Genomic DNA, 60,622 nt, shown 5'->3' with positions numbered 1-60,622 from the left:
TCTGTAAATCCATTCAGGATTAACATGTTACCCATCAAAGAGCACATGGGCCACCACAAACACATGTCATTACACTATCCATTTTAATTGGTTCACAAACATTATTTGTTTCCATCTGTATATTTTACAAAATTCATTATTGGATGGACATGTGATGATTTAGTTTATTTTACTTAAAATTAATTATTTTTTATTATCATAAAAGGAGGAGGAAGTAAATCTAGGAGGGAGAGCTTAACAGTAGAGAGAGCATGTGAGGGTAGCAGAATTGTTAAAGTGGGTTTTAGAATTGGTAATCAGTAATCACGTGAGGACGGATATTCAATGAACTGAATCTAAAGTTTCTAGTAAAAGAACAAACATTATTGCATTTGGGAAGTGTAGAATATGCTATTTCTTTCTTCATCTGCATTACAATTTCACTTGTACAGACCCAGTAAAAAAAATTACCCCACGAAATCCATCAAACACTGGGGGACCCAATTGCCTGATAAATCATTGATCCACCAACATCGACCTTCCGATGCTTTGACTTCTTGGGAGGAACTAGCCAAACTTGGTAAAAATGTGATGCTTGTGATGATGAATAAGCATGGTTATCGCTGAGTTGATTCAGGTTTTGGACCCACAAATTTATGGGTTTGTCAGTTGTAAAAATACCCCATCAAATCAAGTCTTTATACCTACCTACCAGCCTACTTCTTTTTAACTGAAAGATTGGTAAAAGAAAAAGAGAAGAAAGATGCTCCGTGAAATTAGGTTTTATTGAGACAATGATATTAAAGGATTAAGGGATGAAGATGGAAACAGAATAGTTATCATCATGAGAAATCCCCTAATTTGAAGGGATGAAGAAAGTGACACAAAATAAGTTAGAATCCATGTGACACTCTTTAGAAGCGATTTGGCAGTTTTTGGGTTTGTGCAGATTGAAGCACCGCTGGCTAGATGCCTATACATCCCAACAAGAAGGCAGGTTAGATACTAACGATTTCACTCTCAATTTAAATGATGCTCGATCATCACCAAACATGATAAGCTTTTGAATTCTACTTGTACGTAGCATTATCAAGTCAAAAGTTTTCCTATGAGATCTCTGGGCTATATGACAGAATAACAAAAAAAATCCAGGTTTCAAAAATAATAGAAATTATTCTCCTCTTAACCTTATAACGGCATGCACTTCCACTTCCACTTCCATATTTATTGTTTGCTTCTTCTTCCTGCTTCTTCAGGAATCAATTATTTATAATAAACTCTTGCATAGAATTGTTGTTTAGAAAAGAGGATATAAATAGTTCTCTAAGCTACCTTTTGGAAGACAATCTCGATTTAAGTGGGCACAGCCCCATAGATTTTAACTTTGTTCCCTGCTTGATTATTGCTGAGATGGAGGCATCAAAACTGATAACTCTTATGCAATAATTAAGCAAACTCTCGTTATTATATTGTTTTTCATAATGAGTAATAATATTTACTACAAAAGTTAGATTTGTGCTTATAAATTCTGCCCCACTGATATATTTGGCGACACAGCCTTGAACCTACTTTGTGTTGTGGAGCCTGGAAGCCCTGAAATTAATATGATCAAGATAATTAAACTAAAATATACAGCTAATTGCGTAGACTAAAGACAATAATAATTGGGTTCCTAACAAATCAGGCATCAACATCTTACCAACTTTATTTCGAAAAACATATGCGAACTAGCATTTATTGACTTTTCACTTTCAGAATATGATTAGATTTGCGCAAATATACTTACACATTTATAGTCGCATCGCTTATCCAATTCCAGGTCGAAAACGGGGAAGGAAAAAAAAAGTAAGATCAAGATGAACTCACTTGAGAATGATGAACACTGATGATAGGCAATTGTATTTTATAGTCAGCGATTAAAAAAGAAAAAAGAAAAAAAGAAAAGAAAATGTAATATTATACTTATAATTTAATCTCATAATTTATAATTGATCAGTTTGTAAATAGGTCCTGCCTCCTCGCTATGGGTTTTATCTGTCAAATTACAAGTTATCACGTCGGGTTGTAAGAAAAAAATTATAAGATTAGATTGTGAACTAATCTTTATTATAATAGGCCACTATAAAAAATCTTCATTAGTTTTTGCTTTAATCAGTTTCACTAACATTTCATCTTTAGTTTTTATAATTAATTGGGTCTTTCTGATTTAGTTGTATAGGAGCATTCCACTATTCAGAGATCAGAATAGTTTAATTAGACAAGTACTTTCTTCTGTTTATCAGAATAATTTTAATTAAAGGTTTAGTCATTTCATACTTTTGCGAAAGGAAATGCATTTTGGGGAACTTTTGGGACAATAAAATAATTAATAACTGCAAGTTGAAAAATGAGATAATTTTTAATTTTCCCCCACCAGGTTTAGGTTTACTGTTTCAACTTTCAAGACCTATAGTTTAAAATACTGGGATATATTCCCGTGATTATAAAAGACGTTAAAGAAAAATAGATAATCAAGGGACATAAGCGATATTTCACATATACATTAAATATTCAGACAATTTTGGTGGTTGGATCTTGGTTTTTAAAACGAGATACAATCATTAGATGCCAATGATAACAGTTTTTTTTTTATTATATATATTTTTATTATTATATCATTATTCAGTTAATATTAAGACAATATTAAAATGATGGGTATTCTGGTTTTAAAACAGAAAATGGCTCTGAGTTGACATAAATTAATTATTATAAAACACAGGACCTAAATTTGTTAATCAAATCCTCAGGGTGGATAAAGTTATTCTCTCCTTTAAAATAATTTAGAACAAAAAACAATTCACTTAAAATTTGGACATTTTATTACATTATTTCTTAAATGTGCATGGTGAGTAATGAATGATAATAAAGATACATATGGGCAAGAGGAAGAAGTTGGTTAAGGAGAAGGGAGGCGCAGATATTAGAATTAAATGTGGAAGCTGAGAACTGGCCACTGGAGGCCTATATTTCATGTATATATATATGTAGTTTGACTGAGAAGCAAACGCCATTTGATAAGCTTGTCCTTAGATTGCTAGGGCATAGCACATGGGGAAGGCAAAAACATGACTAAAACCATCGAATTTCTTCGATATTGTTTTAACCTCTGGCATGTCATGTGTGTTTCCCTTGTTAGGTGACACTTGCACATGCAGCTTCAGTGTTGGGAAGACGAAAGCGAAATGTGAATGTGTATGGGCATTTCATTATTTTGGATTCATTTCGTTTCGTGCATCGCTAATTAAATTAAACTATATTACGTGGGGGTAGGGTACTATGGCCATTGGCATCTCCCTATAGAAACATTCCACTGCCACGTGATCATCAGTTTGGCATTTTGGTCCAATGAAGTAGTCTTTGTTGTGATTGTGATCTTTATCTATGGATGTTCATGTTCTTGGATCTTACATTGCATTTAATCTTTTCAAACAGACGTAACCCTTCATGATTGCTGAATTCTGATGGTGACTTCTCATGTTATTAGAATCTAAGAAACAAAGAACCCAACCAAAATTTATGGTTGATAGAAATAGTTCCTGTACATAACAAGGCTCTTGGCCAGCAACTTGATCAATTGTTCGGTGTAATTTAATAGAGAAAAAAAAAATAAGATTAATGTTATTTATCTTCCCTTGATCAGGACTTTTATGCTTTTTCTTTTCTTTTTTTAATTTTAAAAATCTCATGACACGCATAAATTTTCGCTCATTTATAATTAAGTTTTATTTATCTATTAAGTTATCTGACATATTAATATGTATATATAAACAATTTAAGCGATTTTAAGCAACCTCTTCTATAAAAATCATAAAAAATTAAACTCAAGAGATTAGCTTAGCAATCAAGGAGGTTTGCTCAATTCCTTGAATTGTTGGATTTAAACCTTAAGATTATCTACTGCAATAATATTGTGACTTATCTTATCCTTTGGATTTGTAGGGTGTTTAATAGATTCTAAAGATTAGTTGAAGTATGCATAAATTAGCTCGAGCATCTCAATTATAAAAAAAAAAAAAAAAAAAAATCATAAAAGATGGTTCAAATTTCAATCAAAATGCAAGAAAATGCGCTTATATTTGATGTACATTAATAATTTAGTTATGAAGTAAACCCGTGGGTTGGCGTAGGGTTTAATAAGAAGTCAATAGAGGCCCTTTATTCATCATCAAAATTTAATTAATTAGTTAATATAGATTATAGAGGGGTGTGTGGTGGAGGGCCTGTCCTAAAGTTGTAGGGCACTGCAACTTGGTGGGGGGTCTTTCTTTTTAAGGGCGGCTCTGTCGTCTTCCTGCCATTAAAATTAAATAATGTTAAGAAATAAGTGTTAGCTGGCACTTATCGTTTACTCCTATTCATTAAAAGCCCTAATAATTCCACATGGAAGCTGCGGGACAATCATATACTAAATTTTGGCTGCTTCTGCATTGTAGGCACTTTTTTTAATTTCAAATTCCTGATAAAAGAATTAGCTTTCTGCTCTGTTCTCTGTTCTTTATATGTTTACTTAATCAGTAATCTCTGATCTATTCTATTGTATTGGTGCTTAAGGTGCTGGCATGATAGTGGCAGTGGATCTTTTCATTATAATATTTATTATTTTATAGATTAATATTTTTTGTATATATAAGTTAAGTTGTCAATACATTGTGACAAAGATTGTAATGAAAAACGACAAGACGCTAATTGAACATCAATAAGCTTTTATTTGGTAATTAGGTATGCGGGGAAAGCTTGCCAACTAATGAAGATACGATGATTGAGACTTATTAATTTTCTTTTATTCTCAGATATTAGATGATTGTCAGTTAAATCGAAAAATCAAACGCTAGATATTAATTATAAATTTGAATATTTGATAATTAAATATTTATAAAAGTAATAAGATGAGATTGAAATGACCTTTTAACTTGATAGCCCTTTGATGTAAAACAAGATAAATTCTTCATTCTCTTCTGTATAATATTTTATTGGTGTTCAGTCTTTTTCTGGTTTTGACTGTTGAAATATTGAGCTACAAAAGCGGATTTTGTACCATTTACGATGGGAAACACTTATCTTGTTCGAAAGTGAGATAAAATATTAAAATATAAGTGATAATTATCCTTCAAAATGTTTAATCCAAATAGTAAAATTATGCTTTCATAATAACTGATTTTTTTTTTTTTTAACTTGAGTGTTTAGGTTAGTTTGTGCATACCTCAATTAATTTTAGGGTCCATTGAACACCCTCCAAACCTAAATGATCAAATAAGTTTGAACTCAAAGACTTAAAAAATAGAACAAACCTCATTAGCAGTCAAACCAATCGAGGTTTATAATAATTGATTTTTCTGAATTGTAAATGAAAACCTAGCCTCGCATTCTGAAACATAAATAATGTTTCCTTAAAGAGTCCATAACAGTTGTGCAGCGTGAATCATGTTATATGATCAAAATTTATAAACAAAGTCATGCTAAAAGATGCTTTACTGAGTAGTACTATAATATACCAATACATTATTCCAAAGAAGCGTGCGTTTTTCAACCCTCGAGTACAGGCAGGCATATTATGATTAGAATTTAGAAGTAGCATTATTTTGTTGGACTAGACCTGAGATTCTCTCAAATAATTCTCATAATTTAACATCCAAAGAATTGAATTAGTGCTGCTAGGGCATCTTGACCTCCTTCGACTGTCTCGTGAAACACAGACACTGAATTAATATTATGGAATGCCATCTGGCTGGTGTTTATGGTGTGTTGTAGTAGAAATTTGTTGAATTAAACACAACTTCACAGCTTGTGGGAATGTCGATGCCAGTTTTCTGATTCCTGAAACGAGACTGAAGGCCCTATATTATTGGTTGTACTTTAGGCTCTAGCTCGATCAAGGCAGGTGAGTATGACTTATCCACCTAATGGGCCTGACTTTAAGTAGGTTTTCATTGCGGGCGTTTGTTGTTTGAACCCATCAAAACCAACACTCCCCTTATTAAATAAAATTCATTCTTATTTCTTCTAATCTTTTAAAATTAGCTTCCTCAAAGCTATGAAATTTCCAATAAAAGATTGTTAATCTACAAAACATCAAAACAGTAAGATCACCTTATTTTGTATGTTTCTTTTCAGTTATATGTAAATGTTGTGCATGATTTTCCAACGACCAACTTTGTGCCATTTATCTATAAACCATACTAAGATCTGGTGGCCAGAATCATCTCACGTGTCACTTTCACAACAGATGACTTAACTAATAAGTTTATCAGTCCTAAGCATAGGTGTTTTGACTTAAGCATGAGTGAACTCAATGAAGATTGACTCAGATCCAGATTACGGGATATTATGCATGTAATCCATCCCATAACACCAACTTTCAACCACTATCAGACGGTGTGTATAAAAGGGAGTCACCACCTACATTTTGGATCCTGGATTGAATACACTCAAGCATAAGAAGCCATTTAGCGAGAGTATTAGCTCACTACTATGTGTTTTCTCCTATAATCATCTTGTATGTAATCCAAATATAAGCAATCAAATAATAGTGAACATAGACTTGGTTTTAACCCACCGAACTATTTTAAAATTCTCTTGTTTACTCCTGTTGTGGATTTTCTAATCCATTTTTAGTTGGTTATTTATAATCCCACACACACTGCTCAGTCTCACTGTGGTCAACCGGGTATCTCTGGTTGTTATGAGTTTTCGTAACAACAATAAAAAAATTCAAAACATAAACAACAATCAAATCAAACGTTTCAAACTCATATATTTCCTTGTCAATTGATTTTAAATAATTATCAACCTTTTTACTTTTATAACTCTCAATAAATTTAAGAAGTAGTGTAGTTCCTTTTATTATTTTTATTTTTGGTTATTTACCAAAAGAGTGAATGTTTGCATGGTTTCTCTGTTCTCCAAACAGAAATTATATTAGCATCATATAAAATATAACTTAGTTAAATAATCAGTTAATTAATTAATTAATGATATTGCTTCCATTAATTCTTTTTTTATTTTGATTTAAGACAATATTTTGTTTATAATAGCATCCAGTAATATTTAAAATTTTGTTTAAGGTTAGATGAATAGGAGGGGAAGAGGATAAAAAGAGCTTTTTTGAAATAAATTTTATTTGAATATAACTTAAGATAGAGTTTTAAAATTTAATGGTACTTGGCTACTACTAATCTTCCTTTACTGATCTTTGTTCCAAACTTATTTGCTTAAGATCATTTCAAAAAAACTATTTATATAACTCAAGCTTTTTATTATAAAAAATCTATCTATAAAAACAAGAGTTGTAGATGCTCTAATAGACTCTTTGTCCTTTAAGTATAAATTAAAAAGTAAGTTTGTCTCTCCACATCTAGAGAGTCAAATTTCGCTCTCTATCATAATTTTAATTAATAAATACAAGTTTCTATGCATTTTATTTATTAATTCTCTCTCATATTAAATCTCTTTCTTGAAAATAAATATCATCTTCATTAAATTTAAATAGTCTATTGGATTTGAATAAAAATTTTATTCTTTATATTTAGAAATTAATGAAAATATTCTTTACTTATATGAAATATCTTCTTTAAAATAAAGAACACCATTAGAGATGCTCTAACCATCTTACCCTTTTGATTAATTATAAAATCTAATTTATCGAATACACAATCATCAATTTTGAAAATAATTGTAATTATAAAAGTAGTATTTAGCAAATGATAATACTACGTATGGAGACTTTTCATACAAACTGACATGTTTTAATGTGATTGTATAATTTTAAATTAAATATATATTAGAGTTGTCACATCAGTTTGTAAAGAATAATATGTATAATTAGTTTGTATATATAATAGTACTCTTTAGTAAACATATCCCAAATTATTTAAAAACCTGATTATTTACAAAATTGAATTAAAAGTTGATTAGACTTAAATTAAAGCTACAACAACCCTAAACTAATGCTTACAAAATAAAAATCTTTGCATTGCCATTAAGCAATTGAAGCTATGACAATTTACTAAAGATTGTAATGAGAAGTTGGTAATTGTGAAAAACTGAAAATGATTTGCAAGCTACTGTTTGGGGATTACGGATTGCATATTTGCAATAATAGTCTCGGAAAGCTCATTCTGGCAACAGACTGTATCTAATGGAACAATTATCTGCATCTCTTGTGTTATGCCTAAAATAAAGGCTATCCATGCTAACATCATCGAGCATCAATCAGAGTTTAGAAAAGTTTTTCACTGTTCAGAGTTTGTCATGCCTTCAAAGACAAAAGGAATATAGTTGTCAACTAGCTGACTCAACCAATTGTCTATTAATGAATTTGGTTCGCACATATGTCCAAGCCTTATTTAATTTAAGGATATTCTAGGAGAGATCTGCATAGAACCAGACCACTTGCAAAAGTGTAATAATTACCTTGAGCACAATAAGTACAAATAGGTAGTTTCCCCTCACAAAATCGGACCCCCTCACAAAATCGGGATCAGATACTCTTGAATTCAACAAAGAAAATAGCAAAGACACACTACTATAAAGAGACTGACTTGACATTCTCTAAGAACACTTAAAACACCAAGCATTTGTAATACCAGATCGCAGTTCGTGACCTCTTGTAATACTGTCCAACGACCAGGAACAAACTTATATAAAAGAACACTGTAGATGTAGGATTTGCTTTAAGCATATGAATTCTGAACCACTATAAAAATCTTACTGTCTCATTTATTTTTTACGTCTTTGCATGCTACTGTGCAAACAGTACCTTACCCATTCACTATAATTTGCCCACGTGTAACTTCTTAGCATTTTACACGTGTAAAGTCAGTGGTGTCAAAATTACACATCAAAATCTTGAAACATATTTTAAAGTACAATGCGCTAAAAGGTTACCAATTTTCTGCTGATCTTTGGAGACTTTAGACTTGGGTGCAGTGAAGGAAACAAATAAGATATTGCATTTTGCTTGGTTTTGCTTTGTTGTTATTAGCGAAAATCTATAATCTTAGCTAAAAAAATTTGTCCCCTGCCTCAGCAAATCAATTGCAACCATAAGATGTCATATACCACTAGAGAAAATGCCATGATACTGTTACTTCAAGTTGATGAATAATTATAGGGTTGTTCCCCTCACCTCCCTGAGGTTTGCATTTTTTTCGTGACACCCCACAGGTTTAAAATAGCATCTGTTAAAGAAAATTCTTCAAAAATTCTCTCGAAGCTCCCCTCTCCACCCTTTGGTAAGAGATTTGTTCGGTGTACAATGTTTTTCTTAAAGAAAAATTACTCTAAACCTACTATTTATATCTATATTACAAAAGTCCCTCAAATATTTGAAATTATTCTTAACCCTTTGTCAATAAAACCAAGTTGCTCTCCAGTATTTTATTTACCCCTAATTCCACTAAAAAAAAAGAAAAAAAATACAATTATACTCTAGTGGGGTTATTTGAAATATCTATATACTTAAGGGGCTTACAATTTTTTTCGTAACAGATTTTGTTAGCAAACGGTGAATGGGGGACATTTGAGAGAATTATTGAAATATGAGGGAAAGTGAGGGATATTATTTTAAACTTGTGGGGTGTTACTGAGAAAAATACAAACCTTAGGGGAGGTGAGGGATAATAACTCATAATTATAAATTTTTTGATATAAAATTATCATAAAAACTATATCTACTAACACTCCTATATCGACTGACGCGGCAGATGCCACATCATCTGTATTTGTAGGGAGGCAAGGCAGTTTGAGTTCTTATGGAACTCAAAGTACTAGTTCATATGAGACTAGGAAAACTTGGATTGTTAGAACTTCATTAGATTCGGAATTCGTGTAGTGTTAGGATTCCCATGAAACTTGAAATCTAATTGTGGAGTGAGCCCAATCCTTTGAGTGGCCCAACTCATAGATGGGTTCAATTCATAGAGCAGCCCAAACCATGGAGTGGACCCTCCCAAGGATGGGCTTCGATATGAACCAGCCGGAGTTGGACTGTCACACTAAGTCGTCTGCTGATGGGCTTTACAGTGGAGCTGACTGCAATTGGGCCTGATAGGGGTCATACGAATTTTCTTGCTTTTATTCGTTATGTATAAGCCTATATAAAGGCAGTTCTTTTTGTTGAATAAACACATAGACAATCACTTTCTCCTATCTACTTTTGTCCTTTAGTTTTTATTAAGTAAAAGTCTATCATTTTTTACTTGTTTCAGCAGAAACGTTGGCTTCATTTGGTTGTATTTTTGGAATACTACTTTTAATATTATCAAAAAAGTTAAACAGTAAAATACCTAAAAACTCTAGGCTTCGTTTGGTTAGATTTTGGGAATACTATTTTTAGTATTCCCAAAAAAGTTAAACAGTAAAATGCCCAAAAACTCACAATATTATTCAACTTTATTCAATATTTTTTAAACCCCCTAAATTTGTTAATTCAACTAAATACCTCTAAATATTTTTAATGTTTTTGTTACGGCGACTCCGGTCACCCTCCGGTGGTGGTGGCCGGCTATCCGTATTTGAGGGTGGATTGGGGGTGTTTTTGTTAACTTTTAATGTTTTATTATAAGGGGTGTTTTGTAAAAAAACAAACATAGGAGGTATTTTATCAATTTGTAAATCCTACATCGTAATACCCACCCAATTCAACTTTTTTCAAAAAACTTTTCCCAAAAATACAAAATTGTGAACCAAACGGAGCCCTAGTTTTTGGGAATACTACTCTCAATATTATTCAACTTTTTTCAAAAGACTTTTCCTAAAAACACAAAATTGTGAACCAAACGGAGCCGTTATTTTTTTTTCTCTTCTTTGTTTGTAAGATACTTGCCATATTTTTTATGCACTGATTTTGATTGGCTAAAAAACCCCCCAGAACCAGTGTAGTGTATTTTTTAGGGGTTTATAAAACGCCTCAAATCGAGATATTTTAGTTGGTTTTAAAATTTTATTCCACAAATACCCTATCCACTACAAAACTATCTCAATTATATCAAAAAAAAAAAAAAAAAAAAATTAACCATATTATGCACATCTCCAACCATATTAAATATAAAATAATTTTAAGCAATTATAAAAGAAATTATTAAAATCTCATTTCTAAATGCTTTCTTGGAGAAGTGGAGCTACAATTTTTCAATCATTACAGATTAATAATGACAAAGAAAGATAAGGAGACTTCATCACATTTGAAGTTATAAAATACTAATAAGTAGAAAACAAATAAAGAATCATTACCTTGTAATTGAAAAAATAAAACTCTTAAGTACTGGTTGAAGTTGAGATATTTTTATGGGCATATCTGTAAATTTATCATTTTAAAAAACTGTTAGAACCACTGGAAAATAAACTCTCAAGCACAGATTGAGTGTTTTAAAACCCTTACTAAAAACCATTCAAAACCGCTACAGTGATTTATCCTCATAACCGCTACCATGAAACTCTCAAGCGAACCCTAATTCACTTCCATTATTTCTTTCTGCTTTTTTCTTCTTTCTTCCATGATTATCAAATTGCATATCGTATTGTGTATCAAAAACTTAATTTTTCGAATTGTGTATCGCATATCGTATTGTAGGATATGCTTTTTTAAAAAAAATAATAAATAAAATGATAAATTTTTTCTAAAAATTAATATCATCCTCAAGATTAATTAACGAATTTTGCGATATTATTGGCTTTAAATTATGGTATTACATAATCAAAATTAAGAATCTATATCATTTCCTCTCAACCATTCATATCATTTTCAAGATCAATGTTAATATTTATATCTCCATTTGTGTTATTATTATCATGCAAAATGGGCAACACATATTCCTCTTTACTTTCTCCATGTAAAATGGGTAAATTTAGGTGGGTTTTAGTGAACTGGGTTGGGTGACATGGATCTGACCCAAAATTTGTTCGGGTTGGCCTTTGGCCCAAAATAATAAAGTTGTATCAATGTTTTTAAGGATACTAATAAATACGTATCATATTGTAGGATACATATTAACGTATCGAAAGGTTTATAATACACTCTTTGATACAAATTGTTGACTTTGATAACGTGTATCAAATCGTATCATAGAATACGTATCATGTATCGTAGAACACTAATAACCATGCTTTCTTCTACCTTATGTTTTTAGATTTTCGTTGTTGGTATTGTTTTTATATATTTAGGGAGCGTATATTATGTTCATATGTGTTTAATATAAGTGAAACATTACATATTTAGGGGAAACAAAAAGAAAAATTTACTTTCTAATACTTGAATTGAAAGAAAAATTTTCTGAAAATTTGAATAAACTTAAGTTTGCTCGAGTGAGGGTATAATAATATTTACTATGTTGTACTCGACTTTTTATATTTAGGGGTTTTTTTTTTTTTTTTTTTTTTAAATGGATTATATAAAAACTATCAATATGACCCCTATAAAATCTCAAAAATGTCCACTCGAATGAGGTTAATATCATAATACCCCGCTCGAGTGATTGGTCTCAAGCGATTCAGTTTATTCAAAGTTTTTGGGTTTGTTCTTCAGTTATCCAGAAAAGTGATTTTTCAACCCAATTCGAATTAACAAACATATTTTTGACATTTCATGCATCTTTTAACATTAAATTCTTGAAAAAAACCAATCCAAAAACCATAATATTATACATTTCTATTTTAAATCAAGAGTTTTTTTTTTTTTTCATTTTTATGGAATTAATGGTATTTTATGTAATTAAGCATGAATGACAAAGATAAAAATGTCCAATTCTTTTATAAAAAGTCTTGTTTACAAAGCCATTTTCGAAATTGCTTATTCTTTAATTTGACTTGTTAAAAAGGGTGAACTAAGTAAATTTCCCGTAAGTTTCATATAAGTATTTTCTATTATATTAATAAGTCCTTTCTTTTTTTTTGGTTTTATTATTTTCCAAATGTATAAGTGTATAAATACTAAATTCAATTCCTATAAATATTGTCAATACATAAAATAGTGCCACCATCCCTAGAGTCCAAAAGATAGCACAATCCTAGAAGACCCAGTTTAAAACTTCCCAAACTCGCCTCACCAACGAATTGGGCTTGCATGCCAGGCAGCAGAGCCGTTTAAGGGCCCACGGTTTAGCCCATAGTGAAGATCAATTTGGGCCGTACTGAGTGGACAAGTTACCAAACAGTAAGAGGTTAAGAGTTAAGCCAAGATCGGGGGGGACTGATCCTTTATAGTAATTCTACATCAACAACTCTTTCTCACAAAGACGTAATAGCTCGTAATTAATTAGTAAGACTCATGCAGGACCCATGTGAGATCTGTTGTAAACTGACAATTACAGCTATCATGTCAGGTTTGTGAGAGAGGATTGTTGGTGTAGTATTATTCAATCTTCTATCGTATAATCGGGACTAAAATTGCTTCATAGGAATTGGAAAATGGGTATGCGCTATTAAAGTTGTAATTTCCAATTGAACCACCAAGATCCACATTCATAAAAATGCGACAAGGACATGACAAAACATAACCTAGAAATATCACTTTCTCGTCATTTGATCTAGTGAGTGAATTATTCGCTTAAAACAATAAACCATAGAAAACGAAAACCCATAAATATATTTTGTGAAATCCATGAATGAAAGAACATTGAATATCTCAGTGTCAACTATTTTTCAGATAATTTTTACTTATATCTATATTTCATACTCTGGTTTGATAAAATACTGATTTGAGCATTAGAGTCCTTTTACAAGTACATTATCTATCATTCCTTCCAAGGAAGAAACTGATCAGAGTCATCAAATGGAGGTTAGATGAGTCATTTGGTCTAAAGGATAAGTTTCACCTGTGCAATGAATGTATTAACCAAGGCCAAATTCCCTTTATTGACTTTGTTTTGACTTTTTCGGAAAGCACCTTCCTGTTGTTATTTGTGTAATTAAAGACTGGTCAAGTCTTATTTGGAAAATGCATGCGAATACGGTGAGATTATTTTGGAAGATAAAACCCATCTTTATGATATAATTTTATCTCATTTAAGAATTATCTTCGATTTATTTTATTATTATCTTATTTTAAGATTAAATTTATCTTCGGATCACTACTGGTTTGATTGCGGAACATTGATTTTGATTACGTAATGGGTTTTAATGCTTTAGAATATTTATTTGAGAAACCATCCAATTCCGAAAACTTATTTATCTTTTAACATTCCTTACAGTTTAGACCTGGTCCAACACAACAGCCGGATACCGACAAACACAAAGCATGATACACTTTTTAACCACTGAAATTGAAGTATCAATTCATCTACTGTTATCTCACAAGTCTATATGAACAAATTGCCCGATCTTCATGTATGCATTTGCGTTCTTTCCTTAAACTGCGCGAGCTTAATTTTGAATCCTTGAGTGATGACACCCAATGGGCTAAAACATTGGGAGCATACGCGCTTCTGGACTGGCCCAAAAACCATGATTCAAGCTTTCCACAACTGGCCCATTGGGCCTTAGTTTACTTTACACATCCGATAACGGCCGGATTTGTGCACTATTTGCTTTATGCCCTGTTGTGCCTTCCTATGTGCCAGTTGGGTGTAATTAAGCTAATCAAATGGTTTAATATTCAATTTAGTTGATGAATTACTATTATGCCTTATTAAGACGCACCTAATTTTAATTTTATCATCACCAATCTGATAAAAAAGATATAGACCAATTAAAAACAGCCACCTCACACTTTCATACCAAATTAACCCTCACAAGATCAACCCGTAAAAGCCTAAAATCTCTAAACTCGCCCAAACCAAACCCTAATCAAAACTAAAGTAACTCATAACTGAATATTATTTTCTACAAATCCAAACGCGAACACTATTAAAAGACGCAATTTCAATAACATAACACTATCCCCAATATGACCCTCAATTTTTATTAATTGTCAAAAACACCACTACTTTTGTTACTCGGCCGTGCTCGGGACGCTCCCAAATCTGGAATAAGCTACACCAACCAAACCCTAATTTTTACACATAGGACTAAATCAACCTCCTATAACCGGTAACCCAAGAAATAAACCGGTTGCCGGCTGTAAAATTTACTATCTCCACACCCTACACGTTCGTTTTTCTTATTATATCCCATTGTAAAACTCACTTCTCTCCCTTTTCTCTTAACATTGTGTTGTGTATGTGTATCCTCTGTTTTAATTATCATATTCCCTCTCTTAAAACATTGTTAAAAATTCACAAAATCCTCCAAAATTGAAAAAAAAAATAGAAAGCTTTTGTTCTTCTTTAATTTACTCATGATAGAGGATGCTTGGTCGTGAAGACTTTTTGATTTTATTTGGTGTTGCAAATTCGGAGATGTAAAGATCTTTTTATCTTCATTGTAATTTTCGCTTTCCCTGATATTTTCGTTTCGGTCTGCTAATTTATTTTCTGAACGTTGCTTTATCTTCAAGTAATGCTAATTACTTGTGATTTCGGTGATCTGTTCAGAGGTTAGGATAAAATTCTGCGTTTTGTCGTTTGTTAGATCTGCGATGTTGTTTTGAGAGGTTTTGTTTCAATGACTAAGTTTTTGATTGCAGGATTTTTGAGGTTAATTGAAGTTAAAAGCATGATTTGTTGTTGAAGAGAGGTGTAGAGAGATTTTGTGTTTGTTTTTACAAGATGAAGAGGTCCAGAGACGATGTTTACATGAACTCTCAACTTAAACGGCCCATGATTTCTTCGAGAGGAGAAGCGTAAGTTTATTTATTTATTTTTGTTGTTTTTAATTTTTAATTTTTTATTATTGAAGTTTGTTTTGTTATAATGAGATTAAGTTCTTTAATTAAAATAATACTTACTTTCTGTTGATTTTTCCTTGGTTTTTGTGTTAATTTGACGACTGCTTGTTGGTTAACATACTTTGTTGATGGTTATGCCTTGAATTTTTTTATTTTTTTGACTTGCTAAGAAAGATCAGGTTTTTCTTTGTTTAGATTCTCTTGTGAATGACTTCGTGACCTTGATTCTATTAGAGGTGTAGAATGAGAAACCGAAAGTAGCAATTATTATTATGTGTTTGGAACATTACTAGTACGTCGTTTATGCAGAATATACTTCACTAATTTGAGATATTGTTTTCATTTTATTTGGAAAACTATAATCTGATATTGATCTAGTGGAAGTGTACTTGAATTTCAGGAAAGTACTGATACTCTTTCTTTGATGCAAGGAAGTGATTTTAGATGAAGTTCTAGTTATGTGTGAAAAATATGATCTGAGTATTGATCTACAGCTAGTGTTTTCAGAATATTGCATTTTATAATTTTTTAATATATGTTTTTGGGAATGAAGCTCTGGGCAACCCCAAGTGATGGGAGGAGGAGCAGCAGGAGGAGGAGCTACACAGAAGCTAACAACAAACGATGCTCTAGCATATCTCAAGGCTGTTAAGGACATATTTCAGGACAAAAGGGAAAAATATGATGACTTCCTTGAAGTTATGAAAGACTTCAAAGCTCAAAGGTTTGGTGATGTAACATCATTGTGGGTTCTTTTATCAGGGTAATGTTTGTGGAAATATGTTATCTTGATTGGTGCTTATGTTATCTTGATTGTAGAATTGACACAGCAGGTGTCATAGCAAGGGTAAAGGACCTATTTAAAGGGCATCGAGAATTAATTTTAGGATTCAATACCTTCTTGCCAAAGGGATATGAGATCACCCTCCCACTTGAGGATGAGCAACCTCCACAAAAGAAGCCAGTCGAATTTGAAGAGGCTATTAATTTTGTAAACAAGATTAAGGTAAAAGTATTATGACATGGCTAGACTTGAGGTAGTAGTTTTATTATGAAGGTTAGAGTCTGATAAATTGTATTCCTGCAGACAAGATTTCAAGGTGATGATCATGTTTATAAATCATTTTTAGACATTTTGAACATGTACAGAAAGGAAAACAAGTCGATAACTGAAGTCTACCAGGAGGTATGTTTTTTGAATTTATTTGTCTGTACCATATGTTTGGTGTTCCACAACTTTTTCCTTTATTTGTTTATCTGGTTTCATGTGCTCACATTAAGATTTTGCCTTAATGCTTCTGATTATTAAATTATATTATCTTGTAGGTTGCTTCACTTTTCCAAGACCATCCTGATCTGCTTGTTGAGTTTACTCATTTTCTACCTGATTCTTCAGCATCAGCATCAACTCAATATGTCCCTTCTGGAAGGACTTCTCTGCTTCGTGATAGGAGCTCTGCAATGCCCACAATGCGGCAAATGCAGGTTGACAAGGTATTTTTTTCTCATCTATGTCATTATTTCATTTTGTGTTAACCTTAAGCTAATATATGGTTTATGGGCTCTTTTGTCAGAAAGAGAGGACTACAGCTTCACATGCTGACCGTGACCTTAGTGTTGACCGACCTGATCCAGACCATGATAGGATGCTGATGAAATCTGACAAAGATCAAAGGAGGCGTGGGGAAAAAGAAAGGGAGAGGAGAGAAGACAGAGATAGAAGAGAGCGGGAGCGGGATGATAGAGACTTTGAGAATGATGGCAATAGGGACTTCAACATGCAACGCCTTGCCCAGAAACGGAAGGCTCGTAGGATTGAAGACTCAACTGCTGAACAATTGCATCAAGGTGGGGAAGATGATGAAAACTTTGGAATGCATCCTGTTTCATCCTCTTATGATGATAAAAATTCCATGAAAAGTGAGTTATTAATTATAGAATTTGTTGTTTTACCCACATAACTATTAATTTAAAATCTATCAACTGATCGCCTTTATCTATTGATAAAAGCTTTACACTTCTTGAATTTTTTGTCTGCTTCAGATAAGACACAAGAACTGAAAAAGAAATGAAAGAGGAATAGTTTTATCCTAGCATTATATGTGACTGAGAGTTGATACCTATTTACTAGTTTCTCTTTGGATACTTGTGTACTACATAAGCAGAAACTCCATTTAAGAAGAGAGAGAGAGAAAAGAAGCATATGCCCTGCATTTAGGTCATTTTATTATCAGTAGAATATAGTTTCAGTATCACATTTGTTGAGCATTTGAAGCACTACTGTTTTAACTATTGGAGTGCCGCTTTACAAGATGTTTCATTCTTATGTATGTGCATACCTGTAAGTGCTGATTCTTTTATGCAAGAATTTTAGCTTTCTATAACTTAGTTCGTTTTTTATGCAGGTGTATACAGCGAGGAGCTGGCATTCTGTGAGAAAGTAAAGGAGAAGTTACGTAATCCTGAGGATTACCAGGAATTTTTGAGGTGCCTTCATCTCTACACCAAGGAAATAATAACTCGACCAGAATTGCAATCTTTGGTATGGCTGATTAATATATTAAGTTATCATAATTTAGCTTTTCTTAATCATCTCTGATTATTATATTTGATTCTATCTAGAATATATTGGAGAAATAAAGATAGCTAGTGTCATAGGTTGTTCACAAGCGCTGTTGAAGAATTTGCTGTGCACCACTGGATTAATCTATTTATAGATTAGTTTAAAGTGGATTAACAAATAACTGCAAATAAATATTAAGGCTCTTTATATTTTTGATGCAAGCACAGCATTGTCAATGCAGCAGATGATGTCTTAATCCTTGCATAAAAATCATTGACAACTGTTTAAGTTGGCCAAATATCACCCCAACTATTGATTTTAACCAGAAAAAGAAAAACGGTTTCCTGTTTGTTTCTGGATGGTGGTCAAGTAATACTTTCTAACTTGTTTGACAGGACTGGCATTATTTATAGCCTTCTCTGGTTTGACTCTGACAATCCTGTATCAGCTTGACCTCTAATTTTTTTTTTTTTCTTTTAAATCTTCAGCAATATAGAGAGAATACTCTTTCTTATTCTTAAGCTAGTTCACAAGAGCGCGTAGTTGATCCATGATAATCTTTGACTTGTCATATTTTGAAAATTCATTTTATTTGGACAGTAAAATATCCTTTTCTAAGATTAGTTTTAAGAATTGAAATTTTCTTTCTGTGATTTATCTTCTCTCTCAGAAAGCATACGTATTTTATGGAATTGTCACAAACCTGACTTTTTAACTTTTAATATTAATAGTTTCTACCTGATGCATCCATTGAGTCTTTTGCTAGCAAAAAATTAGTGATTGTGAAACTTTTTCATGTATCAGGTCGGTGATTTGCTTGGAAAGTATCCAGATCTTATAGAGGGGTTCCATGGATTTTTGGCTCGTTGCGAGAAAAATGGTAACCATTTAAAAGAAATGCCTTAAATTATCTACTGTACATGTTGCATTATCAGCATCTTATCTAATCAAGTCTTTTTCTTCAGAGGGATTTCTTGCTGATGTTATGAGTAAAAGTAAGTAAAATTATTTGTTTCTTTTCTTCTTATAATAGTTCATATTTTCTTCATCATAGAAGTTTCCCTTGGCTGGTTTGCCACTCAAGTAGAATTCATGTAAAATGCTGGATCAAGATGATACATTTCTAATGTTAAATCTTTGCATGGCGACATTGTTTGTATGAACTCTAGTAATGAACCTAACTGACTTTAGTTTTAGCTAGGTTGGTTCAATTTATTAAACTTTTGGGCTCATTGCTTGATGGGATACCTGTAATTTATATGCATTACGTATGGATGGTGCTAGATTCAGAAGTTGTTCTGTAATTTGTAATCACCATGGGTTTTATTAGGCATTTTGCTTTACCCAATAAGCTAATTTGACTGAGTTGCTGTTAGGATCCCACATTGAAAGGGAAAAGGGTGGGCATGTGGGTTATAAACGCTTGGGCACCCTCCCTTGGTAAGCCGGTTTTCCAAGGAGAGTTCTACCCAAGCCTATGAAAGACCCATGGCCCAGCCCACATTGTTGAGTTATTGGAGTGGGTTCCTATCAATTGCATTGGGGGGTGCAACTTGATGCTTAGTATGTATTATTAATTTTTGATCTTCATTCATTGCAGAATCCTTGTGGAATGAAGGATATTTACCCAGATCTGTTAAGGTAGAGGACAGGGATAGAGATCGAGATCGTGAAAGGGATGATGTGGTTAAAGATAGGGACCGTGAAAATAGGGAAAGAGACAGACTTGATAAAAATGTGGCCTTTGTAGTTAAAGATGTCATAGGTCAGAAGATGTCTTTGTATTCCAGCAAGGATAAGTATATGGCAAAACCTATTCAAGAACTTGACCTCTCAAACTGTGAGCGCTGCACTCCCAGTTATCGACTTCTTCCAAAAAATGTATGATTTTTTCTGTTTTGGTTTAATTTGTTATTAATTTTTGTTGTTTTTAAAGGAGACCCTGGGATTTCCGTAGCCCAGAAAGGGAACAGTAAGAGAAAGTAAAGGAGACACTGACACTCCTGCTAATTTTTTGCATCTTTGTGTACTTTTATCATGCAGTATCCAATACCTTCTGCGAGCCAGAGAACAGATCTTGGTGCTGAAGTACTGAATGATCATTGGGTTTCTGTAACTTCAGGAAGTGAAGATTACTCTTTCAAACACATGCGCAAAAACCAGTATGAAGAAAGCCTGTTTCGATGCGAAGATGACAGGTTGGAGCTTGCCTGAAATTGTAATGTTTATTTGTTTCCTTCCCTGTGCTCTCTTGAGTAAATTTACGAATGATACCTAGTAATACTGCTTTTTGTCCCCAAAACATGTTTATTCATCAATAATAGGCTTTAGTTTAATCTGTTAATTTTTGTCGCTCATTTTCATTTGATGCCTGGTTTGTAAGGAACTTAAAATTTATGTCGCAGTATTTTTTCCAGATTCAAGAGTAAATAAACATATGCAAAGTTTTCCCCCCTCCAAACACTCGTTTTCTTACCTTCTTTCATGGTGTTATCCATTTTCTGAATTAATTTTCAATATTCTGATTATATTGGCTTTGGCAAGTGACTATGTTTTGGAACAATGTTGACAGGTTTGAATTGGACATGTTGCTAGAATCTGTGAATGTAACTACCAAACGTGTAGAAGAATTGTTGGAAAAGATTAATAATAACACAATCAAAACAGATGGCCCTATTCGTATAGAAGAACACTTCACAGGTACTAAATTTACTGATGACGGGTTAAAATCTGTCTATGCGTTATGTTTTGTGAGCTCATTTGTTGAATTCCTTCCTTTATCTTATGAGATTATTCCCTTTGGTCTGTTAATGCAGCTTTGAATCTGAGGTGCATTGAACGATTGTATGGTGACCATGGACTTGATGTGATGGATGTATTACGAAAGAATGCCTCTCTTGCTTTGCCAGTTATATTGACACGATTGAAGCAAAAACAAGAAGAGTGGGCGAGGTGTCGTTCTGATTTTAATAAAGTTTGGGCTGAAATCTATGCCAAGAACTATCATAAATCTCTTGATCATCGTAGCTTCTATTTCAAGCAACAGGACTCAAAGAGCTTGGGTGCAAAAGGTAATTTAATACTTGACATCTGGTGTACTGGTAGAATACACACCATGATTCCTTCTGTCCTGGTAGAATACACCATGATTCTTTTGTATTGATAAAATACACACCTGGATTCTTTTGTATGGGTAGAATACAGACCCTGATTCTTTTGCACTGGTAGAATATAAAATGGTTATGGGGTCTTGGTCTGCATGACAAATTTACAATCTTGATGCATTAATTTTAGTCTTAGTTAGTTTACATAAAGTACCAAATGCTAGTACATAGGAGAACATCTTTGAAGCTACCACATAAAGCAAATTTGGATCTTGAAAATGCACCTAAAATTGATAGTCTCCCTTTGGAGTTGTACTTCCCAAATCTTGGTGGGGAATTAACTATAAATGTTACTTGTCTCACCCTGGTTAAATGGGAATTCCCTGAATGTGGTTTTTCTGTCCTGTAATTGTTCTGTTTACTTTGAATGTTTCAGAGATATTTACTATTACAAATATCTTAAACATGCACACCATAGTTATTTGTTTGATTATGTGAAGGAACTCCAAACATTGGTCTTAGTAGTAATGCCCTTGGTTACAACTGAGGTAAAGGGTTCAAATCCCTTTGATGGGCAACCTACATGGGTTATTATATCCCACAAGTTACTTTGCTACAAAACTGTAGGGTTTGGAAGTATTCTCAGTGTAGAACTCAGTGAACATGATGGGATGGTTGAGGGACTTTTGCATAAAGTAAAAGAATGAAAAGGAACAAGATAATGTTATTAGATTCAACCAGTTTCATTGAACATCCTTTGCACTCTAAGTTAAGTTCTAATTGTTGTTTTGTATTTTTTTTACAGCCTTGTTGGCAGAGATAAAAGAAATCAGTGAGAAGAAGCGTAAGGAAGATGACACGCTCCTTGCAATTGCTGCTGGAAATAGGCGGTCTATTGTTCCACATTTGGAATTTGAGTATCCAGATCCTGACATTCATGAAGATTTATATCAGCTCATTAAATATTCATGCGGAGAAATGTGTTCAATTGAACAGTTGGACAAAGTAATGAAGATCTGGACAACCTTCTTGGAACCTATACTTGGTGTTCCTCCTCGGCCTCAGGGTGCAGAGGACACTGAAGATGTTGTAAAGGCCAAGAATCATTCTGTCAAAAGTCGTACTGCTTGTGTTGGTGATAGTGATGGCAGTCCTGATGGTCCTGTTACTGTCACCAATTCCAAACATGTGAATCCTTCCAGAAATGGAGATGAGAGTATTCCACCCGAACAATCAAGTTCTTCTAGGGCTTGGTTGCCTAATGGGGATCATGGGGTCAAAGAAGATGGTTCAGAAGCTGATCATATTGCTCGTAAGAGTGACAATTTCTGTGATAGTTCTGAGCAAGATAAAGTGCAGAACAATGCAGCTATGGCTGATGAAACATCTGGGATCAGCAAACAAGCTAGTACCAATGATCGGTTGATCAATACAAATGCATCACTTGCTACTGGGGCAGATCAAAGTAATGGAAGGACTAACATAGAGAATACATCAGGTTTGTGAATTGCTTCCAACTCAATATAACTTGGTTTCTTGTTTCCTTATATTTCTCTCATGAAGTTTACTGCTAAATTTTCTTTGAATTTTAATTATTTTTTATAATGATGTCTTGACTGCTGAGATTTTTTTTTTTTTTTTTTTTAATTATTTTTTATAATGATGTCTTGACTGCTGAGATTTTTTTTTTTCAAGGGCTTAGTACAACCCACTCTAGACCTGGTAATCTCACTGTTGAGGGTGGACTTGAGTTAAGGTCAAGTAATGAAATTTTACCTTCATCAGAGGTACAGCTTCAATGCTATCTCTATTTATATTTATTAACTTTCAAGTTAAGGGCATTTTTTCTGTATGTCATGACAATCAGGATTGTACTGTATATAATCTCACTGTTTGATACCTTATATGTGGAATGTGAAGGAGCTGATAATTGAGTTCATGGTTGACTTTCTATCTGATCCCAAAGCAAAGTTGCTTTTGATGGCTATATAATGGCAATTTGCAAACAAATATTATGGTCCTGGTGATAGATAAATAGCTTTTTGACTGAAACGTTTATGGAATCATTTGAGATGACATCTTCTTATCATTTGCATACTTTGTTGTTCAAACAGTTAAACCGCTGTTATTCTCATACTTCTCGATGGTTCTTGTCCTCCTGTTAATAGGCTATTAAATCTTTGAAGTTTGGAATTATTTAGTTTGATAGAACTTTAGGTATGCTTAGGAAGTAGCTTATACAAGTTATGATATATATTTTTAAGTTCTCGCACATATATGTGCAGTTTGTCCAATGATTGGACATCGAGGCTTGCCATGGGTTATATTTTAAATAAAAAATTCATAATCAATTAAAAACTCGGTTCTGTGTTGTTTTTATTATTGTTTTGTAGTGATCTAACACTGGAAGATGATTCCATTTCATTATGGATGTTGCAGGCTGGGGATTCTTCAAGGCAGATGATAACCACAAATGGGGTGCTGACAGAAGGTGCAAATACTCAGAGATATAATGCTGAATCTGCTATGCAATTTAAAATTGAAAGAGAAGAGGGTGAATTATCTCCTAATGGAGATTTTGAGGAGGATAATTTTGCTGCTTATGGAGAAGCTGGTCTGGAGGCTGCACCTAAAGCAAAGGATGTTACTGTCAGCAGGCAATATCAAACCAGACACGGAGAAGAAGAAATATGTTGTGGGGAGGTTGGGGGTGAAAATGAAGCTGATGCTGATGATGAAGGCGAGGACAGTGCTCAGAGGTCTTCAGAGGACACTGAAAATGCCTCTGAGAATGGTGATGTGTCTGGAAGTGAGTCTGGTGATGCCGAGGATTGTTCTCGGGAAGAGCACGAGGAAGATGGAGACCATGATGAGCATGATAACAAGGCAGAAAGTGAAGGTGAAGCTGAAGGGATGGCTGATGCTCATGATGTTGAAGGAGATGGGACATTATTACCATATTCAGAACGTTTTCTACTGACCGTGAAGCCTCTAGCAAAGCATGTTGCCCCATCTTTACGTGACAAAGAAAAGGACTCTAGGGTTTTCTATGGAAACGATTCCTTCTATGTGCTATTTAGGCTTCACCAAGTAAGGCCTTTTTGTTTTTTTGTTTTTTTTGTTATGTGAGAATTTAGTATATATTCAATTGACCTTTCTGGATTAAATTCTTTGTTACATTCATTGACTTCATATTCCCTATTTCATTGGCAGACATTGTACGAGAGAATACAATCAGCAAAGATTAATTCATCATCATCCGCAGAGAGGAAATGGAGGACGTCTAATGATACTAGTCCTACTGATCTTTATGCCAGGTNTGTTATGTGAGAATTTAGTATATATTCAATTGACCTTACTGGATTAAATTCTTTGTTACATTCATTGACTTCATATTCCCTATTTCATTGGCAGACATTGTATGAGAGAATACAATCAGCAAAGATTAATTCATCATCATCCGCAGAGAGGAAATGGAGGACGTCTAATGATACTAGTCCTACTGATCTTTATGCCAGGTTGTTTATCTTTACAGGATTTTGAGTATTTCAGCCGTTTTTTATTTATAAGTGTATGTTAATTGGAGATCTGATGCAGGTTCATGAGTGCACTTTATAGTTTACTGGATGGTTCTTCTGACAATACAAAATTCGAGGATGATTGCCGAGCTATTATTGGTACTCAGTCTTATGTTTTGTTCACATTGGACAAGTTGCTATATAAACTTGTCAAACATGTAAGATGCTTAGGTTTATTTCTTTTAGTTTATTGAATTTTTTTCCCTTTGCTTTTGCACTGCTCTAAATACTAATTGTAGTTGTATTTTTATTAGCTCCAAGCAGTAGCAACTGATGAGATGGATAACAAGCTTCTTCAACTGTATGCATATGAGAAATCAAGAAAACCTGGAAGATTTGTTGATATAGTTTATCATGAAAATGCACGTGTACTTCTGCATGATGAGAACATATATCGTATTGAATGTGTATGCTTTTTACTACTTTCTTCCAATTCTTTTCCTTCGAGGACTGTTTATGATTTTAAATTGGAAAATATTAAATATATATAATTTTATTTTTTGCTGCAGTCATCCACACCAACCCATCTCTCTATTCAGCTTATGGACAATGGACATGATAAGCCTGAAGTGACAGCTGTTTCCATGGATCCCAATTTTGCAGCATACCTTCACAATGACTTCCTATCAATTCCTGAGAAAAAAGAGAAGTCTGGGATATTCTTGAAGAGGTATGTGAAAATGGAAAAAGTCAAACTTTTTTACTTTCATATACCCGTAATGGCTATTAATTTTTGCTATTCTGCAGGAATAAACGCAAACTTGCAGGTGATGATGAATTTTCTGCTACATGCCAGGCCATGGAAGGACTTCAAATTGCTAACGGTTTGGAGTGCAAGATAACTTGCAATTCATCCAAGGTATTTTATTTTGTAAATCTTTTTAAGCCAACTCTAACTGGTTTGGTGGCCTTGTTGAGTTCGGTTGTATGTGTCAGTTTGTATATCAATTATTTTAATTTTTTTTTTAACTATAAACTGTTAAATTATAGGAGAGATTGAAGTAGATATATCATTGTGCTAATAAATTGGAAATTTGTGCCTGGTAGGTCTCATATGTTTTGGATACCGAAGATTTCTTGTTTCGAACAAGAAGGAAAAGTAGAAGTTTCCCTCAGAACAGCCCATGCCACAACCAGGCAAAGGCTTCAAATGGTTATCCAATTAGAAGACTACAACGGTTTCAAAGATGGCTTTCTGGATCGTAATATGCTTTGTTGTGACCCTGTAGTAGATATGGTACGTACTTTTTTTTTTTAATTGCTGTATCTGGTATCCCGAATATGTTCCCCTACATCCAATACCTGATGATAATTGGAAGAAGATGATAATATATTTTCGATAACTTGTATTTCAGATATTCTTGTACTTCAAATGTCTTGACCACACATTATATACACTGGTGCTGGAATTGGAAAGGTCAACAGCGCCGCGAGTGGAAAAGCTTTTGCAGGATTCATCTTTCATGTACTCTGATATTTCTGTCTCACCAACTCAATAAAGAATCTGAGGAAGGGGGATATGGCTCGGAGGATTGTAGTATAATGCAAGTTTGTGGCATTTTGAGCCATCATCATGTATATAGAGAGGTAATATGTGATGTAAAACCTGAGATATATGTCCATTCCATTCATCTATATTTTTTATTTCTCTTCTAATGTTTCTCGCTTAGGCCCTGCCATTTATTGCAATTGTTCAACTTGTTTTGCTCTTCATTGCCCATATCAACTGCTCTTCCTGCCTTAAAATATCTCCTTTCTGTCATCGACTCTGCCGCTGATTTTGTATATGCAACTGCCGCGAAATAATAACTTTTCCTGTTCAATTGCTATGACGTGATAACAACTATTAGCTGTAATCGCATTGAGTTGATTTTAATTCCCTTGATTATTTTTGCAGTTATTTAACAGGAATGTCGATAATCATGTCTGACTCATCATCCCATTATTCTACCATCTAGAATTCAAAACTAATTGATTAGGTGGCCCAGTATACAAGGTTAAATCATAAACGGCACCAATCTTTGCCTTGGAATTCGGATATCATTTATGTGGTGGTCAGGATGTTAGACACTGCAATAAGTATTCGCATTACATTTAACAGGTTAAGCGCATGGTAGGAATTTGGTCTTCAACAGTGGTTTTTAATGCGCTTTATCATTTTGGGATTTCTACCAATGGAAACAAGACGGATTCGCATGTACAAATGTTGAAAGATAATTTCTAGCACGAACAATTATTTGGTGGACTTCATAGATGGATATGAATTTCATGCGATTTTCCAGCCTGGGTAAACAAGCTCTTGTATTTAGAAATAGTATAGAATTTTGAACTCAAAATCTTAAGCAGTTACCAACGAAGGTGTTATAGGGAAAGATCAAGGTTTGACCTTGAACATCATAGCATAGTGAAGCATATGCATAGATAACGTTTTCTTACGTTGAGATTACTAAAATAACCACCACAACCAATTAAGTGATTAACCCTCCAATCTTTTGATACAGTTGTCTTGAACGGAGACATGCACTGCTTCGTCAGAGCCCCAGTACAACTTATATCCCCCTTGTAATACTTCGGTAAATAATAATAATAATAATTATTATTATTAAAAACAAAAAATGGCTTCAAAAATTTACAATTATATATCCAATAACGAATTCTTGACATGAAGATGGCAATGTGTATGAGAACATGTCAAATTGTGAGCATTTTAAAAAGGAGTGCAAATAGCTCCACTCATGATAGAAGAATGGCTTACAGAACTCACCATCCCAACAGATCACGAATTCTTCTTTTTTGTAGGGATATCAGGACTGAGCAGCTAAGTCATGTTGAGTAGCATCATAAATTTGGAAGCTCAAAAAACCATAAGTAAATTGGGATCTGCACCTCGACTAACATATCCATCTAGTATCTGAAAGCCTGCATCATTCCTAACAACTCTTAGTTAATTAGGAAGAACACCACCAAAACTAAGGTCGAAAAAAAAGGGCAATCGACAGTAATTCAATCCTGAAAATTTATCTTGACCCAAATTGTCCATACAAGGCAGCCAAGCATAATTAAATTAACCGAGACAAAATATAGGCATTTGGGGATGGGGAAGGACCTTAAGTCTTTACACTAGGAAATACAATGATGACCCAAGTAAACAATCTTTCAAAAACTGGGAAATGACCTTAAAAAATTTAGGTCTTCCTTCAGCTGCTATACGATTCTGAAAAATGAATTATGAGATGGCAGATGTTAATACGTGTATCCAACCCCGGCTACAGCTTTAGAAAAGATTCAACATGTGGAGAATACATTTAAAGTTTACAAATACCATTTTATCACCAAGGAAACTTTATCCAGCTAGCTCACTTATTGGTGGACGATCCATTACACCAGAGGCAGCCATTGCATTCTTTTGTAGCAGTGGGTCTACATCAGGCAATTTAGGAATCTGAGCCAATAAGTCAATTGATCGTCTCAATAGGCGAGCCAAATCCCCATCATCCAAGGCGCAATCCATCATCATCTCCCTCCATGTCAGACCAGATGCCCAGGCTTCTACCATGCCAGTAAATTGGCTATCCAAACAACAAGTTATCTCTACCTCATGCTTTTCTTGCAGTTGCAATAGGGAACTTCTCTGGTCCTCCAAAAAGTTAATCACATTGATAACAGTAGTGGAAGGTTCGTATATGTAGCCGTTATTTTTCCAAGCACGAACTTTGATCCCTTCAGAGACTAAGCTTGCACAGACAGCAGCAAGTTGTGCAGGCTTCAAATCTAGCAAAATCTTGTTTCTAAGAACCATTGCAAGCCAGAGTTCATTTTCTCCTCGAATTGCAGCTGCAGTTTCACCCAATGGAAAAATTACATGAGTATTGATATCCAGTGCCCTAATTTCATGTATGACATTGCTGATCCTCAAAAACTCTTTCCAACCAGATGGTTCAATTTGCTTTATCCTATTGATCAAACGGTTTGATCTAGCCTTCAGGCGTTTTATCTTTTCCTCAGTAAACTTAACAGTGTCTAAGATCTTCTTGTACTCTTTAAATGCTTCTGTGCGTGCTATCTTTTTCTTTAAACGTGCTACTTTGGTTCTTTGTTGCTTGTAATTTTCAACAGCATCATGGTACTCCTGTGACATGTGTAACACTTCATCATCTTCAGAAAGACTATTCAAAACTGGCACATTTAAACTCCAAGACCATGTCTCTAAAGATCCTTCCATGCACCATAAACCACCAGATTCAGAACCAGCAAGCTTTTCCCACTGCATATCCCCCTCATCCAGAAGCAACCCCATTGTCTCCCGTGGCAAAGCATCTCCCTGAGCTAAAGCAACATTAGGAAAGCCTGTCTTGTATACAGTTTTAATCCACTTCTCAGTAAACAAATACCAAGAGTTATCTGAACCAAGAGCCACATAATAAGATGGTTCAACATCTTGAATTTCAAAGTCATCACCATTTGTCTGAACTGCAACTACATTTAGGGCAAAAGAATTATCAGAAGAAACCATGTTCTTAAGTTTTGGACTATTAAGTGAGTTGAACTTCCCCAAATATACAGCAGGGACCGAGTGTTCAACTCCTTCAGAATCTTTGTATTGTAAGCACAAAAAGGGTAAGTGGCCATTTTCAAATTCCCTTAAAAGACCTTTAAGAGCAGAGAATCTCTTCAACTCCATCCTTCTACGTAGTTCAGTTCGAAGGCGTTTTTCTGCCTTTAACTCTTCCTGTAGATCCGCAATCTCCTTATATGCAGCCTCTGACAAAAGTCTCCTACTTCTCCTGTCTATAGCATCATCACTAATTTCTGAAGTCAGCATTTCTATCTCTTTCTGTATTTTAGCAAGCTCCTCTTTTGCAGCAAGCATTACGTTGCTGCCAACATAGTTTCCGAAACTTTGCTCAACTAATTTCCTAGCTTCTTCCAAAGTCCTGCCTGCTTGTAAAGCTTTCATGTTATCTGATTCATTTGATCTACGAATAATTTTTGCACCTGCAAGAAGATTGAGCACCATTCCATAAGAAGCAGTGAACTGTGACACAAGAGGTTCCACTCCAGCAAACAATAGCTTACAGCACTCTTCAGCACCTTCAAAAGGGGTCTGAACCAGCACTACATGACCCCTTTCATCGATGCCTCTACGTCCAGCACGTCCTGCCATCTGAAGTAGTTCATTTGAGGTTAACTGGATCCTTCCACTAGCAATCCTTTTGCTGAGAGATGAAATAACAGCCGTCCTAGCAGGCATGTTGATTCCAGCAGCAAGTGTTTCTGTAGCAAAGACAACTTTAACAAGCCCTCGCTGAAAAAGCTCTTCAATAAATGATTTCCATATAGGAAGACAGCCAGCATGATGTGCTGCAACCCCTTTTAGAAGTCCTTTCACAGCAGTCTCCCTGAGAGCATCGGGATACAAAATGCGAAACCTCTTCAAGGCCAATTCAACTTCACTCATCTCACAATCATCTAATAGATTACAATCTTCAAGGTACTGGACAGCTGCATCACATCCTCTTCTGTTAAAAATAAACCAAATTGCTGGCAGCATATCCCGCGCCCGAAGGTGCCATAATGTATCAATAACTTGAGGAACCTGATAATTATAATGATAAATTAATTTTTTATTATGAGTGGAGGTCATAAGTTAGGGTAGGAAAAAAATTGATGAGTAATTATCCTTATTTAAAAAATAAAACACATCAATGATAATCAGACATCTGACTCCATCTGTACCTGTGAGCGACGAATTGTGTTCATGTCATTCTTTGAAAGTTTAGGTTGTCCAGAGGCACTATTATTATTGACGCTCATGTCACCTCTGCGTTTCCTGGAATTCCTTCTTCTAGACCCATCATCCCTGTACGATTTACCTTCTGAAGCCAAAAGTTGTAAATAATTGAGTGACAGCTTCCTGATCCATATGAAGAAAATAGAAACTTGTTATTCACCGAGGGAAAAACAAATGCCATCAACAGATATCAAATAAAACTACTATGAAAAGGAATCCACAAGCCTAAGTAAGAATATGAGGAAATTCAGTAGCTTTCACAAGCTTGCAAATGGTTCTTAATAGACAGAAAAGCTATTGTACGTCAAAAGTTACTAAATTCATTGGTAATTTAGAATGAAAACCATTAATGACAAACTTATTAACTAATTTTGTTCATGAATAATAAAGAGTTTATGAATAAGAAGTTTACACTCAAAACTGTAAGTAAGTGTTTCCTATCTGGATAAACAAACAGACACCCCAGAGTCTCTTATAGAAGTACATAAACTGTTTTTCTCAAAAGGATGCTCCTTCTCACAATGGGTTACTAGAGGACAGAAATACTATTAGATATAAGAAGAACGGCATTTCAGTAACCATATCTTCTAATATATAACAAATCAAACATAGAAATATATACTGCGATAAATACGCTAATAACAGTAAGTAGACAATATCATGGCATGGATTGAGAAAAAAGGGTAACAAGGTCATAGAAAAATTAACCATTTGCCCAAAAGATGTAGATAAAATAATACTGCCTATCAAGATTGAAAAACATATACTTCAGGACAACATAATATACCTATTCATGTGTTTTCCTTCCTCATCAAGAAGGGGTAGTAAAGCATTCTTGGTTGAGAAGTGCCAAGTCAATGGAACTGGTCGCCTAGACGATGTCACTAACTCAGTTTTACCATGTATCTAGAGAAAAGACAAAAGTTTAAAAGAATTAACCATCTCTAGGGTCCAAATATCACAAATATCAACACATCATGCACACTGCAAAATTTCAAAAGCAAGGCCTAACATGAGTAACGCATAGAATCCAAAGACAAGCAATAATATTATTTCAATCCCATTAAGCATATTCTAGTATCTTTGTATGCATAATGCACAGAAAAGAGTCCAACATAACCTAAAACATGGCATAAACAACCCCAGAATAGTTGAATATTAAATTACAACAATGATATTCTTCTAGTATTTATCCAACAATAAATAAATAAAAACAATACAGTAAAAGAAAGTGTATTCTTCTGAAACAGTGTCTAACATGTGTGATAAAATTAAATTTCAAAGAGTATATTTCTCATCTAGGCAATCTTACACACAACTTAAATCTTAAAGAGAAAATTTGCCTCAGAAGTCTCGTAAATGTTAGGGAGGACACCATCTAATTAAAAAGTAGATAGACGTTTATGAAGAATCTAACACAGAATAAAATTACTAGTCAATCTCTGACAACTTATACTTAGTTGAACAAGGACACAAAAACATATTCTATTCCTACCACTGGATCAAAGCAAGGGAAGCTGGAGCAATAAAATTCAAATAACTAAGAATGCACTAGACTGACACAAATTGAAAATAAGCTAAACACAAATATTCACTCAGACTTGCAAGGTAATATATGCCTGACAAGCATCATCCTCGCAATTTCCTAGAGAATTCAAACATAATCAGGAGCTAGATAATATAACAGAAAATGTTACCTGACCAATCCAGCCAGCTAGCTCATCTGCATTTGCAACTGTTGCTGACAGGCATATGATTTGAACTTCTTCGGGGCAATAAATAATCTGCAAAAAAAATAAAAAAATAAATAAATATCCCAAGAGAATAAATAATCTGGAAATATATAACCTAATGAAAGCATGAGCTACAATTGAGTCCTAAACAGTGTACTTACTATCTCCTCCCACACTGTACCCCGAGATATATCGCTTAAATAATGAACTTCATCCAAAACTATCACATCAACTTCGAAAAGTCCACTCTCAGAAGAAACCATCCCAACACTGCATGAGAATATATAATAAATTCCCATCCTTGTTTCCAGCTATTAAATTATGTTAGAAAAATAAGACCAATGAGATCATAAAAAAAAAAGTTTGAAAATAAAATTTTCATAAGATAAATATCAAGACTTTAATACACACAAATGAAATTTCCTTCTAGAAATATAATAACATTTCAACACTACTAAGTATACCTCTGATACAACATGTTCCTCAAGATCTCAGTAGTCATAATTAAAACCTGAGCTTCTCTGTTGACTGCAGAATCTCCAGTAAGAAGACCGACATTATTATCACCAAATGTCTCCCTGATCATCGAAATTAATTAAATTCAATATACAAAAGTTTAGCAAAATCCAACCACCTAACAATAGTTTCGCAATAAAAAACATAACCATTTAATTACCGAAACTCACGAAACTTCTGATTAGACAATGCCTTAAGCGGTGTCGTATATAAGATTCGGCGTCCTCTCGCTACGGTGGCAACTGCAGCAGCTTCCGCAATCAAAGTTTTTCCACTGCTTGTAGGCGCAGAAACCACCACTGAAGAGCCTCTCAAGAACGCTTCAATCGCCGACCGCTAGCAAAACAAATTCAAAAAGTCTAACGAAATACGATGTGAATTTTAAAATTTTAGAGTATGTCGAAAAGTATAAATATATTAAATAGATAAACCTGAAATTTGTCGATGCGAAAATCGTAAACAGAAGCAAGTTCGTCAACGTCAATCAATTCGTCACCGTACTCTTTAACTTCATTACAAAGCTTTTCGACTCTCTGCCACTTGAACTCCTCTCGCCGAGTCGACGCGTCTGTAGAGTCTACAGAAGTTTCGAATTCATCTTCACTTTGTTGGAATTCATCCGAGATTCCACAAGAAATGTCGTCGTATTCATCAGCGGCTTCTTCTTCATCGTCGTCGTCGTCGTCGTTATAATCTTCTTCCTCTTCTTCTTCGCCATCGGCATCTGAAAGCCCGGGCTCGGCGGAGAAGACTGACTTTGGGGACTTGTATGAGGCTCGAAATTGAAGTGAATTCGGTGAGAAAAGCGGTTTATAAATGCAAGAGCCTACGGTTTGAGAAAGAATGTGAAACTTGAAAGATGAGGAAGGTTTCGATGTTGCGAAGGAGAATACTGAAAACGTGTTTAGAGGGCAGAGGATAGAGAGTGTGTTCATGGCGGGAGAGATTTCTGCAAGATAAAAGTTTCAGATAATTGCTTTTGGTAACACGATATTTTGCGGGTTAGGGCCAACTCGACGTCGTTTAAACGTTCTGATGTAATCATGGATTATATTGCCATTAGACAAAAAACTAAATTTTGTTCAATTTTTGTCGAGTTGTATGAATGACTCAGTTGCAAGTCAAATATTAACACGAGAATTTTATTTTATAATAAACCTAACCTTGTGGTACTTTTAGGCACAGTTCTTGTGGCAACCAAACAACCCCTAAGGCCAAAGCCGCCCCAAACTGCCAATTCTCAAAACCAAGGTTTTGAAACCTGACTTGCGGTGTCACCCCCCCCCCCCCCCCAGTGGCCCCCCACCATCCCCCCCCCCCCCCCCCTTAAAGATATCCAATTCAAGTATCCCCCCCCTCCCACCCCCCCCAAAAATCCCCCCCCCCCCCCCCCCCCCCCCCCCCCCCCCCAGTGGGCCATGTCTTAGGTTGACTGATTCGATCGGTTAAACTAGTGATCTGACCGGTGTTCCAGAAAGTTTGAAATCTTGCAAACACCCCTTAAAAATTCAATCAGTTCCTATAAGTTTAAAATCTAGCAAACACACCCTTATGATAGTTAGGGCTTTGATTTTTTAGGCCAAATTTTGACTAATCCCGGTGACCAAAATTCAATCTGATACCACCAATTGAACCACCAGCCTCCACTCTACAAAACCCCTCTAACCTTGACACTTGGTAGCCTCCCGTTCGTCGATTGTGACTCGCATATATTGCCGCAATTGGGTTGATTTTTTCGGCCAAATTTTGACTGATCCCGACGTCCAAAATTCACTCCGACACCACCTTTTGAACCACTGACCTCCACTCTACAAAAGTCCTCTAACCCTGAGACTTGGTATCTTCTTGTTCGTTGGCAGTCATATTAGGGATTTCGAAAATAGTTGAATTTTGTAACCTGATCCTGATTGAACTAGTTAAACCGACTAGGCTAAGTTTTAAAACCTTACTCAAAACACTCAACAACTCACACCGTGGCACCCCAACAGCCCTCCCCCACCTTCGCAACAAGTCGCATACCGTCGAATCCTAAGCACCCCCATTTTTAAATAGTAAATTCAAATCACAACCTCCATTCAAACACCTAAGCCTCCGTCAAATCAAACACCCATCATGTCGTCATCCCATGCCCAGCAACGCTAGCCCTAAGTACTCCTCTTTAATGCCGAAAAGCTTCCTCATTTCACCCACTGCTAACCCAATGCAACACCGATTCTCTGTCATACCATCACAATATTAATACTTATGTTATGCCAAAAAACCAGGTCTGTTGTAGGCATGCATCAGCGGAAACCAATCAGAGTTCAGGAAGGTTTTCTGTTGTCTGGATGCAGCCACGTCCCGCAAGCACGTGAGGGGTAAGACTATCATCAGTAAGGTAGGTGAACGCCAGACCTACGAGTGGCTGGGAATTGTCCACCTGTTGAAGCCCTACGCGATTTAAGGAAATCTTTCATGTTGATAACCAATGGGAAGCGCGTTAGGAATTGTACCACACCTGCCCACTCACAGAATCATGATTACTAGCTTGAATCCTCCAACTATAAATAGAGGGCTCTCCTCTATGTTACAGGATTGGCTCATCCACCACTCAAAACATATACTCTCTCTTTTTCTCTCTCTCTCTACATTCATTTTATTTTCTCTATTGTAAATCAGCTTGCTGAGTGTGACCTGATTATAATCAACCATTAATATAACCACAGTGGATGTAGGATTTGTCTTAGAGCATTCGAACCACTTTAAAAATTGCTACTCACTCCATATCTCCTTTTTGCACTTCCATATCATGTGTGATTTCTAAGTCCGCTTAGCACTTCACACGTGCGAATAGTTGGTGTCAAAATCAAGCATCAACAACTTATAATTGAACAAATATACATAAAACTCATCAATGGAACAAAATTACATAATACATACTTTAAAGTTTAATCCAAAATATTTTTTTTTACGGTAAGGGAAGGGGACAAGTGACTTTTGTATTAGGTTAAGTTTAAAGTTTTTTTTTTTTTTCTAAAAAATTATTTATTTTGTAAATTGTCAATTTTATATTTGGTTATATAAAAGAAAATTAAATTATAATTTCTTTTATTCATCTGGGTATTTTAGTCTTTTGACTGCTCATGCATAATCTTAAAAGATAAAATAGTAAAATACCCCTCAACGGTTATTATTGATTTTTTCAATACTTTTACGTCTAAGTGCTTAATATTCCAATGGTAGGTACACGCAAGGTTTTAAAACCCAACCCGGGGGGTGACCTATTCAAGTGATCGGGTCATAGGTTAATCGGTTTAACCAATGATTTAACAGGTTTAAAATATAGCAAACACACCCCTGATAAATACCATCAGACCCTATAGGTTTGAAATCTAGCAAACACAACCCCTGGCCAAATGCAAATCGGCAATCGATTGGGAGAGAGACGGCAACACATCAGGGAGGGTAGATCTGGTGATGGGGAGGACGAATCAGCAGCTGGCAAGTTGAGGCATCGTTGGAAAATGGCTGATCGGTGATGGAAGTCAAAGGTCGCGGTGGGTTTTTTTGGTGAGTGATTGTGGATCTTCGTGAATGACGACAAGGGAGCTTGGGAGAAGGTAGATCGGTGGCTGAGGAGGCCTCTTGATGCCGGAGAAGGCCGATCAACACCGGGAAATGGAAGAAAAATTGTTGGACGACGAAACATCATGCAGTGCAGGAGATGAAGCATCACGACCCCCGAGAAAGTCAGAAGGTGGCTTTCAACAGCAAGGGAAGGTGGAAGGTCGTCGGAATAGGGGAGGTCATCGTCGATTTGCATTTGGCCAGAGGGTGTGTTTGTTGGATTTCAAACCTTCAGGGATTGATGTATTAATCAGGGGTGTGTTTGCAAGATTTTAAACTTGAAACAGTTGAAAGTATAACCCGACCCGGAGGAGGCCCCGAGTCCCAGTTCAACCGACCGGGCCGGTTCGAGTTTTAAAACCATGGGTACACGCATGTAGTTATGAAAAGAGCAATACTGAATCATACAACTGAGTTATACAAACATACAAAAAATAAATGATAAAGTAATCATTTTATATTAATTTTGTCTCATTTTTGTCTATTTGTATGACTCAGTTGTAAACAAAACGTTGCTCTTATGAAAAACCTTAAGGATAGTATATGAAATTATCATAATACTACACATATAATATTTCTCATACAACATTATGTGACAAAAGATGATTGGGTAAACGTTTATTTTTAATTTAAAATCAGTCAATCATATTTTACATCACAATATTGTATGAAAAATATTGTATGTTTAGTATTACTCATGAAATTAATGTTATTGGAAATAGAAAAATAAATGATAAATAGAGCTCCAAAAGACAAAAGTTGGGATGCTACTAAAATGATTATACTTCCATTCAATGAGTATAATAATGTGAATAATATTATATATCCTAGTTTTTTCATTCAAAAGTTTAAGTGTCAAGTAACATAACATTAAGGGGGCGTTTGGTTCAGGGAATATTGGATTACTAGAAAGATAGATTACTTTGAAGATTACTAGGAATCTTTAGGACAACGTGTTTGGTTAATTGGTAGGTATGTTATATTAATATGTTTGGTTGGAAGGAATAAATTGGTGGATATGTTATTTAAATTACTGAATTGTTCTCTAATTAAAGATTATTATTATATTATTTTTTAGTATTATTATTATTTGGATGACTATAACCCCCCTACATTTAAAAACTTAGCAAAAACAACCTCATAATAAAAGTTTCGAAAATCAACAAAACACCTCCACCAACCCAGCCACTGCCGACCACCGGCAACCTAACGACGCACGGAAGGCTGAAAATGGCCGCCGTGTGCCGATATGGCCAGATCGATGGTCATCGACGGCCAGATCGGCGAATCTGGCCATTAACGACCATATTGATTATGAATCTGGTCGTCAACGGCCAGGTCGATGGATATGGCCTTTGACGGCCAGATTAGATCTGGCCATTTCCAGCCAGATTAAATCTGGCCGGAAATTGCCATATCGGCGCACGACGGTCATTTTTGGCCTTCCATGAGCCGTTTCGACGGCGGCGGCGGTTACCGGTGGAAGGTAGCTGGGGGTGGTGGTTTGGGTGGGCTGTAATTTGTTTTGAATTCAAGGGTAATTTTGTCCAAAAAATTAATTAATTGGGGGTGAAATTATAAAAGTCATATTCATGTAAATAAATTTTAAAATAAGGGCATTATTGTCCTAAATTTTTATTAATAAGGGATAGAATTGTAACAAAAAAAGATAACCTTGGTAATCTTATAATACCTAAGAAAATTAAGGTAATCAAATTACCTCAAATATTACCAATAATAACCACTATTAGTATTTGAAGATTACGAGTATCTTATATTACTTGACAACAAAAAATGATAATCAAGTAATATAAGATGACTTAACCTCAGTAATCTCAAATATTCCCTAACCAAACGCCCCTGGTTGAAATTTTTTTTTTTATCATATTAATTGAGATATAAAAGTTAAATAAAAACCTTGGAGGATATAAAGGACTATTTCCTTTTTAAGGTCTTCAAACGAGAAAACATAAGTAACAATAAAAGGGCTTGTAACAAACTTTGTTGACTAGGACTTTTAGATGCGTTAATCAAAATTGAAATTGGACTAAGGACGGCGGAAAAAAAAAAACTTGGCTCCGGATTTGAATCCTAGTCCCGGACCTCACAATATTCTAAACAGCCCAGCCCAGCCGGGTTTTATTATATATTATTATTGTTGCATATTATGCAAATGTGTGTTTGTTTTATTTTTATTATACTCGTATGATTTAAAATAACATTTATACATTATACTAAACAAAATACCATGTCATTTAATATTTTAACAATAATCAATTATTGGATTTTATAATAAGAACTTTTAAAAATAAAATTAATTATAATTAATGTAAACATAAACCCAAGTCAGACTACAAAAACCTGAGCCTAAAACCAGACTCAACCAATATTTTAAAAACCAATTCAATGATGAATTAGCAAGCTGCTCTCATTAAAAAAATAAAAATAAAAATTGGTGTTGGTCAACCCTACAAAAATTTTCCTGAACTCTAATAATAATTTGTTAAAAAAATATTTTTAAACTAGTAATACAAATAAGGGTAATTATTATTTTAATACATTCCATACATTTTTTTTGAAATCTTATTTTCTTAATATTCTAAACCTAATTTTTTCAAAGATTATGTAGTTTGAAATTCTTTGTTTGGGATTATGTCACTATGATTAAATTTTTTTGAAGTTGAAATAAAAATAAACAATGAAAATAAAATAAAATAATAATGGACATTCTCATTAATTCGCCTTGCTCAGGGCTTGCTCTAAAAAAAATTCGTTTAAGATTGTTCACATTTGTAAGTTAAACTGTTAAACCAAGGTTAAAGTTGATTTTCTAATATCTAGAAAACGATGAATGAGAAAGATTATGTTGACTTTCATTTTTTCATGTATTAATTGTTATGTTATGTAAAAAATATGTATTTTTTGTTATTTAAGAAACAATGGATATATTTATGTTTATGTGAATTTGTATTGCTATAAACATTAGTGTTTTAAAACCTGGCCTACGTGGCTGGTTTAACGTGGACCCTAGAGGTTCACCGAACTGGGTAAACAATTTTCCTATTCACCAAAAACCCTAGAATTTAGGATGATGATTGGTGAACAATTGAAGGTCGGGATGTGGGAGCTTTTGAAGAGCAAGTGCCAGTGAGTGCAATGGTGGCGACAAAGTTGATTTCCAGTGAGTGAATCGACTAGAAATCGAAAAAAAAAGCGACAGCAATAGTCGACTTTTGCCGGCGATTGGCGAGGCTAACTGGGGTGGGGTGAGATGAGTTTTGATCGGGAGGAAGAGGGGAGTATTTTCAAGGTGATGGGGAGGGTTGTTGACATCGACGTCGGTGATATCTAGCCTGGAATGTCGACACTGGCGTTAGTGAGATCTGACCGAAATTGATTTTGGCCAGATCTTTGGTAGATTTTATGGGGAATAGCTTAAGGAATGATTAAGATTGCATTTGGGGTGTTACCGTGGCCAACCAGTTATTAGCCGATTTGTATTTGAGGTGTGTTTGCTAAATTTTAAACCTATAAAAACTTAACTGTAATTTTTAGGGGTGTATTATAAAGTTTAAAAGTTTTATCACCCGATTTAACTGACCAATCAAACCGATTATATCGGTCAATCCAAGACCCGACAACTTTGCCAGATTTCACCCAGGTTAATTATTAAAACATTGATAAACATTTACCCAAGGTTTCAAACGTCAAACCTTAAACCCTGAGTGATGAAAGAATAGAATTATACTTGTGAAGTGACATTAGATGCAACATGAAATCAATTGTAAGTTGAGAAAAAATCGTCATCATTAAACTTGTTTTAATTCCAATTTTCATCTATTATATCTTTTATTTTATATAAAAAAAATGTAGCCACCTAACAACATGAAGCACATCTTTGTCTACTTCAGTGTTCCATCTTCCACCAACCAAACCAATCGAGTCTAGGATTGGCTGCTGTTGAACAGCGCATAGAATAGAATATATTTACGTACCAGTCAGATTCATTTAATTTATTTCTATTATTTTATTAATAGTAAAGTCAAATCTCCCAAATTCCACCCGCGGGTAAAAATTAACCAAACTCCGGGTTTTGTTTCCTCCACAAAGTTTGGGAAAATTACAATTCACCCAAAATATTTCAGAAAATAACAAATGCATCCAACCGATCGACAACATTAGTGAAAGTCGCTACTTTAGTATACAAAGACTATAATATCTTCTATCTATATATAATATTCTTTTCATTTTTTTATTTCTTCCATTCCTATTTTAACCATATAGGTGTTCATTTAAGTTTTTGACGTTTTTGTTTTTAAATATGAAAATATGAAAATTTGAAGTTTGATTTTACATTTTTAGAATTTGAAAATGCGTTCATTATCATTTTTATAACATATGATTTGAGAATGAAAACAAAGAAAATATATTCACTATTATAATACAAAATCTATATTATAAGAGAGGATAGAATTTATTGCCTTAATTATAAGAAAATAAATGAAATATTTTTGTTGTATAGGTAAATGTCAAGTGAAGACATAAAAAAAGAAAAGAAAGCACAAAAAAGAAATAAAATATTTTGTTACACTGGTAAAAGTGAGGTATAGAAATTGATTTCATAAAATAGCCTATTGTTTTCTCAAAATACATTTTCTAAAACCAAAACAAAACTCAATCAAATTCTCCATTCTCATTTTATAAAAATATATAAAAAAAAAAATCAGTTTTTGAACAAGTTTCTTGCGTTTTACAAGAAAAAAGTGGGGAAAAAAGGGAAAGAAAATAAAAACGAACTGGGTTTTAGATTTTTTGATATAAGATTTAGGTAAATTATTTCAATTAATACTATATTATATAAAAACTAAAATAAATAATAATTAAATTGTAGACTTTAAATTAAATGGGAGAGGGAAGTATAATAAGATAAAGGATATTGAAGTCTTTTCTCTTTTCAAATAGAGTTTTAGATTATGTTAGTAGCATCCCTCAACTTTTTGGGTGTGTAAACGACTTTTCAGAATCCTTGGGTGTCAGTGTATTTTTCTCAAACTACAAGGAGGAAATCCCTCACCAGGAAAAGTGAGAAACCTTACTGCCACCGTTCACTGGGCGAACCCACACCAACACCGAATACCGAAGAGTAACCGAATATATACAGAGCTTTCACTAAACCAAAATCTTTCATCTCCGTCTCCATCTCCACTCCCACCAAACCCCCCTAACAAACCAAACCAGATCAACGATCGAGATGGCTCTATCACGCTTCACCTCATCATCCACCGCTCGATCTTCAACTCTCCTTAAGCCCCTAACCACCGCCTTTCTCCTCCGCCGTCCGATCTCCAGCGATACCACGCCCCTCACCATAGAGACCTCCGTCCCTTTCACCGCACACCAATGCGAAGCGCCTTCCCGCTCCGTCGAAACCTCTTCCAAAGAACTCCTCACCTTCTTCCGCGACATGGCCCTCATGCGTCGGATGGAGATCGCTGCCGATTCTCTCTACAAGGCAAAGCTCGTCCGTGGATTCTGCCACTTGTACGACGGGCAAGAAGCCGTGGCCGTGGGCATGGAAGCCGCCATCACTAAAAAGGATTCCATTATAACTGCTTATCGTGATCACTGCACGTTTGTTGGCCGTGGCGGGACCCTACTAGAGGTTTTTTCGGAGCTGATGGGGAGAAAGGATGGTTGTTCCAGGGGAAAGGGAGGTTCGATGCATTTTTACAAGAAGGGTTCCGGTTTTTATGGAGGCCATGGGATTGTTGGGGCCCAGGTTCCTTTAGGATGTGGGTTGGCTTTCGCGCAGAAATACTCCAAGGATGAAACGGTGACGTTTGCATTGTACGGTGACGGTGCGGCCAACCAGGGGCAGTTGTTCGAGGCACTTAATATTTCTGCTCTTTGGGACCTGCCAGCGATTTTGGTCTGCGAGAATAACCACTGTAAAGAAAAGCTTATTTTAATTGAAATAAAATGTTGTTTTATTGTGTTCTTTTGAGTGTTTATGATTGATTTTGGAGGTGGTTGGTCGTTGCAGATGGAATGGGAACAGCTGAGTGGAGAGCAGCAAAGAGTCCGGCCTACTACAAGCGTGGGGACTATGTTCCCGGTTTGAAGGTAAGATTGAATTTGAATTAGTAATTTTTTACTGGGGTTGAGAAAATTTTGGATTATGGTGAAATTTAGATCTGCTTTTTAATGTTGCAATGATGTATATTTCATTTCACATGTATGTGGTCGAATTTTTGCTGGTTTTATGCTATGTTTAAGGGAAAACAAGAAACTCCTGTGGCTTTGTTTTTGTAGAGCGCTTAGGAAATATTTGCCCAAATAGATTGCTATATCTTGAGCAACAAGGGTGGAGAGTAAAATCTGAATCGTAAAAGTTTTCTGAACTAGGTGTAAATTGTGGACTTGTTTTAGCCTTGTGCAGTAAAGTGTTTATAGATAATTTTATATACATTGAAAATGAACTTTTTAGAATTGTGGCTCATTAAAGGTGAGAATGGTAACTGTGCCTATGAATATTTTTCATTATGTCTAGATGCTTTGAGCTCAAGTACTCACAATGGAATGAAAATGTATTTACAAGGAAATTTGATAGTAAACTATTCTGTGATCGTGGGTTACTTCTTATTGTAGTTTATGTAGTGTTTGTAACATGATAGTTTGTAACAGGTGGATGGCATGGACGCCCTTGCTGTGAAACAAGCTTGCAAGTTTGCTAAGGAGCATGCTTTGAAGAATGGACCTATTGTAAGTTCATGGATTGAACTATTGATTCTATTTATGTGTCTAGTTTCCTGTGTAAACTATTGTTGATGTGATTTGAATATCACCAACAAATACTGCCTTCTATTGCCTGAAAGAAATTTCTACCCTTTCACTTCTCATTTAAGTAGCACTTTTGTGGCTATATTACATGCTTATTCATTACCTCTTTTTTTTTTCTTCGTTTTTATAATGTCTATTGTTGCTGTCATAGTTAATATACCAGCAATGGAATTCTATTTTGACTACTGTAGGAGCATAAATCTTGCATTATTATGTATTTAAATCTGAAGCAAGTGTCATCATAATTTTATGAATGAAAACAGAAAGTTATATACAAGTTATAGTTACTTACAAGATTGAACTGCTTAGATTTGGCTTCATGACGTCTTGTTTGTCAATTGGATAATTTTGAGTTTTTCATAATACATTATTTGCCGGTAAGGTTTCTTGTTTTACTATATAGCTTGGCTTGAAAATATTAAGGTCAAATTTTATGTGAGGTCTGATACTGCCAAGTTTTTTAGACTTTGGACCAAACATGATATAGGACTTTACTGATGCTATGTGTTGCCAAGGACAATGCCATTTATATATCTTCATTAAATAGCACATATATTTATGTGGAGTGAAAATATACTGAAGATAAATGCTGTATAGTTGTGTGGGTGATGGAAAATAATCAAAATTTTCCTTTTGCTCTTGTGGGGAAAACCAACCCCTTCTTCTGATTTGAGGTTTGCACATGTTGAATGTTCACTTGATTAGGATGAAATTCCACTTGACAAAAAGCTCACTCAAGATTGGGATCTACTTGTCCTGAAGTATCTTTGATGAGCACTATTGGGCCATGTTATACCGTAGGTGTCTGCTGAATACTTGTTTTAGTGGAATTAGGTTCTTGGTGTGAAGCTTTGATTGAAAATGACATGAAAATGTCATTTTGTTTTTGATTATATGCTCCCTGTTTTGCCTTCATTACCAATTCAGAAGAAACGTTGTAAGTTCCAAAATTATTATGAAATCTAGGAGCAAGTGGGGAATATAAGTTCGAAATGCATAATATCTCTTGAGGTTTGCTGTGCTAGAAATCACCTTATGTGCTGTTCTTTGATGCTGAGAAACCTCCATACTTGCAGAAGACTGAAATCTTGTTTCAAAATTAGGATGTGTATTTTTCACAGGATTTATGGAACCAACTTAACTGAACATTTGGATAAACGGGGTTATTCTCCTCACATCCTTTCTAATTCTGAGTATGGGTCGGGAAGATGTGAGAGAAAGGTTTTTGCTTTGGGCTATAATTCTTTGAAAAATGAGAGAATCATGGCAAGTGATCACTTAAGGGGCTTCAATTTGCAGCCACATTTTGTAGAGTTGCCTTTGTGTTGGAGGGAAAGAAACATGTAATGCTGCTATGGTATTGATACTTAAGATGTAGAGAAAAAACTTGCTGCCTTTAGGAAAGATGAGGATGTTCCTGTTTAGGTTTTCTAATTTCAACTTTCAGATGCTTAAGCTTGGGTTTAGATCTGTGTCTGGGCTGATATGCAGTTTCTTATTTTAAATTGATTTTTTTTTCCTTCTTTTTGTTCTCTTATGATTTCAAAAAAAGACTAAAATTAGTAATTAAGTGTAAACCTAAAAGAAGTTACATCATTGTATTTGATTGTGTAAGAAGTTTTAAAGGCTATATTTTGCTTTTGTATTAGTAATAAATTAGTGACTGTGCATTGGTGTAACAGCACACCACAACATATGCATGCTCATAGATTGATTTGCTGCTTCTAGTTTCTGTTTAATTTGTATTTCTTTCTTGTCATTCTTTATGAAATTGATATATTGGTTTACTCTTATTCTTGATGCTTGTGTTTTCAGATTCTTGAAATGGACACATACAGATATCATGGTCATTCTATGTCTGACCCAGGGAGCACCTACCGCACACGTGATGAGATTTCTGGTGTGAGACAGGTTATACATATTTGACATCCCATCTCTTCTAAAAGACATTTCTTTTTCATTGGTCTAGTTTTCATAGACTTATTTCCTTTGGTGCTATGGTGTCTAGGAGCGTGATCCAATTGAAAGAATAAGAAAGTTGGTACTTTCACATGACCTAGCTACTGAGAAAGAACTAAAGGTATTTTATTTAACTTATCATTCAGAAGTTCTACAATTTCTTGGAATTTTGTTCCGGAATGTTATTATTTTTGTTCTTTCTCTTCTTCTGGTTGATTCTATGTCTGGAGGGAATTGCTTATTGTTCCGCAATCAGAATGAAGTTTGAAACTTGGTTATGGCAATGGAGTATGGGGAAAACTGAATCTGTGAATTTTTTTTTCATCTTTAGGATATCGAGAAGGAAGTAAGAAAAGAAGTAGACGAGGCCATTGCTCAAGCCAAGGTAAGAAGCATTTCTTCAGAACAAGAGAGATCTTCTGTCATGGGTGCTTTGTAATTTAGATTTTCAAGTTAGAGGTGGATGTACTTTAGTTTAATTTGGCATTTGTTTCAGTGAAAAGTTTGATGTTTCGGATTATTTAGGTGCTAAAAGCAATGGACAAATTGAAGAAATTTAGAACAATAGAGAAGAAGAAAATGGGATAGAACCTAAGAAGTTATACTAGGGGTTTTAAGCAACTGCACCCATGGAAGAAGGCAATCACACTGTCAAATAAACCTCAGAAAATATTGATTATTCCCTCCCATTTAATTCAGATAGCTTGTAATTTATATAAACTATTGATTCACCTAAACCTTTTAGAAATCATTCAGGGAACAAAAAGCTGGTGGTTTTAGTACGAAAGCGCACATACATGATAAGACAACTAAACCTGAAATAAGAGGCCGGTGGTGCTATACCTCATCCCAGCAGACTTTGAAATTGCACACTTCCCAATAAATTCTATAGTATCATCAAATTGACAACACTGTTAACTCCAAAAGTACATATGATAAGATCTACATTGATACTGAGTTCACTAGGTAAGGTTCCTAATTATTCCTACATGAATTGATCACTAAACCTTCTTTTGATAGTTCCCTAATTCTTGCAGGTAAGTGTAGGAATTTTTGTTCTTCAACAATTTATGTTTGCTTAATCTTTGTTTTCTGTTTTTTTTTTTTGTTGTTCTTTTTCACCATTCTGATACTTCGTTTTGTGCTTTTTTTTTTCCCTTTGTATAACCAGGAAAGTCCCATGCCAGAGGCTTATGAACTTTTCACAAATGTATATGTGAAAGGTTTTGGAACTGAGGTAATAATCTTTTTTTGGCAGCTCTTTGATTTTCATTTGTGCTATGATCTCTGCCTCGGCTCTTGACTCTCTTAAGTTTGAAAATAAACTTTTGTCTACTCTTAATATTTATTTTTTTAACTGAGGCTTCTTTGGATATGCTTTCTATCAGAGTAAACACATTTGACAATTTGGGGCAGTGGAATTGAAAATAATCAAAATAATAATTTCTGAAAAACAAAATATCTAGCATTTTAGATGGACAGTTACTTTAATCATAACAGATTATAATTGCATTCACTTGATTTGCATACAATTAAATAGTTTTTGTTGTCATGAAATGTAAAATATCATGTTAATAACATAATTAAATCATTTATACTGCCAATTGTGAGTACCCTGATCACAATTGTCTAACATCTTTTAGCAATAGGTGACAGATAAAATGGACCATGATGATACAGATAACTTGATATTAAATCTGCAATACATAGCTTGGGTTGCATGATGGAAGGTGTCGAAATAGTTAAACATAAGAGATCATTTTGTGACTTATTGTTGCGTTTGCATCTCTTAGACCATCAAGATGCATTCGATGATAGTAATTTTAATACCTTAAGCTTTTTTTCTTCTTCTTGCTTATTCTGAGTAATTTACTTAGTTTGACCACTGGATCTTGAGTCTTTGGAACTTCTTATTGCCAAATGTGAGGAATTTGAAATATGTATCTGCACTTTCCATATAAATATGTTACTTTTTGTAATTGGATACCTTCATATGCACTTTTTAGCATTGCGATGCATATAATCTTTCTCGATAATTTGTCATTAATCAAACTTTATCTGTTGTTTTTATCGTATGACATTTACGACTTCTTTTACAGCTTTATGTGACATGTTGATAATTTTCTCCATTGGTGTTATGCTGAAACGTCAAATTATACATAAATATCAGAAGAATTAGTGGTTTAATTATTTTCTGTTGCAGGCATACGGACCAGATAGGAAAGAAGTTAGAGGTGTGCTTCCTTAAGCTGAAAATACACACTGTTTTTAAACATCCCCTCACTTTCCACCAACAATCTTGACGTAACAAAGAATAAAATTTTAAGGGAAGATGGTCATCTCTCCTTGCAATGATTTTGATTTTAAACCCTCTAGTTGTATAGAATGCCGATTCTTTTCAAGTTGGAGGCAGGAATGTCAACATTTACCTTGTGTAGTCTTTTCGGAGAACCTACGACGCACTATGATTGATGGAGTATATTAAGTCTTTTGCTTCTGGAATATATGAATATTCATCTCCTGGTTGTATGCATGGAGATTTTTAAGTTCATTTAATTTTCTGTCTGTTTCTGGTCAAACTGTAGGATTTTGTTGGGTTTGTATGGAGACCCAGGATAACGAGTGGGCAGTATATGCCAGATAACTTTTGGAATTTGGACCACACAATTATGGCTGGAACATGCCAATAAAATTCAAGTTTGTGTCTGGCTTTGCTTTCTCTGTGTTATATGGGCTCCACGGTCTTTGTATTGGGTTGCCGTAAATGCGCCAAAGTTTTCGTAGTTCAGCAAAAATATTTGTGCTTTCAGGTGTTCAAAATTGTCTTTTGACTGGTAACTTACATGATCATAATAATAAAAAAGAAATGTTGTACATGTTTATCTCAGATTTTATATTCAAATGATGTCATCTTCATCAAATTAAATATAATATGAAATTATAATTAGGAATAACGTGTTATTAGTTTAACATTAACTCAATATATATGTTTATATGAAAAATAAAGGAGGCATTCGAAATATATATGATATGTTTGAAAGTGAAATAAATTTTGTCAGCTCATAAAATGGCAAGAGTTAAAACTTAAAAGAGAACGATACAAATGAACACTGAACAGGCTATGAGACAACAACGCAGCTTCGCTTCCTTCACGGGAGATGACATGACATGACAATACCTCCTCCTCAAATTCTATCCGCTGGATTCAGCTTTGATTCCCTTCTCGTGGGACTGGGGAACCAAAATGGTTAACATTTGCGACATGTGCCAAAAAACCAAACTTAACCAAACCATGGGCCTCTTGACGTACCAGTACAGTAATTTAAAAGGGACATATGGACAAACTGCACCGTCAGTTTCAGACCCATCGCTCACCTCACTGCCCTTATTCTTCTTCAATACTCAGAGCATCCTATGCCACTCCCCACATTAATATAACATAATACGCCAAACCATTAGTGTAATTTTCTGTTTTTGGGTAAAGTAAAGAGGGTACATGTAATGGGTTTCCAGTTTTGACAGAGTGGAGAATTGAAAATTCAGAAGGAGGCAAGTTTCGTTGGAACTTTAAACAGATTAATTACTTGGTAAACGAGGTGTTGGAGTTGGAGTTGGAGTTGGGGAAATTAATAAAAAGGTAATTTTCTTGTTTATTAATTGCAAGTTGGGCGGTTCAAGAATCTTTTTCCACCTAATAACACAGATGTTAAGTTCACTTCACTCTTTATTAAAACAATTTATCTCCACTTATTTTCTAAATACATTCATGTCTTGTTCATAATTGAAAAGGTCACGGACCAACCAACCAACTAACCCAACGTCTTGCATTTTTTGTCGGCTTTGTAAATCGATTTATTATATGGTAAAGAAAGCCAGGGCCTTTTTCTCTCTTTAAAAAAAAAAATAAATAAAAAAAAAAATATATTAGACGTTAGTTTCTATCACAGCTGTTGGGCTGTTACATTCCTAATTATCATTTTCCTCTTGAATAGTCCGTCATTTATATATGTTGATAGTTGTTTTCTAACAACGATTCAATGCTTCTTGAAACGTATAAATATTAGATACGTCAGTTTTACTGAAAAAAAATAAAAAATGGGTGAAAGAAGATTATTGAAGCAAAAGCAAAAGCAAATATAATAGTTCAATCATTCAAAAGTATATTATTTATGGAGGCGGAAAGTTCACTGCTTCATTTCATTTCTTTAAAATTTAACTAAAACACATGACAACAGCAGCAGCCACAAGGTAGATAGAAGAATTCTAAACCTTCACGCGCACTCAACCAATGTTTTCACTTTGTAATTAGAAAGATGAAATAATAGATTTCATCAGATACTGGGGTTATGTTTATATCCTGAATGCCTTTAACCCGAATCAAAGTGGTTGAAAATTCAATATAAATGACAACTTCAAACAACAAGTTTGGTCGTGCCATTAACAGCCAAACATCATCATCCCTGTCCACACCCAAACACAAGCACCATCACGAACTTATATAACAGCCAACCCAATAATATATTTCTCACCCTATGCCTCATGGCAAAACAATTTTTTTTTTTTTTTTTTTTTTGGTAACTGATGTGTTCGGATCAGTTTATGTATACTTCAACTAATCTCTAGAGTCTATTAAACATCCTACAAACTCAAATATGCAAAATGATTTGCCATCCTTAGTTTAAGAAACTATCAACATAACACACATCAATAGTCTTGGTCTATATGTAAATGGAATAATACTAAATATTTGTAGATTTTTCATACAAATTCTTCTGCACAAACTAATGTAATAAAAAATCAATTCAAAAATATATGAAACCAATGATGTGACAATAAAAAAGTAATGTTATATCAGTTTCTATATGTAATACTACTCAAATATTTGTATAGACAAAGTCTTCTATATAAAGTTTTATATTACAAGATGAATGAATTAATACAAAAGTCAAATTGATAAATGACACTTCATTTTGTGCATATAACATTCTATGTATGACATGTTTGTCTAAATTTTCTTTTAACCAACTTTCACAATTAAAATACTTTTTTTACCCTTACAAATATGTTGTAATAATGAATAATTAGACTCATTTTGAACCCCAAATTAATAAAATTTAACAAAATAATCCTATCTCAAAATCCATTCACCGCCTCTTTCGTTTGCAAATCTCAAATACCATGAACGACTTAGAGGTTTTTTTTATTCTACATTTTGGTCATATTAAATATATGAGTATTTCTGCCATCTTGAAGTAATATATACCACATAATTTTTAAAAAAATATTTATTAAGGGTATTTATGTCTTTTTCTTATTTTTGAATATTTTAAAAAAAATTTGGGTTAGTAGGGTGGAATGGTCAAAAGACCATTCAGGAGGGGTTTGTTAAAAATAAAATAATTATATCTTTTAAAATGATACCCTAATAATTAATATCCCACTTGTACATGATTTATTAAAAATGTCAGATAAGTTCTACGATTGAAACGGCTCCCAAATGGTAACGGATATTTTGTTATGTCCGTTCCGTTCTGCTTAAAATCTAATATTGGATAATAAAATCGGAAATAAAAAAATGAATTGTTAGCATATTCTACAAACAAGTTGTTACTAAAGAGGAAAGACAACGAAAAACCCCCCTTGGGAAGCACGTGATCACGTGGAGCGAGTAGCCAATTAGGGACAGTATTGTGGGGTGTGCCAGACTGATATCAGCCGTCAAGATCACTTAACAGTCATAAAAATAGCATCACCAGCTGGGTTCATTGGATGCACAGCTGGCAGGGCATAATTGGGGGCAAAGAATATTACCTGTACTCCCATTTTAGTAAAGGTGGAGGAGTCATTATTCATTATTCATTATCTCACCTATTCTCATTTTGACCTGGCATTGTACCATTTGATATTAACTTATCATTTTCGAGTTAAAAAAGGGAATGATAATCTTAAAATATTTCAGGATTCACCACGAAAGCTAATGGTAATGGGGTTTCCTCTTTTAAAGTTTAAACTAATAGGATCAATGTCCCTGTGAAAATTATGTGGGAACACAAACCCACTTGCGCTTTCATTAATAATCATCTACTGTGGATTTGTGCATTCATTTCTCAACCTCCATCGCACAAATTTAACGTCATGATCTAATTAAGGTACGATTAATTCATTAATAAAATTAGTATTATTCCAATAATAACACAACCTCCTTCAATAAAAACTTAACAAATAAAAACGATTAACTCCTTTACTGTACCTTCGTCACTAACTAAACGACTACGTCCATTACTGCCCGTTTATTACTAAATACCGCGTAAATACGTTACCAAATTCAAAACTTTACGCTTAAAAAATACCTCTCCGTTTCCCACGCGTATCAGCTGCGCGTCTTTCACACTGCACTTGAGGCATGAGATTTATTCTTTCCTTCACCACAGCTGTTTGCCTGTTTCTCCAATAAATTTAACGAACCCAATCCCTCTTACTCTCTCTCTCTTTATAACACACAGAAAACCAGAACCGCGTTTTCCTTAGCAAAATCACCTCCAAGAGCCAAGAATTATCAACTTCTGTGTTGAAATTTCCTTTTCCCCTTTATTTGTTAAACCATCTCGAGGACTATCATCATTTTTTTGCACTTCCACTTTCTATATTATCAGCGCAATGCAAATCACTGAGTATTAAACATTTCAGTTCCTTAGCTTTCAAGAATCCGAAAACCAGAAGCCCTTTCTTGTTCAAGAAAAAGAAAAGTCTTGAATGATGGTCGGTTTCCGATTAAAAGCTGCCGTTTGTCTACTTTTTTATTTAGTATTTCCGCCGTTTTGTCTCGGGATTCGTTCTATTCGGACCAGAGACATTGACGGTAGAGATGTGTTGGGATTTGATCGGTTTGCTGAGGCGCCGGAATACCGCAACGGGAGAGGTTGTCAGGTCTCAGCTAATGACGGGGAGTTTGGATTGAAGCCCTCATCGTGTGACCCCTCTCTAGTTCACATCGCAATGACTCTAGACTCCGAGTATATACGTGGCTCTATCGCGGCCGTCCATTCTGTTATCAAACACGCTTCTTGTCCGGAAAACATCTTCTTCCATTTCATATCTGCTGAGTTCGACCTGGCGAGTCCCCGAGTCTTGACTCAACTCGTCCGATCCACGTTCCCTTCACTCAAGTTTAAAGTTTACATCTTCCGCGAAGACACGGTGATAAATCTGATATCATCTTCAATTCGTGAAGCGTTAGAGAACCCACTGAACTACGCAAGAAACTATCTTGGGGACATCCTGGACACCTGCGTCGACCGAGTCATTTACCTTGACTCAGACCTCTTACTGGTTGACGACATTCACAAACTCTGGAACATTCCGTTAACCGGGTCCAAAGTCATTGGCGCACCGGAGTATTGTCACGCGAATTTCACGAAATACTTCACAGACGACTTCTGGTCTGACCCACTCTTGTCACGGGTATTTGGGTCAAGAAAGCCCTGCTATTTCAACACGGGTGTCATGGTGATGGATTTAGTGAAGTGGCGAGAAGGAAATTACCGGAGAAGAATAGAGAACTGGATGGAAATGCAGAGGAAAAAGAGGATTTATGAGCTGGGTTCTTTGCCTCCATTTTTACTGGTGTTTGGTGGTAATGTAGAGGCTATTGATCACCGGTGGAACCAGCACGGACTCGGCGGTGATAATGTGAAGGGGAGCTGTCGGTCATTGCATCCGGGTCCAGTTAGTTTGTTACATTGGAGTGGTAAAGGTAAACCTTGGGTTAGACTTGACGCCAGAAAGCCTTGTCCTCTGGATTATCTTTGGGAACCTTATGATCTTTACAAGCATAAAAGTATAGTGGCCAAAGATCAGCCTTCTTTGGTGTTTTCATCTTCTAGTTCGTCGCCATTGATGGAATTTACGAGTTATTTGTAATGGTTCTTCTTCATTACGCTCATTATTTTACCATTCTTTGATAGATGTGTACAGTCACAGATTGGTGGGATTAGGGTTGGGTTTGGGAAATCATTGATGGGATTTGGGGGCTTTTTTTTTTCTTCTTTAATTTTTTATTATTAATTTCTCGGAGATTTTCCAATTCTTTTTTTGTTCTTTTTATTTTGGGGTTCCAGTGCTTGGAACAGTTTTGATGAATTGATTTCATTGTATGTATTAATTGTATTATTACGGTAATAATAATACATTTTTCTTTTGTTTTAATCCATTCTACTTTTTCTGCTTTTGTACAAGTATAAAATTATTAGCCAGTTAGCAAGGAATGTTTGGTTTTGATTGCAGAAAAGTAGAGAAGAGTTCAGAAGCAATGTATTTTTGGTTTGGTAAATCAGTGGAGTTCACGGGGTTCTGTTGGAGGTGAAAGCAGGAGGAGGAGGAGGAGAACACGTTCTTTGTTTGTATTATTTCAACCACAATGGGTCCCACTCATCCCATTACAGGTTGTTCCTTGTGTTAGAGAATTCATATACGGTGATAGCAATTCTTGTGAAAGTGGAGGTGGAGCTTTGCCTTTCCATTTAATAATCCAATTTGATATTGACTTGGCTCTTTTTTTTTCACACGTGTCCTGTCATTAGGTCCTTACACATTATATGCTGCTAACCATTATGTCTCTGTCAACGCATCACATTTACTCCATTCTTGTTCTAGACAAAAGTCGTTTAGATTTAAGAATTCACACTTGATATATTTCTTTTTTTTATGACACAAGCATCGGCTCAATGTACACTAGTTATTGGTCAACTGAGTTTTATGAGGTAAGGTCCATTTATAAAAGAAAAGTTTATTAGAATATAATTAATAAGTTAGTTCTTGGGTTGGGAAAATATCAAAGAACTTTGGGTACGTTTGAATCATATAATGTTTTATTATAAGATAATATTATATTAACGAAAAAAATTATTTTGAAGATTACTGAGAATGTTTAAAAAATGTATTTGGTTGATTCGAATAAATTGGTGAATAATATATTTGGTTGAAAGATCAATGAGTGGATATATTTTATAGATTACTAAATTACTTTTATTTTTAAATATTAATATAAAAATATTTTTTATTATTATTTTTCGAATTATTTCTTTTAATCTTCTAAATTTAAAATTTTGCTAAAACATCTCAATCATATAAAACCTTAATTTGTAACAAAATCATCTCTATCTATCCCAAGCCACAGTCGACAGAATGGTGCACGATTAGTCGTATATGGCTGGTCATGCGCCATGAGTATTAATTTATTAAAAAAACAACAATAGATTAAAATCAAATTTATTAATAAAAACAAAATATTTTTAAAATTTCATAATTTTAAATAAGTTAAAAAATAGTTTATGGAAAATACTCAAAATTGTTATAAAATAGTTTATACAAAATTTTATAACAAAATCACTATAGAGTGACCGGATGGTAAAAGAGTAAAATGAGATTTTATGAGTTATTGAATTCGAGTCTTTTTAAGCACTTATATGGGTAGCCACTAGGACTTTTACTTGATCGATAATTTTAAGGCATCAGAAATTAGTTGAGATGTGCACAATCTAGCCTAGATAAACCGTAGATTTTAAACAAAAAATGTTATAACAGTTTAAAAAAAAAAAAAATTAAGGCATTACACGAGGTTATGGTTATAATGAAGTTAATACACAGTGAAATGGTTACAGGATTTACTAGACAAAATTTTTGCTGATGGAATCCGACAAGGTATATGATGTACTATTTCAACTGGAAAGCGCTTCGACTTGTGTCTCGTCCCTTTTCACTCAAAGAGTAATACTAGCTTTACAAAGAGACATACGAAGAGTCATACAAAGAATCAAATTTAATCATTGAAATTTATGATTGTCTCTTTCTTTCTCTCTTTCTCTCTTCTTTTAAGGGTTAGATTTGATTCTTTGTATATCTGTTTGTAAGGCTCGTATTTCTCATAAAATAATAATATCTCAGTGAATTCAGTGAAAAAGAATGGGTCTAGGTTTAGTTGACATGAATTAAATAGGCCAATTGACGTAGTTAAGTTTACTATACAAAATTTTTGCTGATGGAATCCGACAAGGTATATGATGTACTATTTCAACTGAAAAGAGAGGGAAAAGCAGCTGTGGAAAGCACTTCGCCCTTGTGTCTCGTCCCTTTTCACTCAAATTTTATTTTATCTTGGTAAACTAAACTACGTCAATTGGCCTATTTAATTCATGTCAACTAAGCCCAGACCCATTCTTTTTCACTGAATTCACTATATATTATTATTTTATAAGTAATACTAACCTTACAAAAAATTATACAAAAAGACGTATAAATAGTCAAATCTAGTTCATAAAATTCATGATTGTCTCTTTCTCTCTTTTTTTTTGTCTTTTTTCAAGGGTTAGATTTGCCTTTTTGTAATGGTAGTATTACTCTTATTTTATTATCTTATTAATATTCTCTCATTGTCATTTGCCATTAGCAACCAATAGAATTGCTGTTAAATAAACGTGACAGTCGGCAAGTGAGTATTTGGATCATATAATATTTTGATATAGTGATATATTATATTAATTGAAAGAAAAATTACTTTAAAGATTACTTATTTGGATATATAATATTTTGATATAGTGATATATTATATTAATTGAAAGAAAAATTACTTTAAAAATTACTGAGAATGTTTAGAAAATATGCTTGGTTTGTTCGAATAAATTGATGAATAATATATTTCGTTGGAAGGATAAATGGGTGTATATATTATATAAATTATTAAATTGCCCTCCTTTTAAAATATTAATATAATAGTATTTTTATTATTATTTTTTAATTATTTCTTTTAACCCCCTACATTTGAAATTTTACTAAAACACCATAGCCATATAAAACTTTAATTTATAGCAAAATCACCCCCACCTATCCCAAGCCATTGCTAGCAGTCGACGAAATGACGCACGACTGGCCGTATATGGTTAATAATGCCAAAAATGGCCATGAATCTCAAATCTATGGCCAGAAAACGGCCAGATTTATGGCCATTTCACGACCAGAGATGTGGTTGTGAAAAGGCCAGATCTTTGGCCGTGCCATTTCATGGCAAAAAATTTGGCCTTTTCACGACCAGATTTGTGGCCGTTTTACGAACACATCTTTGGCCGTGAAACTGTCATAGAAACACCAGATTTGGTTGTGCACCATTACAGCGATTGACGTCGACGGTTAGCGGTGGTGAGTCGTGGTCTTGGGTGGCTGGGGGTATTTTGTTAACTTTTTTGTGGCTGGGGTGTTTTAACTAATTTCTCAAATGTAGAGGGCTGGGTAATTGTTATTTGGTAGACATTTGAGGGCAATTGTGTCTAAAATGGTTTATAATTAAGGGCCAAATGGTTAGAAAAATCAGATTACCTCGGTAATATTATTACCCTCTATATTACCAACAGTAAACACTATTTGCAATAGAAGATTATCGTAATATTTTATTACTTGTAAACCAAACACCGAAATCTTGCAAAATAAACGAAGATTACCCCCATTATCTTATATACCCCTGATCCAAGCAGCCCATTTGAGTATTAATTTATTAAAAACACGACAATAGATTAAAATCAAATTTATTAAATAAAAGCAGAATATTTTTAAAATTTCAGAATTTTAAATAAGTTAAAAAATAGTTTATGGAAAATACTCAAAATTGTTATAAAATTTAAAATAGTTTATACAAAATTTTATAACAAAATCATCACTAGGTGACCTGATGCTAAAAGAGTAAAATGAGATTTTATGAGTTACTAAATTTGAGTTTCTCTAGGTACTAATAAAGGTAGTCATTAGAACTTTTATTTGAAGTGTGTACGATTTAGCCTGGACAATCGTTGATTTAAAACAAAAAGTTATAACAGTTTAAAAAAAAAAAAAATTAAGGCATTACACGAGGTTATGGTTATAATGAAGTTAATATACAGTGAAATGGTTACGGGATTTTACTGGACAAAATTTTGGCTGATGGAATCCGACAAGGTATATGATGTACTATTTCAGCTGGAAAGGGAGGGAAAAGCAGCTGTGGAAAGCACTTCGCCCTAGTGTCTCGTCCCTTTTCACTCAGTTTTTTTTTTTATTTTATCTTGGTAAACTAAACTACATCAATTGGCCTATTTAATTCATGTCAACTAAACCCAGACCCATTCTTTTTCATTGAATTCACTCAGATATTATTATTTTATTATCATATTAATACTCTCTCATTGCCATTTGCCATACGCAGCCAATAGAATCGCTGTTAAATAAATGTTACCGTTGGCAAGTCTAGTTAGGGGTATAGAGCTGGACATTTCGGACCAGGTCCAAAAACCCGATCCTAGTAAGTCTGATCCCAAAATCAGACTAGGCCTAAGGAGGAGGGTTTGATCCCTCTACTGGACCCTCCTCTAAGGCCCAAGTCCCAGGCTCGGGCCCAAACCCTTTTAATTTATTTTTTTAGTCATTTAGATAATTACATAAAACCTACTATAAATTTTAAAATAAACAGAAATTATAAAGATTAATATTTTTTTTACAAAATTAAAAAAAATTAAAAAAATTTGCATTCAATATCATCTCTTATTCATATTATTATTTAATTTTTTTTTCATTTTCATTTTTTATTATTTTATTATTTTATCATAAATTCATAATAGATTCCCGAAATGATGCATTCAGAGGATTATGTCCAAACGAGTTTTATGTTTCATCCACCAAAGAAATGGAAGGGTTCAATCCATTTTCACCATTTCTGTTAGAGTAGATGCCCTAGAACCAATCAATTATTGTAGAATTGACTTTTTGTAATAATATTCATTAATCAATAAAATACATTTTATTTTATATCGCGTAAATCATTATTATTGCAATATGTATTGATATATGTCCTTAGAATGGTAGAACCGTGACGAGGGTATCAAGCGTTTCAAATCTTGATAGTGAGAACCCTATGAGCACATATAGTGGTCATTCTAGAAATGTCTGTAGCCCCAATATTATTCTGAAGTAAGGGCACAGATAATACGGTAAGACTATTATAGTGTTGAACGACCCTGTCAAAAGGCAGTGACTGATCTTACTTGTCAAGGTTGTTTGGTGACAACCTGGTGCAATATATGGATGCTTGCTATAGGCGGATATACCGTAGCAAATTCACTGGACTGATGTAACACCTCCTCTTTAGTACTATTCTTATAATACATACTATGTAGATTATAGATATACGTAGCGTATGGAAAATAGTGGGCTCAAATTTTTCTTTACTTATAAAATATAATTCTTTACAAATACAAAAGACTATGTGTTTAAAAACTTTCTGATTAATACAAAATATCATAGCTGGTGGACAGTGGTGCCAAAACTCTTCGCTCCTCGACGTCCATCTTACCGCTGCTCCTATTTCCTGCAAAACAGAGAAGAACAACGGGGTGAGCACAACAATGCTCAGTAAGTAAAACCTCTACTACCTGTCCCCGCAACTCCCTCTTTGGTTCTTTTCTCACTCTACTGTTCTTCTATTTCTATTTCTCACTGTCTTCCTCTTTCTTTCTAATACTGTTATTCTCCTTTAACTCTGTTCTGCTCTTTACTCTTTCTTTCTCTCTGTTCTTTTTCTCTTATTCTTACTCACCATGAAGGGCAATCATGGTTCTCTCTTATTCTCATCATACTTACCATGAAGGAAAATCATGGTTCTCTTTCTCATTCTCGTTATACTCTCACTAACCATGGAAGAACTCATGGTACATGCATATATGAGATGTACATGCAACTAATGTAAAAGAACTGCATGTTTCTTTCTTCTACTCTTTATTCTTACTAACTCAAACTTTCGCATTCTTTCTCATATTCTCTCTCTTTCTATCTCATTCTTTCTCAAGCTTTCTCAAGCTTCTCATTCTTTAATTCTTGCTATTAACTCATTCTCATTTCTGTTTCTCTTTCTCATAACTCTTTTCTGTTAACTCTCTCTCTAGTAGTCACGGCCTCATCTTACCGGATACACGGTCGGGACTCGCTCCCGTTCTATGTGACTTCTTCTCATTCTAGCCGATCGGACTTGGTTATGCATGGATTCGGAACCCTTGGCCACGTGAGTGTATAATCTCTCTCTCGGGTACTCGGGTATAGCCCTCATCCGCATGCACTCTCACGGGCTACACCACTTCTCTATCTGATACTCATGCCGCTCTCTCAATGCGGCGTACATGCGGGCATACTCTACCCATTACTCACGGGTTCCCCATCGCATAACCTACTCTATGCTCTTATCTCTCTCTTATTCTTCTCATGTTTGCTCATCTCTTTCTCAAACTAGTACTCATACTCAAGCTAGTACTCATAGGACAGCTTATTTCTTAGCTTTTCGCATCTCTGTTCTTTCTATTTCTTTTCTTTCTCATTCTTACTCATTGGAATGTCACGACCTCATCTGACCGGAGGCACGGCTGGGCGCTACCACTCTACGTGACTTCCGCTCAATTCGCTACCGATCGGATTTAGTTATGCATGGATTCGGAACCTTTGGCCATATGAGTGTACAATCTCTCTCTCTCTGAATGTCACGGCCCCATCTGACCGGAGGCACGGCTGGAACCTCATGTTCCACTCTGCGTGACGGTCACGGCCTCATCTAACCGGAGGCACGGCTGGAACCTCGTGTTCCACTCTGCGTGACTCTACTCGTCACTCACAGGTTCCCCATCGCACAACTTACTCTATTCTCTTCTTTAACTCTTGTGCACAAGATCTCTACTCTTTCTCTAGCTACTCATCATAATGTAGCTTAACTCTTAGAGTAATTCTCTACTCTTTCTCAACTTTTCTCTTTACTATCAGAGTATTCTCATTCTCTTTACTCTTAAGAGTTGCTATTCTTAACATTCTCTACTCTTTCTCACTCAAACTATTACTCATAGTATAGCTTATACTCAAAATTCTCTACTCTTAAGCTAGTACTCATAAGGTAGCTCATACTCAACATTCTCTATTCTTTCTCAAGCTACTTCTCAATGCACAATTAATGCATATGGATGGTTCATACTCATTAATGCACTTTTGAAATGCCAAATGCAATATTGCTCCAAAATCGTCATTCTGCACAGGTCACACTAAAAAGGGCATAACTTGCGTTATACACATCGGATTGCTACGGTTTTGGTCTCGTTTTAAAGCT

General features: G+C 34.5%; 4 protein-coding genes across 10 annotated transcripts; 3 read left to right on the top strand and 1 right to left on the bottom strand.

Annotated features, from left to right (window-relative positions):
* Positions 1-15,155: 15,155 nt before the first annotated feature.
* On the top strand, positions 15,156-26,684 carry LOC116140905 (paired amphipathic helix protein Sin3-like 4). 7 transcript variants are annotated; one of them, XM_031426483.1, is made up of 25 exons: positions 15,156-15,349; positions 15,446-15,484; positions 15,575-15,730; positions 16,329-16,499; positions 16,595-16,781; positions 16,863-16,961; positions 17,102-17,269; positions 17,350-17,695; positions 18,181-18,317; positions 19,143-19,218; positions 19,304-19,333; positions 19,939-20,219; positions 20,382-20,536; positions 20,911-21,038; positions 21,155-21,409; positions 22,248-22,940; positions 23,138-23,229; positions 23,882-24,532; positions 24,656-24,759; positions 25,040-25,178; positions 25,275-25,427; positions 25,530-25,690; positions 25,768-25,879; positions 26,068-26,257; positions 26,376-26,684. In XM_031426483.1, the coding sequence occupies exons 3-24, from the start codon at positions 15,657-15,659 to the stop codon at positions 26,224-26,226; spliced, it is 4,371 nt and encodes a 1,456-aa protein (XP_031282343.1). In that variant the 5' UTR covers positions 15,156-15,349; positions 15,446-15,484; positions 15,575-15,656; the 3' UTR covers positions 26,227-26,257; positions 26,376-26,684. The 7 variants fall into 7 exon arrangements, with proteins under 7 accessions (XP_031282343.1, XP_031282350.1, XP_031282358.1 ...); XM_031426490.1 differs by lacking the exon at positions 15,446-15,484; XM_031426498.1 differs by lacking the exon at positions 15,446-15,484 and having other exon boundaries at positions 15,156-15,372; positions 17,350-17,623.
* A 1,490-nt stretch (positions 26,685-28,174) lies between these two features.
* LOC116141064 (DExH-box ATP-dependent RNA helicase DExH15 chloroplastic-like) lies at positions 28,175-33,995 on the bottom strand. Its single transcript, XM_031426616.1, has 8 exons — positions 33,492-33,995; positions 33,221-33,396; positions 33,009-33,122; positions 32,706-32,814; positions 32,509-32,595; positions 31,599-31,717; positions 30,757-30,934; positions 28,175-30,616 (listed from the first exon to the last, which is right to left on the bottom strand). The coding sequence occupies exons 1-8, from the start codon at positions 33,993-33,995 to the stop codon at positions 28,364-28,366; spliced, it is 3,540 nt and encodes a 1,179-aa protein (XP_031282476.1). The 3' UTR covers positions 28,175-28,363.
* Positions 33,996-41,764: 7,769 nt separating this feature from the next.
* On the top strand, positions 41,765-48,193 carry LOC116141137 (pyruvate dehydrogenase E1 component subunit alpha-1, mitochondrial). Its single transcript, XM_031426669.1, has 8 exons — positions 41,765-42,614; positions 42,710-42,789; positions 43,351-43,428; positions 45,322-45,417; positions 45,515-45,586; positions 45,797-45,850; positions 46,637-46,702; positions 47,669-48,193. The coding sequence occupies exons 1-8, from the start codon at positions 41,918-41,920 to the stop codon at positions 47,711-47,713; spliced, it is 1,188 nt and encodes a 395-aa protein (XP_031282529.1). The 5' UTR covers positions 41,765-41,917; the 3' UTR covers positions 47,714-48,193.
* Positions 48,194-51,919: 3,726 nt separating this feature from the next.
* Positions 51,920-53,642, top strand: LOC116141203 (probable galacturonosyltransferase-like 9). The gene has a single exon (XM_031426730.1). It carries the CDS (start codon positions 52,219-52,221, stop codon positions 53,383-53,385), a length of 1,167 nt encoding a protein of 388 aa, XP_031282590.1. The 5' UTR covers positions 51,920-52,218; the 3' UTR covers positions 53,386-53,642.
* Positions 53,643-60,622: the final 6,980 nt, after the last annotated feature.

Source organism: Pistacia vera, unplaced genomic scaffold (genome assembly GCF_008641045.1).
Source record: "Pistacia vera cultivar Batoury unplaced genomic scaffold, PisVer_v2 Contig1111, whole genome shotgun sequence".
Lineage (NCBI taxonomy): Eukaryota > Viridiplantae > Streptophyta > Magnoliopsida > Sapindales > Anacardiaceae > Pistacia > Pistacia vera.
Note: the sequence above shows the minus strand (reverse complement) of the source record. Positions and strands in the feature narration are given on the sequence as shown.

Coding starts and splice junctions, on each gene's coding strand:
- LOC116140905 (XM_031426490.1), top strand. CDS start 15,657: ATGAAGAGGTCCAGAGACGATGTTTACATGAACTCTCAACTTAAACGG. Junction 19,219..19,303: donor GGCTCGTTGCGAGAAAAATG/GTAACCATTTAA, acceptor CTTTTTCTTCAG/AGGGATTTCTTGCTGATGTT. Junction 24,533..24,655: donor TGCTATTTAGGCTTCACCAA/GTAAGGCCTTTT, acceptor TTTCATTGGCAG/ACATTGTACGAGAGAATACA.
- LOC116141137 (XM_031426669.1), top strand. CDS start 41,918: ATGGCTCTATCACGCTTCACCTCATCATCCACCGCTCGATCTTCAACT. Junction 43,429..45,321: donor CTTTGAAGAATGGACCTATT/GTAAGTTCATGG, acceptor TTGTGTTTTCAG/ATTCTTGAAATGGACACATA. Junction 45,587..45,796: donor CTACTGAGAAAGAACTAAAG/GTATTTTATTTA, acceptor TTTCATCTTTAG/GATATCGAGAAGGAAGTAAG.
- LOC116141064 (XM_031426616.1), bottom strand. CDS start 33,995: ATGAACACACTCTCTATCCTCTGCCCTCTAAACACGTTTTCAGTATTC. Junction 33,397..33,491: donor TTCGCATCGACAAATTTCAG/GTTTATCTATTT, acceptor TTGTTTTGCTAG/CGGTCGGCGATTGAAGCGTT. Junction 32,815..33,008: donor AGGAACATGTTGTATCAGAG/GTATACTTAGTA, acceptor ATTCTCATGCAG/TGTTGGGATGGTTTCTTCTG.
- LOC116141203 (XM_031426730.1), top strand. CDS start 52,219: ATGATGGTCGGTTTCCGATTAAAAGCTGCCGTTTGTCTACTTTTTTAT.